The following is a 72,089-nucleotide window of genomic DNA, read 5'->3' as shown; positions in this document are numbered from 1 at the left end:
ACTGTATCTGAAATGCAGTTTAATTTTGAGCAATTATTTCAAGTTATAGTGCATTTTGCTCTTATTCTTTTATCAAAATTAGTGGAAAGCTCTAAGGCAGAGATACAAATCATTCCTCATGCCAAAAACAAAGGATAGCTTCAATAAGGCATCCATTACTTACCTTTTTTTTTTTGAGATTTATTTTTTATTTATTTCTCTTCCCTGCCCGTCCCCCAAGTTGTCTGCTTTCTGTGTCTATTCGCTGTGTGATCTTCTGTGCCACTTGTATTCTTGTCAGTGGCACCCAGAATTACTTTTAAACTGGTTCACTCTTAGCTCACTTGTGAAGAAGGAAAAAAAAATGTGTTCAAAATTACCCCGTAGTTCCATCCTCCCCAACTTAAATTATGTGTTTCTTTTTTTTTTTTCTTTTTCTTTTTTTTGGGAGGTACCAGGGAATGAACCCAAGAACTTGTACATGGGAAGCAGGTGCTCAACCACTTGAGCTACATCCACTCCCCTAAATTATGTCTTTATATGTCATGTTTTCTTAACTTCCTGAGATTTTTCTTCATAGCACTTATATAAACACAATACATGTATATATAATACATGTATATATAGTATTTATATACATAAAATTATTCCACTTTAGGGAATGTTTAAATTTTATTCATTGAAGTATCACCAGGATCTATAATCTAGCATATACTTGACTTTTGATATTTTGTTGAATAGAAAATGAAAGTCAGGATTACAACCTATGCTTATTTTCTTGCTCAATAATCTTTGGTAAGTGACCAGCTCAGTCCCCTGCATAATCATCAACATTAGTTTTGTTTTGAAATGCCATGTTTGTTCTAACTATATTTACTGAAAGGTAACCTTGTGTTTTTTAAATTAATAATAAAAATGTTGTATATTTTGCTTGCTTGAGCTTTGTAACAAACTTATTTAGATATAAGTAGCATACCATAAAATTCACTAGTTTAAAATGTACAATTTAAGGTTTTTAGTATATTTACAGAGTTTTGCAACCATCACCATAATCTAGTTTTGGGAAAATTTTCATCACTCCAAAAGGAATTCCAGTACCCATTAAACAGTTAACTCTCTATTTCCCCTCCAGCCATAGGCAAATCACTAATCTACTTTCTATTTCTCTATATTTACCTATTCATGACCTTTCACATAAATGGAATCATACAATATGTGGTCTTTTATGAATGTCTTTTGGGTTTTTAAACTTCATTTTTCTATTCGTACATATTAAATTCAATTAACACAAGTATCAGTTTGTGATTGATTGGATATTTCAAAAGATGGTCCTTCTCCATAAATTTTTTGAGAAGCGCTATTTTAAATAAGCATTTATGTACTGGATATGTAATTGGTAAACATATGGGTATTTAGAGAAAAAATGCTAGGTTTTAAGCATGTTAAGAGATGAGATTAAAACCACTTACCACTCATACATTTAACTTTCAGATGACGCTTTAGAAACCCATGGGAAATGAAAGTAGACTATGTCGCCTAGGTGTGGGCATGCTGGGTGGGAGAATGGAAGCCATAGTAACTTCTTTCAGATTTTCTCTTTCACTAAACACTGATTACTCAAATGCTTATCATAAATGCTGGCAAGTCACCCTAATTAAGCAGTATGCATTAAGTGATCCAGTATTTTATTTACATTGATACAGTAAGTTCACCTTCCATAAAGGTATATTTGTATAACTATATGACATATATATGGATTTGTATACATGTTGTCAAATCTCATTTTCCAAAATAGTTAGAGGCTAATTTTCTTCTGGCAGGGGCTGGACTCTAGTCTGTGGTAGAGAATTCATAACTTACATTTAAGTAAAGGTAAAAAAAAGTGATGATCTTCCCCAGAAAATACAGTGAGACTTATTTAGTAGTAGAGGAAGGATTTACTTATGATTAATTGACAATAGCAAACTTACTTTAAATACAGAGAACAAGGCATGAAGATGATTAACCCACAGAGTCCAAAAGTTGCTAGGTTCTTAGGGTTTAGCCTTGCTTGAGGTACAGATTTAACAATAAGAAAAATGTAGAGAAGCGGACTTGGCCCAGTGGTTAGGTACTGGTTAGCATCTACCACATGGGAGGTCCGCTGCTCAAACCCTGGGCCTCCTTGACCTGTGTGGCGCTGGCCCCTATGCAGTGCTGATGTGCTCAAGGAGTGCCCTGCCATGTAGGGGTGTCCCCGCATAGGGGAGCCCCACGCACAAGGAGTGCGCCTAGTAAGGAGAGCTGCCCAGCGCAAAACAAAGTTCAGTCTGCCCAGGAATGGTGCCACACACACGGAGAGCTGACGCAGCATGATGACGCAACAAAAAGAGACAGATTCCAGTGCTGCTGACAACAACAGAAGTGGACAAAGAAGAACATGCAGCAAATAGACACAGAGAACAGACAACTGGGGAGGGGGGGTAGGGGAGAGAAATAAATAATCTTAAAAAAAAAAAAGGATAAATGTAGGAGGAAAGTTCAACTCAATATTCCTTATCTATTCTACAGTCGACTAATAATCTGTTTTTCATATGCCAAGGACTGTCTACCTTAAATATATTCAATCTCTTAATCCTTATAACAGCCCATTTTCTAACATTTGCATTTTAAGATGATGTCACACAGGTACAAAGTAGTAGAATGTTTCTACTACTTTAATCTATGTAGACTATTTCTACATAGAGCTGGTTCCAGAATTTATGCTGTGGCCATTATACCCAATTGCTTTGCTAACAATAGGATCTCCACACATAGAAAGAAAAAGATTCTATAGATTGGATATACTAGGCATAGAAGAAAAAAACTAGCATAACCTAATCTCTTAACCTAAGGTCCAGGGTACAACACTTAAAGATTTGGGTGTTCTTTCTAAGGCTATGTGACCCACAATGAATATTAGATTAGTGATTCTTCCTGGAGCTTGGCTGCTTAGTCCTCCTCTTCTTTGCCCCATTACAAATGTTAGCAGAAAGGTGATTAAAATCCGAGCACATCATCCAAACAGCAGGGTGTGCACTGCATAGAAGCATCCCATAGATAGAAAGAATCACGGCCAACTCCCACTGCATCTGAGGAATCATTAGATACAGGTCTCTGTTCCTCTCAGGATTTTCACCTCCAAAGTGAAAACAAACAATAGAATGCTTCTCTTTGACTTTTAAACACCTAAGAGCAATTCATTACAAGTAAGGTATAAGAATCATTGGTTCAACTGCTTTATTTTGCTTTATGAAACAAATTTTAATAACCACAGATATAACAGCATTTCTGTGGTTGGTTCAGCATTTACTGACCATGGCAAAGTTATTGCTTTTGCATTTTTTTAGATATAAATCATGACATCTACCATGGATAAGCAAACTTAACATTTATTTTTTTTCTCCTCTACCAAAGCAATGTCAGCACAGACATCCCTTGTCAATATTTCCTGTGCAGTTCTGTTGAAACATTTGGGTTGATAGATGGCTCTACCAGAAGAATTGCTTCACTATGTTTAGAATGCCTTTGGAGAATAAATTGCTTTACCAAACTTCACTTAAACTTATCTTTTATTTGAAGAATCCCATCATGACAAAGATAATCACTGCTAATTTCTGTAACTAAGATGAGTATGTAATTTTTGATTTTAAAGAGCAATCATTTCAAGAGTCTCATGACTCCCACTTCAGTGAAATTAGTTTTGGAATAATATTATTTCCAAACTACAAGCCAGTCCTATTTGCACTGATGCTAGACTGATTACTATTAATTAAAAACAAAACAAAACAAAAACACAACAAGAATACCTATTAAGGTAAAAATTCTTGTTTTATCTCTATATCAATCTGATTCGAAATTTTTCCAAATTCTAGATATGAAACATCCTCTTCTTTGGGATCTTCAACAACTTAAATGCCCTAATAGTGCCTTATAATCTATACCTCATACACACCAATCTATACTCATGAAAGGCAAAGAAATGAGAAAAGTTCAAATTGATAAACATGCTTAAACCCACAGGAAAACAAAGAAATACTTCAAATTTTTCCTGTGAGAAAACTTGACCTTCTCGTGAGCCTCAAAAGCAAGAATCTCTTGTTCATATAGGGAAAAAAAGGCAGGATCAGATATTTTTATTATAATTTGCTTCCATCAGGCTAATTAGATGTTTCAGGCTAAACTTTACATAATAGATAATTAAGTGTACATTATTTGCACACGATATTTTCCTTTCCACTTTTTGGGACATTTTAGTTATCAAAGAGTGGCCTGAATAAACAGCTTATTGTAGTTTAGCTTGGGGATTATATATTTAGTTACGTGTAAATTTTAGTCCTTGGCATTGTATGTCTCTTCAGTTTACAAAAAACATTATAGCACCTGAAACAGAAGCTGCTCTTAGACATAAGCATAATATTGTGAGTATGCATGCTCTATTGGTTTAGGCACAAAACTATCCCATATACGGTGCATTTATACATATGTAATCTAATTATATGATCAATACAACTATCACAGAAAATGACTGAAATGTACATATGCTTAAGTACTTAGGAAAATACTGCTTATTAAGGCAGAAAAAGGGGATATTTCTTAATAATTTTCTATGAACCAGAACAAAAATCCATATTCCATTAAATATTTCACTCTAGAATCTTTTCATTATCGTAGTAATTGCATTGCTAATTCTTAATTATCAGAAATATTTCACAAAAACAAATGAGGATTTGCCTTCAACTCAGCTGCAGATACACAAAATATAACCCCAAATTAGTCCTAAGTTATATCCATAAGCTTTGAAAGGACAAGAAATTTCAATCCATTACCAAACACAAAATTTTATGGTCAGGTGATCATGCAACACACGTGAAATTCAGGGAAAGCAGCACATCCTCTTTGCCCTTGCTCAAGGTCCACTTGACTCTGAGACCATCTGGTTCTTCTAGAGATGTAAGCAAAAGCCATTGTCACAAAGGAGGTAACCAAAAGCCATGGAGGGGGTCAACAGTACATGTTCTGGCATGAATATTATCATGAACGGGGATTAATCTAAAATGATAATAAGAAAGAAGATGTAAGGATGAAAAGATGAAATATATGATATTTATTACTGTCCCTGTCATACGGAAAACTTAATGCAAATAATTGTTTTGATTTGCAATTGAAGCATAGAGAGAATTTTATTATATCATCTCGCTTAATGTTATTCCTTTAGTTTCCTAGCTACAATCAAATAAGAAACTTAGCAATGTTTGTTAGAAAACTTTTATCCATTTCTTTTTGTTTTTAGAGTGTGATTTTTCATGCCAATTTATGATAGATATGCACTTACTCTGGTAGCTTATAAGTCTGTCATACATTTCCTAGGGAAGGCCAATACCACCCCATTTTCCTAAATATATCTGCCATGAGGTCAGTACTATAACCTGAAACTTTTTACTTCTTACCTAAAGAATACTTGTATTTTGAAAAATCAAAGAAAAACATTCAATGGAAAAAATTAAATTAAATTCACCACTCTCAATCTGAAGACAGAGCAAAGATCCATCAGCAGCAGAATGGATAAATAAAGTATGCTATATCCATACAATGAAATGCTATTCAATGAAATACAATAAAGAGAATGAAAAAATATAGGTCTACCCCACAACAATGATGAATCTCACAAACAAGCAAAATAAGCCAGATACCAAATGTTGTGTGTTGAATGTTTTCATTTATAAATTACCAAAACTGACAATACTAACCTATGCTAGCTTTGGGTGGAGGTAGCAATGTTTAAAGAGTGTTAAGGTTCTATGGTCATGGCAGACAGCTCTGGAGTTCAGTGCCATGTCAGTGGGCCCTACTTTGGAATTTGTGCTCCTGAGTGTGATGGAGTTGGACTCAGATGTGACTTTTCTACACATGCCTCTTCTGTACCTGTGGTTGGTGCTGGGGTCAGTGTGTATTCAAGAGACTTGAATCTCTGGACTGGCCATGTGCCAGCTGGGCCCTGAGCCTCAGCAGAGTTGCAGCACCTACTTTCTGGTTCATTGGACTTACCCAGGTCAGCTAACAGAAGATGGTCAACCACCATATCAGGGAACCGAGAGTGCCTACAACTGCAAGCAGGAGAATTGCATCCATCAGCCATGTGGGATCTAAGACCCACTTGATACAGAAGCAGAGTGGACATTACTAACCCAGGGTCCACAGGATAGAAGAATATAATATAAACTAGAGTGGACTTATTGGTATTCTACTATACAACTCTTGTGCCTCTAACAATGGAAGAAATTATATCATTGATGTGGAGACAGTGGCCACGGTATTTGTTGAGGGCAGGGAGAAGGAAGAAGGGATGTGATGTGGGGGCATTTTCAGGACTTGGAGTTGTCCTAAATGATATTGCGGGACACATGCTGAATATTATATATCCTGCCATAACCCATTGAACGAACTGGGGGAGAGTTTAAACTACAATGTAAACTGTAATTCATGTGGTGCAGCAGTACTCCAAAATGTATTCACCAAATGCAGTGAATGTGCCACAATGATGAAAGAGGTTGATAATGTGGGAAGAGTGGGGGGTTGGGGTGTGGGGTATATGGGAACCTCTTATATTTTTTAATGTAACATTTTTTGTGATCTATGTATCTTTAAAAAGAGATAATTAAAAATTTTTTAAAAAGAAAGTTAATTAGTTTAAATTTAATTGACTTGTCCATTATTAATGGTGCACTTTCTTTTGTCTTTATGTATGCCATGATGCAACACAAAAGTAAAAATAAAATATTAATAAATTCATTAAACCAAACTGCTGATCCCCAAGCCCCTCAAACAAGATGGGTTTTGGAATTTAGAAATGTTCATAATTTAAAAAGATAATATAGTATATATACAATTCCAGTGGGATCTGGGACAGTATCTAATTATCACCACATTAATATTTGTGCACCAAAAGTATGAATATTCAAACTAAGAGAGATATGTAAAGACTGTAGATAGATTTACAGCAATTAAACTAGGTTTTGCCATCAAAGATGTTCACATTTATTACTAGTTTTCTTCATTTTTGCTTAAGAAAATTTCTTTGTATCAAGTATCAATATAATTATATAGATGTTTTCCCCTTTTGGCAATTAATGTATATTTGTGTAGCCTGAGTTTATTTCTGTTGCAAGTATCATTATATTAGAATGAACACTGTCCTGTCCAGTCATGGTCATTATACTTTTCACATATTAGTTTGTCAATCACTTATGTTTTATTTACAACTTTTTATTCTAATGTCAAAAGAGTGTTTTGTTTCTTTTTGTGTATAACCCTTATGGTAAGTAAATGAAATTTCACAGTATCAGTTCTTTTTTATGCTGTGTCATTAATTTCTCCTTTTATTTGCTCTCATTATTTACTATGTTACCTAAGTTTATTTCTTTATATTATAGCTTCTTGAATTAAACCTTTTGTCATTTTTAATTCATCTTTTATTATAGTAATTTTGAAAAGCCTTTAATTTATGAATTTTTCACTGAAAACCACTTTGTCTTCATCCTATAAAGTTTATTTACTTGCAGGAACTAAATAACAAATCTGTTTCTTTTAAATTATGACTAATAGCTAACACAGGAGGAAGCCTGATTGTTGAGTTGGTTGCACCAGATCCAGCGACCTGAGGCTTGGAAGGGGTCTGTGCGTGGTTGGCTGGCTCTGCCTTACTCTTGTCTGGTACTTATCAGGTCTTCTTGAATCCCTTGATGTTAACAGGCCAAATGAAGCCTGGGCAAAGAGTAGGACTGTCAAGGAGCTGGAGATTGGAAGGAACATGACATTGCAGAGATGGTTAAAGTAGAATATCACTGCTATGGAGACAGAAAATCTGTTAGCAAGAGGAGTTAATGGAAGTTTATAGGGAATGCTTAGCAAAAGCAACCCTTTCTATTAGAAGAAATATACCTGTGATACATCAGATTCAGGACACTGGTGATTGCTATGACTTGTATGCAGGACAGAAATTTGCCTTATTAGTTGTTACTGTGTTAGAGGTGATATCAATGGCAATTGATAGAAGATAATGGTGAGGTAATAGAGCTATAGTCTTGTTGGAATTGTGCAGCTCCTACCTTGAAAGGTTATTTTACAGTCTCCTCTCTGGGAAAGAGGCAGAGAAATTATTAACAGAGGAAGTGAAACACAGCAGTCTTCATTGTATATAAAAGTGAGAGCCATTCTGGAAGTTTTGTTTTCTCCATCATCAGTGGTGATGCCAAAGGGGAGAGCATCGATTGTAATTCTAAAGTGAACATGCCATGATACACTGCCTCGAACTGCAATATGTTGAGAGAGGAGAAGAGTTTATTTGGCAAGTCTTGAAGAGCATTACCAGAAGAAACCTATGGTAGAAATATTGGGATGAGAACTACAGTTCAATGCAGATCTCAATACAACTTATGCCAATTTTACTGACATAGAAAGTTAGTTTAGAGAACAAAGTAGCTTAGTTGAGAGAGGAGTGAAAGTTTAACAAGAATTTTGAGAAGAATTGGAGGTGCTTAAAAACAGGATTTCAAACTTCTCTATAGTTGAAAAAATCAAAGGCAATAAATTGAAAACAAAATTAGATATTAAAAAACACTGCGCTTTGTCCATTCTAGATTTGTTCAACATGATGGGGATCCCAAATGAGTCTGTTTCATATCATACCAATACAAATAACATACTTACTGAATTTTAAACCAAGTGCAATAATTCAAAACCCAGAAAGTGTTATATTGCCACATAAAGCTGCATGCAGCATGTGGTGTAGGACTTCTGGACGATAGTGTTGCAGGAGAACACATAGGTGATCATCATGGCAATGAAGGAAGTGCATTGAGGAAACAGTAGATATATCAATTGTTGGCCTGCCAAGTATGACCCATACTTTTGGGATGTCAAAGAGCTGTGCTTGACTATACAGTAAAAAAATAAAAAATAAATCTTTAACTTTCAAAAGTTGAATAAGCTCTACTCCAGAGCAATGAGAAAAGAAAGTTCCAGCAATATCACTTTCAGATCTGACCAGAATATGGAGAGTCCAGTAACCCAGGAGGTGTCAAACTTTGAGGAAGATGCCCACCATAAACTGGAGAGTAGGATGGTCATGAGATTGATATGATTCACTCACTGAGGGGATTGGCCAGACTGAGCATTCATTGTGATTGACATCCTTAAAGCAATCATCAGAGAGAAAAGTGTCAACTATGACAAATGACATGTGTGCTCCAAAGAGCATTCAGATGGTGTGGTCTCATTTTTTAATTTAGGAAGAAGTCATTTCTACAATATAGATAATACCATGTTTTATAGAATTTTGTTTTAATTTGAAGACAGTTAAATTGTTGCCCATATCTTATAAATAATAGTGATTCAAATTCCAGTTACTAGCCTTCTTTTTTTTAAAACCATTATTTAATTTGCCATTTTTCTTCCTGTGGGGGATGGTAGGGCATTCACAGAAAAGAAAAATTATTTAGGATAATTGATTAAAACAGCAATATTCCAATATAAGTGGGAACAATGTCTTTTACTATCAGTTATGCAGATACTGAATAATTAATTTTGATGGGTTTTTTTTTTAGCCAAATGATATATAAACCCAGCCCTCCAAGCTGTCAGAAGTTAATGGTCTACCTTCTTATTTCTGTTAAAAAGCATTATTTTTGACTTCTTCACAGATCACCAATTTATTATTTAGCCTTTTTAACTGAAGATGATATGGTGGCAAATATCTGTCACATGTTCATTGCATTTGGGTAATTGTTTTATATTTAAAATAAAGGCATCTATGGATGAGCTGTATTTTGATTATCAACTGCCTATGGCTTAAAACAACTATCTTATTTGTTAATTTACCTTCAAACTCGACTGGAATCAACTGAGTAGTTCTTCAGCTATCTTGCTCTTTGTCACTCATGTGGAAAATTCAGCTGCTCAGTTTGCTGGGATACTGGGATGGCTTGGCTTTTCTCTCTCTTTCCAGGTAGTCTCAGGATATCTCTCACTTCCCGTGGCCTTTCCAGCTTAGGGCACCCAAGAATGCAAAAGCAGAAGCAGAAAAACCTTCTTAAGATATAGGTACTATATATATATACACACACACACACACACACATACATATACACACACACACATATATAAGATATATGGCCCAGAGTGACTCACTTCCACTATGGTCTGTTGATTAAAGTAAACCACAGGCCCAGCCCAGATTCAAGGGAGAAGACTATGCATGGGCATGAAAATGAGGAGGCATTGTTTATTTATGGTCCAACAAGGTAACAGACGCCACAATCAGTGCCGTGGAAAAATCAGCTGTAGTTAGCAAGTGTAAATATTGCTAGTGACATTTGGAAGCTGCCTACAATAACTGGCATGAGCCAGAAGTCAGACTGAGAAACAGAGGGTATGTTGAAAGGTTCTTGAACAGGAGAATCCAGCCACTGGCAGCTCCTGCACTTCACAGGAGTTTCATAATCAAATATGCTAACATTTAAATCATATTTTATATATTTATAGTATTTATGATATTATACATTATAGCATCGCATTCCAAGTTCAAAAAGTGCTGAAGATGGCTCCAACTGCTCCAACTTGGCCCAGGTACCAGTGTCCAAAACAGTTAGCTTGGTTCAGGGAACTGGATTCTTTATACCACATTTATCCCTTTCATATTATTGGGGTGGGGGAAGGATCATTAAAAAGGCAGGTGATGTAGTCCCCAGAAGAAATAAGCATTCTGGGCAAATAACACTATATAATAGATATGCTTCAGCACCCTGTATTAAATTTGCCATAGCTTTTTGACAAAGGAAACCACATCTTAGCTAGTATATATGAATGTTGCACAATAGTTAAAAGCACACTGGTTAAAAACATATTGTCCACTGTTAAAATTTATGGTACTATTAATTGCATTTTACTTCTGATCGTTTTAATGGATTGCAAAATGTGGAATATTAAACTATACTTTTGGATACACAAGACACATGGATATAAAAGAAGACTGCTTGCTAATAACCACAAAATAATTATCGTCTTTTAATAAGTTTTTATGTTTTAATCAAACTAATATTTGTGAAATCCAACAGATTATTTTGCTCTATTCTAGGTACAATAGAGGATGCCAGGAGAAAATAAAAGCATAGGACCTACTTGCCAGTTGTTTACCTGTGCTTGTTTGTCAAAGGAGTAGAACATTTAGTTGCCTCTTCCCAACATGCATAGGTTATAGGTATTATATTTTTTATCCCAGTAAATATTGTCCATTAAATAACTAAGCTTATAAGTAGTCACCATTGATCACATTGCTATAGTAACCTGCTTGCTACTCTTAATTTTGTTTTAATAATCTCTCTTTTTTAATATTCTTGGTGTTTTCCTTGGGTTCCCTTTTTCCATTCTTCAGGCTATCCTTTTTTACATCTGATGTGATCTTCAGAGACAGTACACAGACTTGCTGGGTTCTAGACACAATTGCTTGTTGGGAAGATGGAGGAAGCTGGGGTGATAGAAAAGACAGATTCTTGTTTTTTAAAATGTGCATCTGCTTTAGGGGCAACCTTTAATTCTTATGCAAGCATTAGCTTTTTGACTTTTCCTCCTTGCAGAACTCTTGATAGTTAAAAAAACTGATTGCATTTCTGTATCATTCTCTTCTTAGACCAAGGGAACCATGAAAGTGGCTGTTTTTAAATCCTTTTGAAAAAAAATTGTGTAGAATCTCACAGAAAAGGAAGCTCACTCCATTTTTACATTTCTATCTATCACTATAGTTTCTAGGTATGTTCACTGTTGTATGTTTAGCACAAAAATTAACTAACGACATATGTTGGTAAATATTTTTATGAGAACACTTTTTCCAGCTTAAAATATTAGGGAGATGTCATCATCATTAGGCAGGGTTTTTTTTTTAATTGAACCTTTTTATCTTTTACTAAAGAAAAGAAATATCTGAAATTATAAAATGCAAAAAAATATATAATTTTTTCACAAAAGCTCAATTGTGTTAAATATTATTTATCTACATTGCAAAACATTTACAGGTGCTTTCTGTTGTTGATTTTTGTCAGTTAAAGCAGCACTTAATAGCTATTAACCTATACAGTCTTGATCTTTTGAACAACTATAGCAGAGACAAAGCATAATCTTTCTTGCCAACTTGAGTAACTATTCTATGCAGATATTTTAGAACCACATTAACAAAAATCTTATATAAGTGAACCTAAATATATCAATTATTTAAAACTACCAAAATAATTGTATCCATTTTTTTCTTTCATTGGAGAAAATGCTACAATTTTTAAATACTTTGTCTTTACTGAAATTATATTTGAAATAAATTAGCACTCCTCTACTTAGATTTTATTAGTTTACCAGACTATAATTCCAGCTTTCCTTTAAATAGCATCGCATCAGAAGAAATGCAAATATTTCTCCCTCTGGTTTGCATCAATTTATATATTTAATTGGGTCGCCTAGTTTTACTACATTAAGCCATTTCTGTACAATTCATGAGCCCCATCAAAGAAAAATATATTTGAGAAACCAGGTGTAGATATCCCACTGTTTCTATTGACTTCATTTAAATTTCTGCTATAACTACTAGAATTACTGATGGGAAAAGATTGAAGCAGATCCCAATAGGTAAGCCTGATCCCACAGTGATGACACAATATTTGTTTTTATAAAGTTGGAACATCTAATAAAGTGCCACAGTGATGAAAATATTTAGCCTTTTCAATATATCTTTATTTATTAAATTTACTTCCATCTTTATAACCATTTACTTGGAATATGGCATGCCTCCAAGTAAAATATTATTTCTATAATTCTTCTGGCTGTTTGCACATTTTATAAGTATGCTTTCAGAGTTTTAAATTGGACTTTTAGATCAGGTCACTTAGGTTATTGGTTATTGCCATAAAACTACTTCGAATGCTCATATTTTTGTTTTGTGCTGTTTTTCATGCTGGAAAACCCACTAGGATCAATGAAATAAACTTGACTGAAACATGTTATTGTCCTGTGTTGAAATACAATACCAACATAGGCCAACATAGTCATGCTTTAATATATATTAATACATAAGATATTCCAAATGGAAATATTGATCCTTTTGTGTCTTTTGCTTACTTTTAATAAAAATGCATATGTTTGAAGTAAACTGCTTAACTATGTTTCCATTTCCCCAAGAAAAATGATGGAAATAAGCCACAGTCATTTGTAACCATTTTATCAGACATATATTGCTCTTTTAGATGCTATATTTCACAAAATGTAGTATCACAGATTTTTTAAAAACTTTTTCCAATTTCCCTTTTCCTCAGAGATGTGAGTCATTTTCTCTTGGAGGAAATGAGAAATGTTAAATTCTAACTTAAAATATGTCTCTAGAACTGAAGATAAGATTCTAATGACACCTTAAACCCAGTGATTCCTATTTTAGAACTAGAACTAGAACTCAGCGGGAATACACTTCTCTGTTGAAGGAAAAAATGCTATTAGGAAGTTTCATATATCTTGTAACAATTCAAAACCAGTAACATATTTCCTTTTTCACAATATAAGCCCAGAATATTCCCTCAGGACCTCACATTGTCCCATTCCCAATGATGTGTTTCTATGTACTTCTGATTCAATCTAGCCAGTTCATTCCCATTCAGGATATTTTCTCAGCATTCCCTTGGCTCAGAGTTCAGAAAATGCAAAAATGTCTATCCAATTCACTCAGAATTTTAAGCAGCCTGTGTTTGTGGCAATGGGTAAGAACAATATTCAGAAGCGATTACTGGCTTTTTGGACTGAAGTAAACAGATTTCTTTTGGCATTACGTTGATAATGCACAGTCAGAAGAGGACTTCCAGTGTAGCAAGGGCATAGCCCTGCCCCAAGGCAGGGATTGTTTTCCAATGAAAGAACCATCAAGAGCACCATCTATCAAAGTCTCAGTCCATTTATTCAAGAGGCTATCTGGGCCACCTTTGTATACCTGTACCCATTGCCAGCCCTACGATCTTCATATATGAAACTAAAAGATGCAAAGTAAAGATTATAATGTCTCAGAAACTTGAGGGTTCGATACCACTTTATCTAATTTCCATGGAAATCTCACAAACTTCTTTAAAACTGCTGTTTTTACATAAAATAGGTAACTGGAGAAAAGAAGCATGTGCATTATGGCTGACTTGAAATTAAAATAAATATTTTGCCTTATTTCATCAACTTCATTTTCCCCCCTCACCAGGTGACTTCTAACAACAGGCAGGAATATTGGGGGATTTCACTATTTCATTAAAATATGACATCAAAACTGAATTGACCTGAAAAATAAGAAAAACTTTACTCTCCAGTCTTATTCTAAATTTATACCACTGTATTTATTGTCACTTTTCTAACACCTCCCTATCAAAATGTATAACTTTTCTTTGAATCTTTGAAGAAAATGCTTCATTTTTTTATCATAACTTATATTGATTTACATTTTAAAATAATTATTCCTAAGCATCTTCTTTTGTTTAAATAAGAAAAAAATCTTACACATGAGCAACTGGGTAATAACTATGAACTGCCAAATTGATCTTAAGCATTGCTTTTCACTAAGTTACACACATCAAAAAATATTTAAGTGTTTCATAACAGGGACAATGGCATAAAATGGGCTCAATAACAAAGTCGAGATCAATTAATGTTCTCTTCTGCTTTAAATATAATCAGATTATGGACAGAGACTGTCTATAATATAAAGTTTGTAAGCATATGCATCCAACAAATCAATTAAGAAACTAAATCTTTCCGTTTACCCAAACCTAAAACATTAGCAGTCTCCTAATTGTCCATGTTCTTGTGAGAAATAAATAATACAGGTAACTGGGGAAGGAAAGGGAACCTGAATTATTATATGATTGTCATATACCCTTTCATTCAAGGAAGCATAATTTCCTCCTGGAAGGAAGCAGATTTCATGCCTCAGGCTGAGCATAAATCAAACAGAAATGCTACAGCATAGACTGTAATTTTATAAACTATCATGTTGTGGAAAATAGAGTTAAGCTGTAATCTATGATGCAGTTACCATCCCACTAAGGAATAACAGAGTAATGGGCAAGCAGCTCTAAAGAGCTTTGGGTGTTGTTATCTTTTGGCACCTGTAGAGAATAGGTAGGCTCCCTGAAGTCAGTTATTTGGGGGAAGTTTTCGTCATGCCTTTTATATAGCAAAGGTTACTTAAGCAGGTTGCAGTAAAGCCCCTGTAAACCTCTTTCATATGATCAGATTTTTAAACTATTTAAAAAATGACATTCTCTCCCAACTAATATTTACATTAACAGCTTTGAAAAATTTATGAGGCATTCTGAAAAAAGGCTTACATTTATTTAAAAAACAAGGTGAAAACTTTCATTACAAGTTTGTCAAGGATAATTAATTTTCACCAAGTAGGCTATGTTTGTAAAATTGGATAAATTTTCTGAATATTGTAGTTTAGAATGATATAAATCTAATTGGTCATTATGAATCACCACCAGAAAACTGATCAACTAGGAATATTAAATATATATATTTAGCATTTATCCACTCCCAACTGTCCAGTGTACTGAAAGCTGATAGCTGATAGCTGATAGCTTTTACTTTTTGGCTCACTCTCTGCTACCTGCCTCTGGGTATTTTACTAGTCTTCAGGAATTTCCTTTGCATGCCACCCAGAGGAAACAAAATGAGAGGATTTTCGAATCAGTCAATTTCATTGTTGATTCCCAGTACTTTTTTTTAAACAGATCAGTGGAGGATAGTTTGAAATCATCGCCTACACTCAAAAATTGCATTACTTCATCTGTCTCATATCCATATTGTCATTTGAAATTACAAATACTATTCACTTTTGACAACTTAAGCTCAGAATACAGAATGTTAGATATATATATTTATATGTTGTAAAAAATATATACTACATTTTAGACAGGCTTAGAAATTTCTTGCCTGTTTACTCCATCTTAATCCCTATCAGATTTTTAATTGTGTGAGGAGTAAAAGATTATTGTAGGAACCAAACAATAACAAGGGATATTAATTTTTCCCTATTCCTATAACTCCCAAATCACCAAATTTCATTCTCTGGAAGAAATCAGAGTGAGATCATATTGATATGTTCTTCCAGAATGCATTTTTTACTTTTGTTCATTTTTTAAAAATGAGAAATATTCTTTGTTCTGTTCTTCTACAAGATTGTGTTTTAACTAAATGACATAAAATGGGTATTTTCCATATTAAGTCAAATAAATCAGCTTCATTCTTTTAAACAACTGAATATGAAGAGATGTTCATACTTTACAAAGCAAATAATAAATCATCACTGGGGGCCCAGGTTTAATTCTTGGGATGCTTCTTCAATCTTTACCTTTCAGCAAGTACATTAAAATCAAACATTTAAATGAGGTCCCTAGAAGCAGTGGGGTTTCCACCTGGTTTCACAAGTCTATTCTTCTTTGATTGGTCTTGTGAGTTGCATGGAAATTGTTTAAGGTAGTAAGACCAGGTTGGTCAATTAAATATATAAACTAATGTAAAGCAGAAGGAATACATACACACACACACACAGGTATGGCTGATGCTGTGCTTTTAAAAAAACAAAGCTGAAATTGTAATCTTGCAAACTATTAAAATCTGAGCAGAGAAGCACTAATGGATTTGAAATATAATTTCACTAAAAGATTATGGCAAGGCTGGTAGCATTTTTTCCAACAGTGACACCTCCAATAGCTCCAAGAATTTCTCAAACACCCCGGTAGGGCAATATCATCCCTGTTATAAAAGCACTATTACATGCACAACATCACTGATCATCAGTGGAATGCAAATCAAACCACAATTAGCTACTACAGCACACCCACTTGGATATTTATTATATATAAAAAAAGAACAAAAGTAACAAGTGCTGGTGAGGATGTGCAGAAATAGCAACCCTTACACATTGATGGTACAATATTATGAAAGGGTAGAGCTAATGGATATTTGTGATGGTAGCAAAATATTGTGCTATTTTAAGCAATTAATAATTCTTTTAGCAGTTTGAGATGGTTTATGAATTCCAAAAATAGATATTAGATTATGTTTGTAAACTGGTCTGCCTGAAGTTTCACTTTTACTTAATTAAATTATGATTAGGGATTTGATTGGGGCATGTCAGTAGGTCAAAAGACAGAGTTGAGAGTTTTTGAGATGGAACTCAGAAAGTAAGCACACAGAGGAGCAGAGCAGGTGAGCCCAGAGAGAATAAAGACCCATGGAGAAAGACAGACCTGGTTGTCTGATAGGCTACAGCTGACTTTGTGGAAAGAGGCAAACCCTAGAGAGTCTCACAGTCTATAGCTGACCTTGTGGAGAAAACAGAGGAGCTGAGCCCAGAGAGAAATAAGCCCTAGGGAGAGAGGAACCCAGGAAGTCTGAACCCTGGCAGCCATCAGCAGTCACCTTGCTCCAACAGTTGGCAATAGACTTTGATGAGGGAAGTAATGCTTTACGGCCTGGTAGCTGTAAGCTTCTATCACAAATAAATACCCTTGATAAAAGTCAACAGATTTCTGGTATTTTGCATCAGCACCCCTTTGGCTGACTAATACATTACTGAATTGTGCACTTGATTGTGTTTAAAATATAAAGTTTTCAGGTGTATATTTGCAACTACAATAAAAACTTTTTAAAAAGCTTACCCTTCCCCAAAAAACAATGTTCTAAATGGATAAAATCCCTAATGACCATTCTCGTTACATAACCAAGTCATTTAATTTAAGTTTTTCCAATTTTACCTATTTCTAAAATTATCCTCAATGATAAAAGTGCGAGAGCAGTACAAAAATAAATTAAAAAATGACAACAGCATTAAAAAAGAATCAGTGGTTAAATATAATAATAATTAATACTACTTTAGATTAATATTAGAGAAAAATGTGACAGAGATCCAGTAATAACTACAAACATTATTAAAAGGAAATGTTAGGATGGACAAAAGGTTATACTTCTTAAACCTTTTGCAATTAAATAGTATTTATGACTCAAATTGAAAAAACACATTTTTGGACATTCAGGAAACAAAATGTGTTCATCTTTAAATTAACAATCTTTAAATCACCTGGATAAAACCCCTTGGTCACCTTCATCTTAAAAGTTATTAATGTTATTTTTGTCTTTATTTATTTTTTTAATGTTACATTAAAAAAAATGAGGTCCCCATATACCCCCCACTCTCCTTACCCCACTCCTCCCATAGCAACAACCAAACATTTTTTTAAAAATCAATAACATTGGAATTAAGAGGAAGTTAGTATTTCTGCATGTTCCTTATTACTTAAGGGATTTATGGAATTTATTTTCTTCACAATATTAATACATATGAAACAATAAAATGAGTGAAATTCCCACTCCCCATGAATTGCTAAACAGATAAAATGTACTAAATAATAAAAAAATGTTATTAAGGTTAGATGGGCAAAATATCAAAGGCAAGAAAATTACTACACATAAGTCACAGTTTAATGAAATGAATATATTTAATGCAAAATTGAGCCCTACTATTTTTCCACTATTATTTTCTTTTTTTATTTGTTTTCACATTTAATTGTTGAATTTAAAAGTAATAATAATGGAATACATTTTACAAAACAATTACTGAAATTACAATGACAAGCTTTTCAATGAAGTTTGAGTCTATCCTCGTCCTTAAAAATAACAAAACGAACAGGAGTAGACTGAAGCTTACACAACTCATTAGTACAAACCAAAACTTTGCACTCCTGTGAAGAAATACTGATGAGTAATATATTTCCATATGATAGAGTAAGTAACAAATTAATTTAGGTATATCTTGGAACATTTTACAAACATATGGGTATTTGTCATTGCCAAGAAACATTTGTGAGTTAGGAAAATAAGCAAACAATGGAAAAACATGAAATAGTAGAAATTAAATAAACTTATAAATACAATGTATGTGCACACATACATGCACACACACACACACATATTTAACTCAATATACATTCATCACAGATTATTTCAGGAAAGTATAAATAATTAAATTTCAACATGTTATGAATATATAATAATAGCTTACAATGATCAAACATAAAGTATATGCCAAAGTTCTAAGAGCTTTTCATGTATTACCTCATGTTATTGGTATTTATTTATTTGTAGTAAATAATATATGCATTATATTAATTATGAAACATAAAAATAGTAGAGCATGCACCCATGATCTCATACCCAACTTAAGAATTTAATTCTTTGATACTGATATGTCTATGTATGTGTTTCTTCCTATACCATCACAGTCTTTCCTTACACTGGAAACCATCATACTGAGTTGTGTTCATCATTCCTTACATTTCTAAAAGTTTTTTTTCTGCCTATGAATATATTGCTAAATATTTATTCACTTTGCATGTTTTTGAGTTTCATGAAAATAGGATCAGTTTATCTCTAGACTTCTGCAAAGTGCATTTTTTCATTCAATGCTATGTTTCAAACATACACTTATTTTTGTATGTTAATGGCAGTATATTTATTTCCATGAATATACTGAATGATCTTGCCATAATAAATTTATATTTCCGTTATTTATGCAACGTCTTATTATTGAAAATTTTGATTTTATGTCACTTGTTTGTTTGTAACACTATTACCAATCATGCCAATAATATTTTTGTACGTCACTGGAACTTTGCTGCATGGCTTTCTCTCAAGGATGGAGATAGATAGGTAATAGGTAGACAGAGACAAACTGATACCATAGGACATGATATTCATCTTTACCAGGTCATTACAAATTGTTATCCAAAATGATCATAGCTATTTACGCTCCCACAAAAACATATGAGATTTTCTATTTGTTACTTATTCATTCAATAAATATAAATTGACTTCCGTGATGATCCAGGCCTTGTTCAAGGGACTTGATATATTCTGACTTACTGTTTTTTGTGCATCTGCTGAGTGTAAAGTGATCACTCTGATATTAAGATACATGTCCCTGATTACTAATGAGATTGAACACTTTCTCATGAGTTCAGTGATCATTCCCATTTCTCTCTCTGAGAAAATCCTACTCATACCTTATTCTGATTATTTTAGGCTTTTTTGCCTGTATTTGTAGGAATGATTTATACATTCTGGGCATTAATTGTTTGTCAGAAATATTTTGTGAATAACCTTCCCAGTCTTTGTCTTTGTCTTTTGGTTCTTCTTTTGGTGTCTAGTGAAGAGAAATTCTTGATTTTCATGTAGATAAATTTATAATTTTATTTAATTCTAGAGATCTTGGTGGCTTCTTTAAAACCTCCTCTAAGGACAAAAGTCATAAAAATATATTTCTATATTTTATTCTGATTTGTAAAAATTTTGTCTTTTATCAATCCGAACTGATTTTTGTGCATGTTAATATATAGGAAACCATTTTTAAAAAAAATATTGATAGCCAAGAATCTCTCCTTTCATTGGAGATAAAGCAAAAAATAATATTACATAAAGGACTCTTATTAATTGATTTTGCTCATCTTTGTAATTCTTATTACCTCATTTTATATTTGCATCTCATACAGTTATTCTTGGTAATTCAAATCTTCTCAATCCATTTCCTAATTTTGGAATATACCTATTTATTGATGTTTACAAGAGTCCTGAATCAAGTCAAGGAATAATATAATTCAAAAGGAATACTTCTTTCTTCCATTTATAACAGTTGTCATAATCTCAGTAGGGAAGATACCATTACTTTTGTTAATATTTCACATCAGGATAAGGATAATATCCCTGACAATACATAATTCATAGTATGTATAACATAATCATTTTTTTAAAATTCAGTAGAATCAACAGTCCAAAATACATCTGGCCCCAATGATAGATAAAAGATTTTGGGACTCTGACACTTTACTTCCTTCATATATTTGTGTTTTTGCATCTTTTAATGTAATTATTACCAAGCAGAGAATTTTTATTATATTTTACTTTAAATTGTTTTTATTATTAGCAAAGTAATACATGTACATAGTCTGTAAAATTAAACAGTCCTATAAGACTTATAAACAAACAAAAAACAGTTCCCTACATCACTCTTCTCCAAAAGATGATGCCTGTTCATTAAAGGCAAACACTTTCATTGTATTCTGATTTTTTCCCCTGACATATAACATCATTTTTCTAAATAACTACTTATCTGGATGCTCCATTATATGTTAGTCTCAAATATTATTTTTAAATTCCTACTAGGAATGAGAAGGTTTTCATAAAATTACTCAAACATCATTTCCCCCTATTCAAACCCCCATATTTCTCCCAAAATTGTTATGAGAAAATATCTGGTTAGAAGTTTTTGCCTCTGGTTTTGATGGGATAACTCAATGTAAATTAACCCTCTTGGTGGAGCACAACTATAAAATCTTATGTTTGCATGAAGAAATAAACCAATGGGATATGATAAAACTCCATATAAATAATACATATATGTCTACCTGATATATGACAAAATGCAGTGGGGAAAGAACGGCCTTTTTAAAATACAATGTTGTGCTGATTGCATATTCGAATGGAAAAAATTGTTTCTGGCACCTTAAATCATTTGACAGAAAGAAATTGCCAGTGAATTGCAGATTGAAATGAGAAAATTAATAAAGTTTTTAGAAGGGAACAGTTTAGTGTCCTTGAAATAGACAAAACTTTATTAACCATAACAACAAAAATTAACCACAAGGGGAAAAATGAGAAAATGGACCAAGGTAAAATTAAGACCATTTATCCAATGGAAGAAACTAACAGTAAAAAATCAATCCAGGACACATGGTACAATATTCTTAATAAACATATCAAACAAGTCATTCATATCATGTGTGTGTATATATATATATAGCAGCTAATACAAATCTATATATATTAAAAACAAGACAAAGATCTTAATGCAGAGGTTCCATAGATGGAATTTGCATCTATAATCAGTTGACTGTATCTACAGTCATGTACATGAAACAAAGGAGATTATCCTCAGCAGTGTGAATAGTCTCCTTATCTAATCAGCTGGAGGTCTTAAAAGCCAAAATTGAGTTTCTAAAATAAAAAAAAGAATTTCTGCTTCAACATCAGCATGGGTTCTTGCTAGAATTTCCAGACACCTAGCTTCACATGAGGAATTCAGATTAAGGACTTCAACTTCACCTTTATGGGCATTTCCAGTTTACAGGCTGCCCTAGGACATTTGGGCCATGCTAGTGCCTATTGTCACATGAGTCAATTCCTTATAATAAATCCATCCCTCTCTCTCTGTGTGTTTCTCTGGAGAATTCTGACTTATAAACAACACACTATTTAAAACAAGGAAAAAAATGTGCATATTGTGCTGTCTGTCTGTAGGTGTGAATCTATTGGGTGATAGCCAGAAATACTGGGCCAGCAGTCTCATCAATGCTTTGTCCTCTCTGAATTTGCTTTTCAAGCAGAGGCATCTTGCAGACAGTTAAATTAATGTAAAGAACAATGAAGTGAAGGCATCCTGTTTAAGTTTTACAATAGATTATCTAGGAGAAAGCAAAGACTATTTCATAGGGAATAGAAGAGGCATTCAAATTCCTCTAAGTAAGGGAATTTCTAATCCAAAAGCAAGCCATAGGACAAGATGTAGTCTAAGAGAAAATGAAGACCTTGCACTTCTTGGTGGCCTTGGGTTAATTGTCTCTGTGTTGTCTGGCACTTATTTCAGAGTTTAACCACCCTATCAAAAAGATCAAGTGTTAAATATAAGGGGCTGGTCTTTTTGATAGGGGGGCTAAACTCTGACATGGAGTGTCAGACAACACAGAGACAATTAGCAAATAATGTGAAAGGTGTTTTTTATGTTGATTGGTTTGCTTTTGTTAGTGCCTGACACTCATAGAAGAAATCTCTGTCATATCATTAACTGGATAAAACTTAAGGAACAGAGAGCTCAGGGGTTAAATCACAGAGACAACACTTTAAAATATTAAAATGTACAGTGTGCAAGAAAAGATTAAAAGACAAATGAAGAAACAGGAAAAACAGCCCATCCAAAGGAAAAAGATAAAAATCTAGAAACCGTCAGTGAAGAAGACTATACATTTGACAAAGACTTTTAGAAAATAATCATTGATATGCTCAAGAAGATAAAAGAAAGCACAGAAAGAGAACTAAAGGATATAACAAAAACAATGAAGAAACAATCTAAGAATTTCAATAAAGAAATAGAAATTTTAAAAAGAAACCAAACAGAAACACTGTACTTGAAAATCACAATAACTGAAATGAAAAATTCCCTACAGGGTTGTAACAACTGACTGTCACTTATAAAAGAAAGAATCAATATTCTCAAAGACAGAACAATTGAAATGATTCAGGCTAAGGGACAGGGAAAAAAAAAAAGAATTTACAAAAGCAAAGAGATCCCAGAAGACCTGTGGAATACCATCAAGTATACAATACATGTATTATCAGAGTCCCAAAGAAGAAAAAGAAGGGAGAAGAAAAACTACTCAAAAAAATAATAGCAGAAAATTTCCCAAATTTAATGAAAAACATCAACATCCACATTCAAAGCCTAACACACTCAAAGGAACCATGCCTAATCACAGAGTAGATAAACTGTTGAATGCCAAGGACAAGAAGAGATATCTCAAAGCTGCAGGAGAAAAGCAACATAAAATGTACAATGAAATCCCAATAAGATTAAATACCTAGTTCTGATCATAGACCACGGAGGCAAGAAGACCATAGATGAAATATTTACAAGCGAAACAACATCAACAACCACAATTGCCATTCAAGAATTTGATATCCAGTGAGATTATCTTTCAAAATAAGCGGTGGTTAGAATATTTGTAAACAAACAAAACTGACACTATACCAGCCCTACAAGCAATGATATAAGAGTTCTCTAGATTGAAAGGAAGGATAAAATGACATAAAGAAACAAAGCCCCCCCCCACCCAGGAAAGGTAACCATATGAAAAATTATAAATTCAAGTTTTATTGTATAGTAATTTTTGGTATATAAAACCAATTTTTTCTTATTAAAGTTCCGAAAAAGCAAATGCATAAAAAGTAATGATGAATCTATTGCTTTGGGTATACAACATATAAATATATGATTTTTAATAAGTACAACAAAAAGATGGGGAGATGGTGGGATACAGAAACAGTCTATGTGTATGTTATTGTAGTTAAATTTGTGTTAAACCAAATGTGACTGTTACAGATTTAGGATATTGAATTTTAGCCCTATGGTAACCACAAATAAAATAAATGAAATATATATATAGAAACAAATGAGAAGGATCTCAAAATGGTACAATACAAAAAATAAAATACATGTGAAAGTAGGATTAATGGTAGAACTAAAGGGAAAAAGGCATAAGAATTAAAAGAAGAAATAGTAAAATGGCAAAAGAAAGTCCCATATTTTCAGCAGTTGTTTAAATATAAATAGATTCAACTGCCCAGTGAAAAGGCAGAGATTGGCAAAAAGCAAGACTCAACTATAAGCTATTTATAAGAGACTGTTCTTAAAATCAAAGACCCATGTAGGTCGAAAGTGATACACCAGGCAAATAACAACAACAACAACAAAAAAGCTGAGGTAGCTATACTAATATCAGATTAAGTAGATTTTAAGTAAAAAAAAGTTGCAAAGGGCAAAAAGGACCACTATACACAGATAAAAGGGTCAATTCAACAAAAAGTCACAACCATTACAAATATATATTTACCTAATTACAAAGTCCCAAAATATATGGAGCAAATTTTGACAGATTTGATGGGAGAAACAGATGATTCTATATTAACAGTAGGGAGACTTTGATGCACCACTTTCAGTAATGGATAGACCATCTGGACAGAAGATCAACAAAGAAATAGAAGACTTGACCAGTCATCAAAACCAGCCCTACCAGAAATATTTAGAAAACTTCCCCCAACAAAATTAGAATGCACATTTTTCTCTAGTGCACATGAATCTATCTCCAGGATAGAGTATATATTAGATGACAAAACAAGGTTCTATAAGTTTAAAAATAAATTAAAAAATATATTTTCTCTGACTAATGTGGAATGAAACTAGATCAATACGAGAGAATTAATTGGAATATTCACAAATATATGGAAATTAAACAATACAAACTAAATCCAAATTGAGGCAAAGGAAGAATATAACAAAGATTAGAATGGAGATGAAAAGAAATAAAAAACCAATAGAGAGAATCAACAATATATAAGTTGTTCTTTGAAAAATTCAATAAAACTGATATTTTTAGTTAGTCTAGTAAAGAAAAAAGAAGAGAGGACACAAATACCAAAATAATAATTGAAAGGGGAAATTAATACAGAAACAAAAAGAATTGTAAGTGGAAATTATGAACAACTATATACCAGCAAATTAGATAACCTAGATGAAATGGATAAATTCTTGGATAAAAACAAACTACGTACATGGATTCAAGAATAAATAGGTCTTAACAGACTTATAACTCATAAAGAAATTGAATCAGTAATCCAAAACCTCCCAAAAAAGAAAAGCTCAGGACCAGATGGTTACACAGGTAAATTGTGCCAAATATTCCAGGAAGACTCAATACCAAATCTGGTGAAAGTCTTCCAAAATATTGAAGACTAAGGAACCCTCCTTAACTCATTCTATGAGGCCAATATCCCACTAATATCAAAGCCACATAAACATACCACAAGAAAAGAGAAATAAAAACTAATGTCCCTTATGAATATAGACACAAAAAAAATCAACAAAAATACTAGCAAACTTAATCCAATAGCACATTAAAAGAATTATATACCATGACCAAGTGGGATTTATCCCAGCTATGCAATGGTGGTTCAACTTGAAAATCAATTAATATAATATGATAAATTAATACATTGAAGGACATGTTAAAAATCACGGGTCATCTCAGTCAACTCCAAAAAGTCATTTGACAGAAGTCAGCACCCCTTCTTGGTAAAGACATTTAGAACACTCGGATTAGAAGGCAACTTCCTCAACTTAATAAAGGATATAAATGAAAAACCCACAGCTAACATCATACTAGATGGTGAAAGAATGAAACTTTCATTTTAGGATCTGCAAGAAGACAAGGATGCCCACTGTCACCACTGTTATTCAATATTGAACTGGAGAAAAATAAAAAATAAAATAAAAAGCATCAAAATTGGAAAAGAAGAAGTATAACCCTTTCTATGTGCAGATGACATGATCTTATATATAGACAATTTTGAAGAATGCACAAAAAAGCTACTAGAATTAATAAACGAATTCAGTAAAGTGATGGGGTACAATATCAACATGCAAAAATTAGTTTCATTTCTATATATTAGTAATAAACAATTAGAAGAGGAATTCAAGAAAAAATTCAATTTACAATAGCAACTTAATCAAATATCTAGGAATATATTTAACAAAGATTGTAAAGGACTTACACACATGAAACTACAAAACATGCTAAAGGAAAACAAAGAATACCTAAATTAAAGGGAGGACATTCCATGTTCTTTGATTAGAAGACTAAATATTAAGCTGTGAATTCTACCCATAGCAACTTACAAACTCAATGAAATATCCTGAAAATTCCAATGGGGTTCTTTTCAGTGGAAGAGCCAATCATCAAATTTATATGGAAGGGTAAGGGGCTGTGAATAGCCAAAACCATCATAAGAAAGAAGAATGAAGTTGGAAAGACTCAGTTTCCCCAATTTTAATTCTTATTACAAACTAATCAAAGCAGCATGGTACTGGTGTAAAGGCAGGCATATAGACCAATAGAATCCATAAATAAACCCTCACATCTATGGTCAATTAGTTTGTAACGAGAGCGTCAAGTCCACTCAATAGGGAAACAGTAGTGTCTTCCAAAAATGGTGTTGCCAAAACTGGATATTCTTATGCAAAAGAATGTAGACTAGCTCCTAACACACCATATACAAAAATTAACTCAACATGGATCAATGACCTACAAACAAAAACCAGAACTATTAAAACACCAGAAGAAAACATGGAATTATCTTCATGACCTTCTGTTAGGCAATGTTTTCTTAGACTTTACACCAAGATCATGAGCAACAAAAGAAGAAATTAAGCAAATGGGACTGCATCACAATTAAAAACTTCCCTTTTTTGCATCAAAGAACTTTATCATGAAAGTGTAAATACATCCTATAGGATGGGAGAAAACATTTGAAAACTACATATCTGATAGGAGTTTAATATTGAGAATACATGAACAAATCCCACAACTCAATAACAAAAAGATAAACCACATAATTTAGAATTAGACAAAAGGCTTGTATAGATATTTCTCTAAAGACGATGAACAAATGGTCAAACACCACATGAAAGCATGCTCAATGTCTCTAGTCATTACAAAATACAAATTGGAATCATGAGACACCATTTCACATCCACTAGAATGGGTGTGATTTTTAGAAAATTGAAAATAACAAATGTTTGATATAATGTAATGAAAAAAAGTACACTTGCTCATTGTTCTTGGGAATGTAAGTTAATGCAGCCATTGTGGAAATCAGTTTGACATTTCCTCAGAAACTGAATTATCATATGATCCTGTAATCCCACTTCTAGGAATATACCCCAAACAATTGAAAGTAGTGACGTGAACAGATATTTGCACACCAATGTTCATAGTGGCATTATTCAAATTTTCCAAAAGATGGCTATCAACAAATGAATAGATTAACAAAATGTGCTATATATTTATAATGGAATATTATTCATCCATAAAAAGAAATAAAAAGATAGCTCTGATACATGTGTCAACAAGGATGAAACTTGAAGACATTATATTGAGTGAATTAAACTAGACATAAAAGAATAAAAATTGAATTATGTCAATTATATGAAATACTTAGGATAAGGAAACTTGTAGAGTAAGAAATCAGAATATAGGTTACCAGGGAAAAGAAAGTTAGTGTTTAATTGGTACAAAATTTCTGTTTAGACGATGAACATATTTTGGTAATTGGTAGTGGTAACACAGCAATATGAATGCAATTAATAGCACTGAATTGTGTACTTGAATGCTGTTAAAAGGGGACATTTTAGTTTATATGCACTTTAATATAATGAAAACAAAATAACAACATAGGACTGTGTAACACAAATAGCAAACCTAAATGTAAACTATGACCTATAGTTAATAGTGTAAGTGTACTAATATCCTTTCATCAATTGTAACAGATATGTTATTTTACGCAATTTGTTCATAATAGGTGGATTATGGACATTGTATTTTCTGCATGATTTTCTGTAATTTTTCTATTTGTTTCTAAGAAAAAAATATTTTAAAAATTCAAAGTACACAAACGGATCCTAACAACAACGGTCTGAGCAGATGTTAGAACTTAAATGGAGCTAGTAATAATAATTTCATAGCTTACATTTATTGAGCTTAACATTTGTTATCTCATTCAATCTTTAATAAGCCTACTAACCCCCTATTACATATGGGAAAATTGAAGCATAGATAGATGAGTTCCAAGAATAAAACTAGTAAGTGGTGGCTTCTACTTAGGAATACTTAGGAATTTTGTACCAGATGATCAAGTGCAAAGAAATCATCTCTTCTATGTCCTTCCACATCCAGTTTCCACTACATATGACTAAGAGTTTTGTGAAATATTAATTTCCCAAAATAAGGTACAAGTGAGAGTAAACATATTTATTTTGAGGAAAAATCTTAAAACTTAAAATCTTTTTAAATATTTTAATTATACTGCCAGAATAATAACATTCAGAGAAATTAATAAAAGCAAGAATAGCTATAATTCCAATACTCTAAGCTATAAAATGTCTTATCCTTCAAACCATTTTCTAAAAGCATATAGTTCACATAATGGCTGGTAAATATTTCATTGTGTTAAGGCAACATCTTTTGTTTAACCATTCTATTATTGTTATTTACAATGTTTCTAATATTTTGCTTTTATAGAATACTTCAAGGTACATCATTTTCAGATAAAGTTTTCTTTTTCTTAATTTTTTCAAAAGAATAAATTATCAGGAACAAAAAATCACCAGCCAAGAGATAAAACATCAGTAGAACAAGACACATAGGTGGCAAAGATGCTTATATTATTCATCAGGGACTTTACAATAAAAGTAGTCAATATGTTAAAGGATCTCAGGGAAAATATGTGAAATCTGCATGAATAGATGGATAATTCCAGCAACTATGAAAGACAGAGCCAAGTGTAAATGCAAGAAATGAAAACCACTGTATTTAAAAGAATTATTTTGACGAACTTTACCTTTCATGCTAAGTCCTTTGGAAAATTATTTCTTAACATTATTTTTCAAGACCTTTCCTTGGGCCTCACCTCCAATGAATTCTATAATCCTGACAAGCTGAGCATAATAACCTTTCCAAAATATTTCATACCATTAAAAATCAAGAGCCTTTATTCAAACTGTTCTCTCTTCATGGAATTACTACTGCACTAACTTCATTACACATACACTTCCACACTCTCCAATCCAGTGAAACTCAGGGTCATCGTCAAAAATTCAGCTTAACTATCACATCCCCCAAGAATCCTTTTCTTGTTAACCCAGACAATGAGTGACTCTATTTTTGTCCCTAAATTAAATTTACCCTGCCTTACATTGCTTACATTGCTTTACATTTACATTACACTTACATTACATTTTGTGTCTTCACCACTACTGGAAGGCATGAAATACTTTTAAATCTTTAATATTATGTTGATATATGTGGCACAGATAAAGGCTCAATAAATGCTTGTGGATTGGTGGAATGAATGAATAATAGAGGTAAGCCAACCTGGATAAAACACAAGCAATTTCATTAATGACAATTTTATTAACAATGCTCCCACAATATTTTTTTATTCTAACTTTTTAGCAGATTGTGAAAGTGCCCAGCTCATTGCCCTCCTTTCCCATATTATTTGGTTGCAATATGTTTTGAGTTCTATTTGATAGCATCTGAATTTCTTTGCCTGAAGGCAATCTCTGGATGCTAAAATGTGTACCATGTAGACCTGTCAAGCTAAATTTGAGTAATTAAGACATTCCAGGGATAAACCATAACCAATAACTGACAGGAGTTAGGGAATAAATCATCCTCACTCTTCAGATAGAATAATTCTCAGATTTATGTTTGATGCTCCTTTCTAGAGTTATCCAGTAGGACTAAGCTCCAGTTGTTCATAGCGATAAATTTTTTGGTACTGAAGCATTGATTGGATTTCTTCTTTTCCCTAACTTCTCCAATCCCCTAAGTGGTATTTAGAGGGAAAGTTGCACCTCTTAAATAAGCTATTTATACTCAAATCTTTTCCTCAGTTTCTGCTTCTTTGGAAGCCCAACTATTCTCATGTGAATTTCAAATTCTCATGTGAATTCACAAATTCTCATGTGAATTCACCCTCTGTGTACATTTTGCATTTGATCATATCTCTTTGGTAGCGACTACTGTATAAATTTTAATATTATATTAAATGTCTTAGAATATTAATTAGAGAATCACATGACAAGAAAACTTGAGAATTTTCTCATCCATGTGTTTATCTCATGCTTACAGGCTCTATGTGTGTGTTTGCATACAAAATGTTGTTTTATTTTAACAGAATAAGAAGGAGAAAAATCTCAAGGAAAAGGAAAGTGCACTTATTAAAAGCAAAGTGCTCATTGAAACTATTCATAAAAACTTAGCAAAACTATTTTTAGAAAAGCATACTGCATAACTGCCAATATAATTGTCAAGTCTTGAATTCAGAGGTATTTTAATGATGAAAAATGATGCTGTTTATGAAACTCCATAATCATGGAAACCACTACATAGCCAACTGTTTCCTAGGCAGCCACTTCATCATGAAATTCCATTTTCTTTTAATGTCAAGTTCTTTTGTGACTGTCTTTGGTTTCCATCGTGATTTCATGCAGAATACTATATGTGTCCAAACTTCTTTAATTTTACTGAGAGTAGGGTCAATCCTAAATCTTCTGCTGGTATGAAAAGGAAAAAGGATATCGTTAACTTGTGATGTTGAGTTGTGGCAGGATAAGAAAATAGACTGACTGCATTTATTGCACTACTGATTATAGGAGGTACCCAAAGCTCTTTTACTAGATATTCCTGGTTTATCCATTAACCTCAGGTTAATATAACCTCAAGCATGTGAGACACTCATTTTTGAATGAGAAGGAGGGTGATAGTCATATCCAAACATCAAACACAATGTTGTAGAATGATAAAGTATCTTCTTTCTTAATTTTAACGTGATTCTCTGGGACTCCTCTAGTTATATCAGGTGTGATATATAGTATGTAGGCTTCTAAGGATTGTTGACAAACTGTGATATTTAACATCGAATGATCAAGTTTAATTTTCAAATCTTTAATCTTGTCCTAGGGAATAAACACACATTTTCATCATCATTGTATCATTTCCTAGCACTTTTGTTTTGTTTTGTTTTGCTTTTTCATTTAAAAATGTATTGAAACATATTAGTCATGCATAAACATACATAATTAGTGTGTAGTAAAAGTTGAGAACTTACAAAACAAGCATGCATGACATCATATAGCGTTCTCATACTCCATCCTGCAACCAATACCTTGCATTGTTGTGAAATATTTTAACAAATGATAGAAGAGTATCCTCAAAATATTGCTACTAACCAAAGTATCTTACATTTTCTGTATTTCCCACAACCCTCCCTATTATTATTATTTTTATATCATTCCCATATGAACATACATAAATAATAAGTGTATAGTAAAAGTGTGAACTTACAAAGGAAACATACATAACTTCATACAGGGGTCCCATACATCAGCCCTCCACCAACACTTTGCATTGTTGTGAGACATTTATTACAAATTATGAAAGAAAACCATCAAAATCTTACTACTAACTATAGTCCATATCTTACATTTGATGTATTTTCCCCCAAGACACCATATTACTATTTTTTAAAAATATATATTTTTATTACAAAAATCTGAAATTACAAAACAATCATGTTCATGGGCAGGATTCCCACACAGCACTTGTGGAACATTTGCTACAGATTGTGAAATAATATCATCAAATTATTATCACCAACCATGGTCCATAGCATACATTTGGCACACTTTTTCCATACCCCCCCATTATCAACACAGTACATTTTTGGCATAGATGCAAAAATATTACAGTATTGCTGCTAACCACAGCCCATAGGTCATGCCAGTTGTATTTTCCTCAGGTTTTTTCACATTGCTACCTATTGCCTCTGTATTATCAACCACAATTCTCATCCATCTCTGGGTTTCCTGTGTATTCAGGCCCTAGATTATTCTCTAGCTTTCCATTAGTTGACATTTACATCCCTAGATTATACTTTTGGCCACATTCCCACTTATAAACCAGCTGCTACTCACTATACTGTGTTACCCATCAACTCCATACATTTCCACACTTTTACAGTAAAGCTAATTAACACTTCTACGTATACAAGCATCAGTAGTCCATCTCAGTCCTTTTATCTCCTTTAAGACTCCATCTTGAAAATGTTTTCCTACACTTCTAGAACGTTTATAGTTCTTGCTTTTATATTTAGGTCTTTGATCCATTTTGAGTTATTTTTGTATAAGGTGTGAGATAGGGAGATAGGGGTCTTCTTTCTTTCTTTTGGCTATGGATATCCAATTTCCCAGCACCATTTGTTGAACGGACTGCTTTACCCAAGCTGAGTGGGTTTGGGAGGTTTGGCCATAGATGTGTAGGTCTGTTTCTGAACCATCAAATCAGTTCCATTGGTCTATGTTTCAGTTTTTATATCACTACCATGCTGTTTTTATCACTGTAGCTAGGTAACATGATTTAAAGCCTGGAAGTGAGAGTCCTCCAACTTTTCTTTTCATTTTTAATATGCTTCTGGCTATTCAGAACCCCTTACCCTTCCAAATAAATTTGATAATTGTATTCTCTATTTTAAAAAATGCTGGTGAAATTTTTATTAGGATTGCATTGAATCTGTGTATCAATGTGGGTAGAATTGATATCCTAATGATATTAATCTTCCAATCCATGAGCATGGAATGTTCTTCCAATTATAGAGGTCTTTATAAAATTTCTTTTAATAATGCATTGTAGTTTTCTGAACAAAAATGTTTTACATTCTTGGTCAAGTTCATTCCTAAATATTTGATTCTTTTAGTTGCTATTGTAAGTGGAATTTTTTTCTTGACTTCCTCCTCAGAGTGCACATTACTAGTGTCTTTTAAAGTCTATTTCATCTGATATAAGTATAGCTACTCTGTCTTGTTTTGTTTGTTTGTTTTTGCTAACTGCATGCCTTTCACTTTAAATTTGTTGGCATCCTTCAGTCTAAGGTGTTTTATCTGCAGACACCATACAGATGGGTCAAATTTTCTTATCCATTCTGCCAGTTTGTATCCTCTGATTGGGAAGTTTAATCCATTAACATTCAATGTGATTACTGGAAAGACAGTTCTTATTTCATCCCATTTTGACATTTGGTTTTATCTGTCATATTTTACTTTCACCACTTTTTCAACACTTTTAGTTACTTTTACTGATATAATCTTCATTTTAGACCTTCTTCCAAGTATCTATCTCCTGTCTTTTCTTTTCAGGCTATAGCACACCCTTTACTATTTCCTGCAAGGTCAGTCTTTTTGTTATAAGCTCTCTCATTTTCTGTTTATCTGTAAATATTTTAAAATGACCATCATTTTTGAAAGACAGGCTTGCTAGATACAAAATTATTGGTTGGCAGTTTTTCTCTTGTAATATCTTAAATATATCATACAACTCTCTTCTTACATCCATGATTTCTGGTGAGAAATTGGCACTTAATCTTATTGGGTATCCCTTATATGTTATGCATTGCTTTTCTCTTGCTCTTCTCAGAATTCTTTTTGTCCTTGATATTTGGCATTCTGATTAGCATGTGTGTCAAGTTGTTCTATTTGGATTTATTCAGATGGGTGTACATTGTGGATATCTGTTCTTTAATAGGGTTGGGAAATTTTCTACCATTATTTTTTCAAATATTCTTTCTACCCCTTTTTCCTTCTCTTCTCCTTCTGGGACACCCATGACACATATATTTGCATGTCTCTAGCTGTCATTTAGTTCCCTGAACCTTGTTCAATTTCTTCCATTGTTATTTTCAGCTCTTCTTTTGTTTGTTTGCTTTTGGAGGTCATGTCTTCAAGCTCACCAATCCTTTCTTCTGCCTCCTCAAACCTACTTTATATGACTCCAGTGAAACTTTAATTTCATTAATTGTACTTTTTATTCCCAAAAGATGTATTTTTTCTATATATGCTTTCAAATTCTTCTTTGCACTCATCTAATGTCTTTCTAATATTCTTAATCTCTTTAGACATCTCATTGAGTTTATTAAGGAGATTATTTGAACATCTGTGGTTAGTTGTCTCAACTCCTTTTTGTCATCTGTATGCTTATCTTGTTCCTTTAACTGGGCCAAATCTTCCTATTTCTTGGTATGGATTATAATTTTGTTGTTGTTGTCTTGGCATCTGGCTTAGTAGATGTATTTATTCTGGATGTAGTTTCTCCAGATTAGGGTTTTCTTGCCCTTTACCCCTTGTTGGTTGTGTAGTAAGAGCCAAGGATGTAGCTGGTGCTATAAACTGTGGCATCTCAAGCTGCCTACATTGCCCCACGGACTAATGAAACTTCTCACAGCTTTCTTCTTTGCCAGGTGTAGGGACAGAGCCACAGCCATGTGTAATAATCCAAGTTGTGTAGGCCAAGACTTCACCTGGTCTATTGTCTCAGAGTCTGGATTTTTCTACTGCATCTCGGGGCTGTTGTTAATGTGTTTTCTCTTATGTGGTTTATTTTTAAACTAGGGGTTAGTTAGAACTCATTCAAAGTTTGATTTTGAGGGAGCAAAAACTGTATCATAGTTTTGATAGTGTATTTCCATCATGTAATACATAAAATGTGCCTGCTTTTTTGGTGCTATTAGCTAATTTTTTACTGTTAGCTGTCAAACATTACTTGGGGCCATTATTTCTTTAGGGGTTTGCAGAATGAAAACATTCTAATTCTCCCATTCATTCTTTATTTATTAGCAGAAATATTTCTATGAAAAGAAATTTTCCCTCTATTTTTTTACATTATATACTTTTAATACAGGAAAAGCAAAATCATTAATTATTATTACCCTTAATTTACCATTTTGAAAAGCATGAGTTATTTTCCCAGCCTCTTCTGGGAATGGTAAATAAGTCTCCCCTTATTATTTGTATTGATTTTCAAATTTTCCCATTTTTATCAGTTGTGGCTTTTTAAATTTGGGCTCTGATCCTTTTGACTTTACTATATATATATATTTTACTATATATATATATATATCTTTTAAGCTTCCAATTTTTTATTTCTACTTAAAAAAAGGGTTAGGCATCATCTCAACCCATCTTATTTTGGGAAATTAATATTGGTAAAAAATCGAACAAAAAAATAATCTTACATTCACAGACACATTTATTGTTTCTGTACCTATGAAAACAACAAAACCAAAAATAGGAAAAGACCAAATGCCTAAACAGGAAAACAGCTTAGTAAATTATTGCATACCAGCATTATGTAATATGTATAGATAGTGGTGACTTCCTGCTTTTCTGCTGCCTTTACAGGAAGAACCCTGTAAATAAGGTGACATGTTTAATAGAAACAAAACTGTCTTCAGCCTTTTCCTGGTCTTTTCAGGCATGGATGCTGATGGGAAGAATTAGGAACACTGGGTAACATAATGGCATGCAGCATGGCCTACATTAATTTTGCTAGAATGAGAGGGAAATACAAGTCAGAATTACCCATACACTCTCTGGAGTGCCAGTTAATTATTTTATATATTATGAAAATTTTAACCTTCTAGATATTATTACTTGTCTGAGTCTTTCCCAAATTATTTTCCATTCTTTTCCCAAAAAGCAGAGCTAACGAGAAATTTCTCTCTGATTTTTAGTTACTTTGTTTGAATGTGGATTTTGTTACTGTACTTGTAACTACAACTTGGGAACCATTACTAAGGCAACTCAGAGTGGAGCCTGTCTAGCTTTGTCTTGATTCTCATTTGATCTGAAATCTTGGCTTCCTTCACTCTTCCATGTCAACCATTTTATACTTCTGTGAGTATTCTTATTTTCTGCCTCTTTCTTTCTTTTACTCTGTTTGGCTTTCTGAAGTTTGGCTGATCTGAAATAATTTCTTCTGAATTCACTATTAATTCCTTGAATTATGCTAGATTTTATGTCCTTCCCCTTGTACAACTGAGTCGTTTATTTAAATTCTTCCCCTAATCAATAAAGCCTATTCAAAATTTTTAAAAAAGCAAGTAATACCATATAAACTTTGAAAATAATATATTAATTAAAATAGAATAACAAGTGATATAGACCCTATAATTTCAACTCCATAAATTGATTTATCCTTGTGAACAAAGACTGAAAATTATCTGCAAAATTAAAATTGTGTATGTGGGTTATACAATTGTGAAAGTTAAAAATATATTAATTATAATTTTTTTAAATTTTAAAAATCTTAAAATGGACAATGAAAATGATAGACTTGGTTTTTAGTGTGACATAAATTTTTTTTTTTTAAATTTTAAATGTATGATGACAAAAAGCACAGAAATCTTGAAATCAGTAAATTATATTTAAACAAATAAAGTTGAGTATATTCTTTTTTAAAGGTAGGCAAACATGACAATCTTATACTGTAGTCTGTCAATTCACAAAACTGATTTTTAAAACAGAGCAGAAATTAAAATAATTAGATATGAGGAATTTTCAATTTGAATGTAACTGCAGGGAGGAGGCATTTGCATTCTTTCCTCATATTTCCTCCTTGGATCCCAAATGGAGACTTATTTTGCCTTCTCAAAGGAGTGTGGGGAAAGGAGCATCTGTGTCTCTTTTCAGCATTCAAATTCTTCTCTCATGTAAGGAAACTTCTTATCTATATCGTGGGAAGAGTGCCTTTTTATATTGATTAAAGTTTTCTTTCCTTGTAAAGGAATTTATTAAAATTTCCTTTCTGCACAATGTTATATGTTACATCTTGGCTTTTGTATCATTTTCTTCCTGGAACCTGCCTGTCCTCAAGCAGAGCATCTGTCCAATGAAATAAAAGCTGGGCTGCTCCCTCCCCAAAGAAAGTTCAGATATTCTATCAGTCTCAGAAATGACAGGCCCTACAGCATTCCACACTTCCTTGTGTAATAAGACTTTTAGTTTAGGTGTTTAAATGAAGTAGAACTCAACAGAGATGTTTTATGACTCAATTCTTAATTTCTTACACTTAGAGAATGAACTGAAAAAACTTGATTGAAATGTAAAAGGTTGGTATTTGGTAACTAAAATACATCTTCGATAATTCAAAACTTCTGGTAGGGCTGACGCAATGGACTCTGACACATGTAAGTTACATTTACTAACATGGCTGTTGTTCAAGTAGTGTGGGTAACCAGTGCTGAAGTATAAAGTATAGCTGTGATTGATACCCTCAAGAATAGTCATTTTTTACAACAAAGGACACATCTTAGGAGACAGGAAAGTGTTGCTGAATTCCCCAACAGAGTACGCAGACTTAGACTTGAATAGAGATATTTCTCTTAGGGTGAGTAGAGGCTTTCACAAGGACATGTACTGTTACAAAAATTTTGTTTGAATGGGACAACAAAGTTCCTTGATAAAAGGGCAAAGATGGTGCTAGGATGAGAAAAAAAAATCACCTTATGGTAGCTTCACTATATATGACTTTTAGGACTTGGTAGATAAGTTTGTTTTTCTCCAGATAGGAGAACAGAAGTTGAAAATAATTAAGCAGTTAAAAAGTTCCATGTTGCATCCATTAAACCATGTGTCTTCTACTTGAAAATACATATGTGACAAATTAAAGCATTAACAGTTAGGTGATCTGAAGTTTTCAAATGTTCTTGGAATCATAGTCTAAGAAATTTTAAAAAGAAATTTATTTTTGGAAATGGACAATCTTAAAAATGGTTTCTTTCTAACTTTTTCTTTTATATCAATAAATTCGTTTTTATAAAGACAATGCATGCTTATTACTAATTGATGTAATAAAATTACAAAAGAGGAAGAGAAATAGAACCAGAATTCCAGCACTCAGAAACAAATGTCATAAACTTTGGTGAACATCACTGTAGACATCTCTCTATATATGTGTAAATATAAATTGATGGACAAAAATGGATAATATTCCATCTTATTTTTATATCAATTATACATAAGAAAAATAAAATATTTTATTTTACCTTTAAATATTCTTCTCTGATGCTTTTCTTTTATATAGATCCAAGTTTCTAACTTATATCATGTTCCTTCTCCCCAGGGGCCCTCTTTAAAAATTTCTAATGCAATAAGTTGGTTCACAATAATTTCCCTAAGTTTTGCTGTGCCTGAGAAAGTCTTTATTTCTCTTCACTTTTGAAGGATAGTTTATCTGATTATATAATTCCAGGGTTTTTTCCCCCCACCATTTCATACTTTAAAGATTTCATTCCACTCTATTCTTAAAGTTTTTCTGATGATGTTTGCTGTAATTCTTACGCTTATTCCTCCATAAGTAAGGAAATTCCAAATAACCTATTATTTTTTTCTCTGGAATCCTTCAGAATTTTCTGTTTTTCTGCAATTTGAGTGAATATAATGAGATGTATTTTGTTATTATTCTTGTTCTGTTGTTCTGGTATTTTTCTTCATGTTCTCTGAGTGCCTCATATCTGTAGTTTGCTGTCTTTCATTAATATTGGGAAGTTTTTGATGATTATTAATTCAAATATTTCTTCTGTTCCAATCTTTCTTTCTTCCCTTTTGGTATTCTAATTATATATATGTTATACCATTGCAAATTGTCCCACAATCCTTTGATATTCTCTTCTGTTTATTCCCCCTTCACTTTCTAATTTTTTAAAATTTAAAACAAATCATTTTTTGATACATTTTAATAAAGTATAAAATTCATCCAAAGTGTACAACCAATGATATTTGATATAATCATACAGTTGTGTATTAATCATTCAATCATTATTAGAACATTTTCATTGCTTCAATAATAACAATAAGCAAAATCAGACAAACAAACAAGCAAATTATTCACCTCTCAATCTCTCTTTGCTTCCTATGCCATACATAGCTGCTATTTGTGGCACATTGTTTTAATATGTTGAAATGATGGTATGTTTTGTTTCATAGCTGGTAGCACAATTCTCTCCTCATTACTGCATCATTTCAGACTTTGAAGGAGAGTAAATAACCTCAAGATATTATGCCATTCAAAAGACTGCCTGGCAGAAAGGCTATTTAAGGGAAGATCGTCGAAAAGAGAAGACATTGTCTTCTCCTTTCTAGGTTTTCTTTATTTTATTTATTTTTTTTATTTTTATTTATTCCTCTCCCCTTCCCCCATGACCCAGTTATCTGTTCTCTGTGTCCATTTGCTGCATATTATTCTTTTTGTCCACTTCTGTTGTTGTCAGCGGCATGGGAATCTGTGTTTCTTTTGTTGTGTCATCTTGCTGTGTCAGCTCTCCATGTGTGCGGCACCATTCCTGGGCAGGTTGCACTTTCTTTCATGCTGGGCGGCTCTCCTTACAGGTCACACTCCTTGGGCATGGGGCTCCCCTACCCAGGGGGCACCCCTGTGTGGCAGGGCACTCCTTGCACGCATCAACACTGTGCATGGGCCAGCTCCACACGGGTCAAGGAGGCCCAGGGTTTGAACCGCGGACCTCCCATGTGGTAGATGGACCCCCTATCCATTGGGGTAAATCCTCTTCCCTCTAGGTTCTCTTTGGTCCATCTCTAATTAGCAATCTAGAATGTAGAAAGGTTTATATGCTGAGCATTAGCTTAGATTCTACCAGAATTAACTTCTGAAATGAAGAAAGAAAGAGAGAAAGAAAGAAGGAAGGAAAGAAGTAAAGAGGGAAGGAAGGGAGGGAGGGAGAGAGAGAAGGAAAGAAAGAAGGAAAGAAAGGAAAGAGAAATACTTTATTGTAAATAAAGCCAAATCCAATTTTGGAGATGCAACTTTCTGCCGATTGGAAATTCTTTGTTGATGAAGATGTTTAATATCCTTTAGTTTAACCAAATTTTTCATTTTTAAATGCCCTTTTTCAACATCTATATCTCTTGGATTTCTAATAAATCTCATAGATCTGGTTTATAAGCCTAGACCCTCTATGTTCTTTGGAAAGTCACTTAATCTCCTAATCCTCAGTATAATATCACCTGTCTTGCTTATCTAATAAAGTGCTATGTGAATCAACAGTGACTTCCCCTTGAAATGAGATTGAAAAATTTTAATGGTTAAATTTTTTCCCTTTTACAGTTAAGGACTGCTTTATGATAAAAATTCATGTGAAAGGAGGAAGGAAGAGCACTAAAATGTATTAAGCACCGTGCTGGATATTTTCTGCTTGTCCCTTTAGATCCATTCTCTACCCTTCTCCACCAAGTAATGGGGGGATGGAAAAAACAACAGGCATTAAATTAGGAAGTACTGGTATTGACGCCTGAGGTTGTTTTTGTTGATTTTCTTTCATTTGGCCTTTGGACCTGGTTTGTCAATTGAGATAATAAATACCATTAGGTTTGGGTTGGAAATACATTGAATTTATAGATTAATTTGAGGGAGAATGATATATTTGTAAAAGCAAGTTTTCTCTTTCAGGGACCTCTATATCTTGCCATATATCCTCTATTCATCTTCTTTTATTAATACTTTTTATATGGATATGTGTATGTATTTTGTATATATTTACAAACATATATATACCTATATTTACATATAAGGATAATAAATTGTCTTGTCATATTTATTTCTAGGTATTTTTGAGGGATTGTTGCTAATACGGAGGGAAATTTTTTTATCTGTATAATATTAAAAGTTTATTCATGTTGTATAAGAGAAGTATTATTTCTCTTACTTGTTGGTTCATATGCATATTTTGTAAAAAACCAATTTTATTGATATAAAGCATAAAACCATCCAAAACATACAACCAATATTATTCAGTGTAATCACATATTTGTTTGTGCATTAATCACTTCAATCATTCTTAGAGCACTTTCATTATTTCAATAATAATAATAATAAACAAAAAACAAACAAACAAAACTCATCATCCCTCACTCTCTATGTGCTTCCCTTGCTGTACATACCTGCTATTCTTTTTCCTTCTCTCTAGTATATTTGTATTCACATTTTGTAAAAACAGTCTTACATATGCAATATCACCCATATTTGTGTTTTACATGAGGTTTTACTATCTTACATAGTCCCATGTTACAACTTTTAGTTTTCCTTCTGATAATATACATGACCTTAGACTTTCCTAACAACCACTGTCATAAAATAGTTCTCCTAGTTACAAACACTGTGATATACTTTAACCATTTCTATTCATTTCCAATGATTTACAAAGAACCTTTTCACCAGTTCTGCAGAGATTACCCTTAGCTTTACATTCTCTACCCTCCTTCTAATTATTAACTTGATGAGCTTACACAATATATTTGGTTCATAATAGAGCAATCATATAATATTTGTCTTTTTGTGTCTGGCTTGCTTCACTCAACATAATGTCCTCCAGGCTCATCCATGTTGTCATATGTTTCATGACTTCATTTCTTCTTACCACTGTATAATATTCCATTGTGTGTATATACCACAATTTGTTTATCCATTCATCAGAGATGAATACCTGGGGTGTTTCCCACTTCTGGCAATCATGAATAATGCTGCTATAAACATCAGTGTGCAGATGTCTGTTCCTGTCTCTGCTCTCAGTTCTTCTGGGTATATACATAGTGATGAAATTGCCAGGTAACATGGCAAGTCAATTTTTGACTCTCTTAGAAACTTCCAAACAGTTCTCCACAGCGACTTTACCATTCTACATTCCCACCAACTGTGAATAAACATTCCTATCTCTCCACATCCTCTCCAACATTCACAGTTTGTGTTTTTTTTTACTTTTTAATAGAGGCCAGTTTAATAGGTATGAAAATCTATCTCATTGTAGTTTTGATTTGCATTTCCCTTATCGCTAGTGATTCTGAACATTTTTTCATGTGTTTCTTTGCCATTTCTATTTCTCTGGACATCTGTCTTTTGTCCTTTTTTTAATCAAGTAGTCTATCTTTTCATTGAGTTGCATGATAACTTTGTATATCATGGATATAAAACTCTTATTCAATATGTGATTGCTAAATATTTTCTCGCAATGAGGTGGCTGCATTTTCACCCTTCTGACAAACTCCTTGGAGGTGTAAAAGTGTTTAATTTTGAGGGGCTCCCATTTATATATATATATATTTTTGTTGCTTGTGCTTGGGTAAAAGGTTTAAGAAACTACCACCTACCACAAGATTTTGAGATGTTTTCTTATATTTTCTTCTAGGAGTTTTATGTTGTTTTTATATATGGGTTCTTCTTCCATTTTGAGTTAGTTTTTATATAACGTGTCCCCTTTCTTTCTCTTGGCTATAGTTTTCCAGTTCTCTGAGCATCATCTGTTGAATAGACCGTTGTGGTTCAGCTGGAGAACCTTGACTACTTTGTCAAAAATCACTGGGCTGTAGATGTGATAGTCTACTGCTGAGTTCCTGATTCAGTTTCATTGGCCAATCTGTCTGTCTTTATGCCAGTATCATTGCTGTTTTTACCACTGAAGCTAAGTAACATGCTTTAAAGTCCAGAAGTGAAATTACTCCAACTGCATTCTTCTTTTTAAAGATCATTTTCACACCTGAGCAGAGTCCCAGAAACAGATAAAGTAGATACAACCCCAGGTATTGGGTCTTCTGAGGGCTACAGAGACCCACAGTTTCTATGGTCATGGCTGATGGAGTTCAGTGCCATGTCAGTTGGCCTTACTTTGGAGTTTGTGTTTCTGTGAGATGGAGCTGGACTCAGATGTGATCTTTGTCCACAAGTCTCTCCTGTTACTTTTATCAGAACTGTACTTGGTGCTGGGGTTTAATGTATACCTAGGATACCTGAATCTCTGGACTGACCATGTGATAGCCAGGCCCTGAGCCTCAAGAGATTTGCAACTCCTACACTCTGGTTTATTGGACTTACCCCATTCAGCTAACATGGAGGTGAAGAAGGTCAACCACCACACCAGGGAGCCAAGAGTGCCTACAACTGAAAGCAGTTGAATTGCATCCAGCATCCATGTGGAATCTAAGCCCCTCTTGATATAGATGTGGACTGCACACAACCATTCTAAGGTCCACAGGATAGAAGAATAGAGTATGGATTAGAGTGGACTTACTGATATTCTATTCATGAACTATTGTGATTAGTAATCGAAGAAAATGTAGCATTGGTGTAGAGAAAGTGGCCATGGTGGCTGCTGGGAGTAGGGAGTGGGAGGAAGAGATGTAATGTGGGGTGTTTTCGGGACTTGGAGTTGTCCTGGGTGGTGCTGCAAGGACAGTTACCAGACATTGTATGTCCTCCTATGGCCCACTGGGTGGACTGTGGCAGAGTGTGGGCTATGATGTGGACCATTGACCATGAGGTGCAGCGGTGCTCAGAGATGTATTCACCAAAAGCAATGAATGTCTCATGATGATAGAGGAGGTTGCTGTTATGGGGGGAGAAGTGGGGGGTTGGAGGTATATGGGAACCTCATATTTTTTTAATGTAACATTAAAAAAATAAATAAAGCCAAAAACTTAAAAAAAAAAAGACCATTTTGATTATTTGGGGCCCCTTATCCTTCCAAATAAATTTGATAATTGGTTTTATCATTTCTGAAGAAAAAGCTCTTGGGATTTTTATTGGGATTGTTTTGAATCTGTAGATCAGTTTAAGTAGAACTGGTATGAACACAGAATATCCTTCCATTTATTTAAGTCTACCTCAGTTTCTCTTTAGCAAGGTTTTGTAGTTTTCTGAATGCAGGTTCTTTATGTCCTTGGTTAAGTTTATTCCTAAATATTTGATTGTTTTAGTTGCTATTACAAAGGAAAGTTTTTTTCGGATGTCCTTTTCTGGTTGCATAACAATAGTGTATAGAAATGCTGTTGATTTTTGTGTATTAATCATGTATCCCACCACTTTGCTGAACTTGCCTATTAGTCCTAGCAGCTTTGTTGTGGATTTTTCAGGATTTTCTAGATATAGGATCTATCAGTGAATAGTGAAAGTTTTACTTCTTTCTTTCCTATTTGGGTGCCTTTTATTTCTTTGTCTAGCTTTCTGTAGCTAGAACTTCTAGCACAATATTGAATAATAATGGTGACAGTGAGAATCCTTGTCTTTTTCCTGATCTCAGCAGTAAAGCATTCAGTCTTACACCACTGAGTACAGTGCTAGCTGTAGGCTTTTCATATATGCACTTTACCATATTGAGAAAACTTGATTCTATTCCAGTTTTGGGGTTTCTTTTTAATCAAGAAAGGGTGCTGTAGTTTGTCAAATGTCTTTTCTGCATCCATCAAGAGGATCATGGGATTTTCATCCTTCAATTTATAAATGGGGATTATTATTCTAATTGATTTTCTTGTGTTGAACCACCCTTGCATATCTAGGATAAATCCCACTTGATTGTGATGTATAATTCTTTTAGTGTGCTGTTGGATTTGTGTTTGCAAGTATTTTCTTGAGGACTTTTTATCTATATTCTTAGAAATACTGGTTTCTAATTTTCTTTTTTTAGTATCTTTATCTTCTTTTGGTTTTAGGGTGATCTTAGTTTCACAGAATGAGTTTGGTAGCATTCTTTTCTGTTCAATTTTTGGAAGAGTTTTTCATCTTTGGAAGGTTTTTGATGACTGTTTCAATTTCTTCACTTGTGATTGGTTTGTTGAAGTATTCTATCTCTTCTAGGGTCAGTGTAGGTGATTCATGTGTTTCTAGGAATTGATCCATCTCCTCTACATTGTCTAGGTTTTTGGCATACAGTTATTCATAGTATCCTCTTATGATCTCTCTTATTTCTGCGATGTCAGAAATTTCGTTATTTTCTCAAATATTCTTTCTGCCCCTTTTCCATTCTCTTCTCCTTCTGGGATATTGATAACCTGAATGTTTGTGCATTACACATTGTCATTCAATTTCCTGAGATTATGTTCCATTTTTTTCTATTCTCTTCTTTTTTGTTCTCCTGTCTTTTCCAGTTCAAATGTTCTGTCTTTGAATTCACTAATTCTGTCTTTGAGCAATCAAATCTCTTCTAATGTGCCTAATGTCTAAAGTGCTTTTTTTCTCATTCATCACGTCTTTCATTCCCATAAATTCTGCTTTTATTTGAAGGTTTTCAAATTTTCTTTATGCTTACACAATGTCATCCTAATATCCTTTATTTCTTTAGTCATATTTTCTTTTAATTCTTTGAATTGATTTGGGAGGGTTGTATGATTGTCTTAAATCCTGTTTCTCTTCAGGATATTTGGTTTGTTCCTTTGACTGGACCATGTCTTCCTGTTTCTTAGTATGGGCTGTAATTTTTCACTGATATCTAGGTATCTGAATATGTTGGAGAATTTACTCAGATGCTAATTTCTCTCTCTTGCTTATTTTTTTTCCACAGCCCTTCTTTGATATTTGGTTCAACTATTCTGAGTCTTCAAGTTTCCTAGCTTAAGTTATCAAAATCAGGTCAGGAACTCACTAATGGGACACGGATTTTTTCCCAGGGATTAGGATACAGACAGAACTGAAAACAGGTTTTCCTCATGCAATTTCCAGACCAGCAGGTAAATGGCACTCACTGGTGCATTTTTTCATGGAGTTGTTTCAGCCTGGGCTTTCCTTCGTTCTGGTGTTGAATCTCTAGAGAAGATTCAAAGTGGGCACTGATGGCCAAATTCACTGAATGAAAGCCCCTTGATTCTCCATCCCTTTTCCCTTGAAACAGCTGGCAAGGAAGAAGATGTCTGTTTCCCTGTCAGTCAGCTGTAGTGATCCAGAGGTTTTATCCAAACTTAATATATTTGGGGTGGGGATGGGAGCCCTTCTCACCCACCATGGGGGCTTGGTAACTCAAAGTTTATTATTTTGTATTCTTCTTCTCTCTGTCCCTCACCCTCCTGGGAGTTGTGTAGCACTATCCTGGTCTGCTGAACCTCAAAGCAGATCCCTCTGACAGCTTTTGGCTCTTTCTCCATTGTTTTTGTGAGGACATTGAGCCCTGCCTGTTAGTCCAAACTATCTTCCCACAGTCCTTTCCCCTATTCATTTTTCCTCTTTGCATTTGAGATTGGAAAGTTTCTAGTGATTTCTTTTCTCATTCACTAATTCTTCATTGACCATGTCAAGTCTACTAATGAATCCATGAAAGAACTCTCAATTTCTGTCATTGTGTTTTTTATTTATAGCATTTCCTCTGATTCCTTCTCATTTTCCAACTCTCTGATTGCATTACTCATTTATTCTTAGATTTTTTTCCTACTGTTCCCATTAGTCATACTAATCATAGTTCTTCTTAAATGCTTGTATTAGGATGCCAATATTTGTGTTATATCTGGATCTGGTTTAAGGATTGCTTTGTCTATTCAGTCTCCATTTTTTCTTCCCTTTTAGCCAAACTTGTAATTTTTTTTGTTTAAATCCAAAAACTATGCTCCATTAGGGAATAGGAACTGAAGAAAATAGGCATTAAGTATGATGATTTATCTGTCTAGGAGTGTTTAATATTTGTTGTATACATCATTAATGGAGACTACCAAGTATTCTAGTGTCCTCCCTCCCTTATATGTGGGGCTTACTCAAGTACTACTACTCAGAGAGAGTCTGTGCTTTTTATCTCTTATAGACTTGCAGCTATAGTCTACTGCTATTGTACTGAAGCCGCACAGGAGTAGTTGTACAATGTTAGAGAGGCAGAGCCTTCTGTGATCTTCCAGTTAAGTCATTTAGCAGAACTATGCATTGGGACTGGGGCTTTCACAAATGTTTCAGACTGTCTTTCATCAGTATTATGTTTTTTTCCCTGCACCTACTGCAATTTCAGACTCCCCCATTCTCAGTCAATTTCTTTAAAATCCTACGCCTTGCTGACAATTCTTTCATCTCTTACATAAGAAAAAAGACTTGAGAAAGTTAGTGCCAAGACTTAAATTGTGTGCTGGCTAACTCCTTTCCCCAAAAAGTGGTCCTTTGTGAAGACAACTCAGAGACTGTTCATAATGGTTACGCTACCTTTCCTTTGTTATAGTCACAAGGGGATCTTTCCTTTTCCTCACTGTGAAGAGGTTTCCTGGAGGGAAAGCCCATGAAAATGTGGGGGCCCCCTAAAACTGCAATCCACAAGGGTTTCTCACTCTCATAGCAGCCCATACTTAGCCTCCAGAACTTTTTCAATACCACCACTTAAGCATTCCTACCAGTTTATGATTCTAGCAGCTTCTGTTCCATGAAAGCAATCTTGGTCTATATCTCTCTGGATGGCAGTTTGCCTTGCAATCTCAGTTCTCTGATGAGTCTAAGAAAAGTAATTGATTTTTAGGTTTTCAACTTTTTGTTATTTTGGAGGGATAACTTACAAGATTCTTACATGTCAAAGATGAAACTTGGTATCTTCTACATAAGATTTTTAAATAGAAGCATTGTTTAATTTACTTTAAATTGACAATATTAAAAATTAGAAGTTAAATTAAAGAATTCATTAGTTTTATTAAAGTAAGAGTAAATATGCAAAACATTTTAATCTTGAAGTGATTATTCTGTACCCACTGATGGGGATTGAATCATGCACCACACAATTGGCATGTACAAGTCTTAGTCTGTGGTATGGGAGGTGTGAATCCATTTGTATATAGTATCTTTGAATATGTTAAAGTGAGGCATGTTTATCAAAGCTCCTATTTAGATGAGGCCTAACTGAATCAGGATGGTCTTCACCCACATTACTGAAGTCTGTGGGAAAATAGCTTGAATTTGAATGTGGGAACCTGGCTTGAAGTTTGAGCATTTCCATAATGCAGATAACAAGTGTGGGCTTAGGAACACTGGCCTTGACTAGAAGGAACACTGTCTGGTCTCTACAAAAATTGTTTACATGTGGAGACATTTGAACTTTGTTATGGCCTACTCCTTAGCATTGCTGGTACCACAGCTTCAATAACAAGCAGCCTTGAAAATAAACATAGATAACTACTGCTTTGTAATTTCTAATAAATACGATGTGGAAACTAGGGTCAAAGCTCTCAGTTCCAGAAGCTGTTGAGTCCTCTGGTCCCATCTTTATTTCCTCTCTTGTGTCTCTCTTTCTGTCCTTTCATTTCTTCAGTTCTGCATTGCCTTCCCTTCGTGCAAACCTATTGCTGAGCTGGTTTCAGCAACTGGCACACGAACAGGGACTCGAGGAGAAGAAGAAGTGCTTTGAGTGAAATTAAAGGTGTAGTCATGGCACAGAGTCCCGAATGGTATAGAAGGCCTTCCAAGTCCTCGGTGAGTAAGGACATTCTTGGGTATTTTAGTAGGATTACAATGGGAAACAGAGACAGTTCACCCATTTGTCTGTCTCCTAAAACAACTCCTCAAGGCAAGAGGAGCCGAGGCCAGTGAGTCTTATATTTTAGAACTCTTACAGATTATAGAAAAATATTGCACATATTTCCCAGCAATGGGAAGTTTAGAATTAGGAGATTAGGAAAGAGTAGAAAAAGAGTTTAAAAATTACATGTACAAGGTGTTTTGCTCCCTCTTACTATTTGGCCCACTTGGACTATTATTAAATCTGTTCTGATACTAAATCTAAAGTTTTGCCTTTAGCTTCTTCATTAATTGACTTTAGAAAGTCACTTTCCCCTCTGCTGACACCTCTTCTTCCTCCCATACCCAGAGATGCTCAGCCAAAGTTGTCAGCTTTACAACAGGGCATCTTTCAGGCTGAAACAGAGGGAAATAATGTGGAGTCACTTGTGCAAGGAAAGGTTAATTCACAAATACAATGTCCCATACAGGCAAAAGTGCTGAATAAGGCCCTTGTTAGTGAAATCATGCTTGTAAGAAAACTCTCTGCTAAAGTGTTGACTAAGATAAAGAAAATATTCTGGCAGCAACAGTGCAAACCCCCCTTCGCTGCCTACATGATAATGTGGCTGTGGGCTAGTGGGGGCTAGTAGAATTAAGCTGCTGAAAGAGGAGGAAAATATGGCAACATTGGTGTTCTGTTTTGTTTCCATACTATTCTGATTGGGCCTATTTAGCCAAATTAACAAAATTAGTACAAAATTTTCATCAAGTTGTTAAAAGGAATATTCAGTTTTGAATCAATAGCTTACTCCTGAACTTCAAGTCTCAGTGTAGTCTTAAAGAGTAGTAATCCGAAAATGTGTGTTAACTGTCTGTCTAAACTGCTTATTCTAACTGGTTGCTAATTACTAATAAAAGTGTTTCCAAGAACAAGCTTGCACGTTACAGGCAATGTGGATTCTAGAAGAAATCTTAAAAGCAGTAAAATCTAAGATGTGAAATGATGGAGAACTTAAAAACAGCTATACCAGAAAAGTAAGAGTTATGAGTCAAAACATAACAGAATTATGTTTCTGTTAGTGTGTTGTAATTGTTTTGTGTTTGTCTGTTTGTTCAATGTTAGTGTATATTTTGATACCTCTAGAAGGTAATATAAATTAATAAATAAAAATTTCTAAAAGACTTCTATTCAAAAGGCCAAAAATTAAATAAGTGCTTATGTTAATACATAGTTTAAATGTTAATAAGATCTCTACAATGATAAAAAATTGTAAGACTTGATTAACAAAATTACTTTAAGTCTCTTCATAAAGAATAGCTCTTGCCTAAATTAAAATAATAGTTTATTTTTCTTCAGAGGATAAAATGAAGTATGTAAAACTTAACTGAATATTTAAAAAAGGTAAAAAGTTTGTAGGAGTGCTGATTGAAATTTAATAAATTTGTTCAAAAAAAGTGTGTTTTGTCCTAAAATAAGATGGCTGGTTTTCATAAAATCAGAATGAACTTATGCAGGATAGGACTTGAATGCATATGGCAAGTTGTGGAAGGTATTATGGTAACATTAAGTAAGAGAATGTATTCTGTGAAGGTGAAATTTGGCTTAAAATAATATAATTATAATCTATATGGTTATAAATAATTATAAGAAGTTTATGGAAGCATTGTTTGAATTAAAGTGTTTAAATGGCTAATTCCAAAAAGTTATTATTAAACAGAAACTGAATTGATAATGATAACAAAATGTAATTTTATAATAGTAAAACTTGTTGGCAGCCAGCCTCCCCTGCCAACTTGTTTCTAAAGACTGTTTCTAGTATTGCATGCTACTAGGTATTTAAAATAAAGTTATTTTTGCATATAACCAAACTAAATCATTATTTTTAAAAGTTTGTTTCTTGTTAACGATAATTGTATGCTGTAAGAAGTTTGCTTGGAGACAGTTTCCAAAATCATTTTGGTAACTTATGTATGTAGGATGTATGGAATGTGTTTTTATTATTAAAGAAACAGAAAATAATTTTGTCCTAACATAAAATTATTGGTTTTTAAGAAAGAGTAAAATGTGGGATAAAACCTGAATGAATTATGAAAGCACAGAAAGTTCATGGAATAGGAATTTCTATGGTTAATGTTAAGTAAGATTTGACGGGTCTATCTACAAAGTTTTAAAAGCTTTAGTATCAAATAGTTTACTGATGCAAAGTTAAAATTTTGTTCTTTCTCAAAGTTTCTCAAATTATTAGTCTGTTTTAGTAAAAGTTTATAAAGAGATTTTCTCCTGAATAATCAGTATACAAAGAAAATCTGTTTTATCAATATAGTTTCTTGTACTTTAACCTTATTGTTTCCTTGGTGTTTTAAGAAGAAGCACGTCTCATCACTTTTAAAGGAACATAATGTTCAAACCTGCTTTCTCAAAGTCAGATCCTGAAAAGTACCTTTTTATTTCAAGCTATTGCAAAAAATTTGTTCTTTTACCTTGAAAAAATTGAAGTAATAAAATAGTTAAGTTCTTTTAATATGTTATAAGTTGAATAGAAAGTGTTAAAAGTGTTATAAAATTAAGAGGATTATTTAATGCTCTGTTAAGTAAAGTTGTATGAGTAAAAAGTTCATATGAATACTTAAAGAGTGTATAAAATTTCTGGATTTTTACCAATGTTTCAGCATAATATTAGACAAAAATACAATGTTGTTAATCATAGTTGTAATTATTTAACAGTATGTGTCACAGAAATTACCTCTTATCATAAATTAAAGTAACACCATTGTCATATGCAGCAGTCCCAAATATTGCTAGTTTGTTGCAGGAAATTAAAAGCGAATTGTGTCACTATCACTTGGTTTTAAAACTTGCTAATACTTTCCTTAGTGTTTCCTTAGGCAAGTCAAGCCAGCCCACATTCTCCTACCTGTGGAAAAGTCAACAATGGACTTTTGCAGTGCTTCCCCAAGGCTGTGGGCAGAGCTCAAACATCTGCCCTGATCTGGTGGCAAAGAATCTGGCTGCATAGAAGATATCTGTGGCTGAAAACCTACTGATGACTTTACAGTAACCAGTAATCCTTTTCTCAAAATTAAAAGAAACATCAGAGACAGTAGTATCTTATCTTAAGAACCTAAAATAGGCAAACAATTGCAAAAGCCTGCAAGGTCCCCCCTGCTCTATCAAATTCTTAAATATTGTTTAGCTGGGTAAGACAAAACTATAACCTCTCCTGTAATTGATAAAGTACAATATTTTCTCATGTTAATGTAGTTTGTGATGTTGTTGGAATACAAAAATCTTTCATCCCTCACTTAGCTCAAATATTAAAATCATTGTATGTGTTAATTGGAAAAGGTCCTTCATGGGAGTAGGAGCAGCAGGCTGCTTTAAAAAAAAAAACAAAGAGGGAGAAGGTGGACAATGACTTAGCTTGTGAATTGGATGCCAGCACCAATACTGGCTTTGGTGGGATTTGTGGCAAAGGCAACATTCTAAACAAGTACCCCTTGGGTTTTAGTCACAACTCTGGCAAGGGGCCAAAAGTACAATATAAAAAAGCAATTTTGTGCAGCATAAGAAGCCCTGCTGAAATTGAAAGATTTAACCCAATAGTGTCTGGTCACTCTGAAGACTGCCATCCCTATCTAGGGGTGGAGTGCAAATACTGAAAACAAGACAGAAATAATGGACTGTAGTGACTCACCTTCTATGAGGGAGAGATCTGTGAAAGAACATCTGGGACGCTTGCTGGCAGTGAAAGGTAACTGTCTGTCATGTCCCTGCACACTCCTCTAACATCCCTCTGGGGATTGCTGAGGCAGATGCCTTCATGAAGATTCAGAGCCATACAGTTGAGACCTGAAAAGAAGCAGAATGGCTCCACCAGAAAGGTGAATGTTTTGAGTACCAAACCTTCTGGTGCCTAGCCCAGCACACCCAGCTGCCTGTTATTGCCAACAGCTCATGAACTTCACCCATGAGTATCCTTCATGCTTACTCCAATGACTGTGACATCAGACCCCTCCTGCTTTTGGAAGGGGCAAAGTATGCTTTCACTGCTACAGACACTGCATTGGGACTCATAACAAGACAGCTACTATTTTCTGACTAAAAAATGACTCCTCACAACAATGGACTAAGTTTAAATTCAACATTGAGTTGTGGCTCCAGGTCCAGCAAAGATGCTAAGAGCAGGACCAATGAAAGCATTGAAATTATGTGATAAACTTCTAGCTGACCCACAGCCCAAAATGGGAGAGTAACAATAATTTGTCACTGTCTATGCCTCATACTATACAAAATGGTGGAAACTGAGGTCATTTTTGATCGAGTGCTAGCCTATACAGCCTTGCTGGTTGTGAATCATAAGCCCATGAGGAATGAAGTCTATCCATTAAATGTCTGCTAGTTGAAAATCTTATTGTTTGTTGATGTATAATCTACTGCAGTTATAGATTATGTATAAAATGCAGTTTTTAGCTTGGTAGAATTACAAACTGTAAATATGTGCTTATGCCTACAATGTGATTGGAATACATCTAGTTTTTATGTGACCCCCCTATGTACATAACAGCAATGATGTTCCTTAGAAATCAGTGAAACGTCATTTGCGTCATAAAAACAGTTTAAGCTTAGATTTTTCTCAATTACAAGCCCAAATAACAAGCATTCAACATGCTCATTTGCAATTGCTTTCTGCCTCACAAACTATGACAGGAATTGTGGATGGATTAAGATCCCTGAACCCTATGATATGGACTAAGAGTTGGGGAGGGGATCTTCTAGGAGGTATATTAATTACCTGCTCCTATCTGTTTTGTATGTATTTATTCCTCAGATGCATGCTACAAACCCTCCAAGGTATGGATCACCAAGAAATCTCCAAATCTGCCTTCATTTTTTTTGCAAAAACAAAAAAGGGGGAAATGTGGGAAAATAACTTGAATTTGAATGTGGGAACCTGGCTTAAAGTTTAAACATTTCTATAATGGAGATAACAAGTGTGGGCTTAGGAACACCAGCCTTGACTAGACTGAACACTGTCTGGTCAGCATGAAAACTGTTTGCAAGTGGAGACATTTGAACTTTGTTATGGCCTGCTCCCTAGCATTGCCAGTGCTACAGCTTTAATAACAAGCCTTGAAAATAAACATAGATAACTACTGCTTTGTAATTTCTAATAAATACAATGTGGATACCAGGGTCGAGGCTCTCAGTTCCAGAAGCTATTGAGTCCCCTGGTCCTATCTTTATTTCCTCTTTTGTGTCTCTCTTTCTGTCCTTTCATTTCTTCAGTTCTGTATCGCCCTCCCTTCGTGCAAACCTATTGCTGAGCTGGTCTCAGCAGAAGTCCTTATAAATAAGGGAAATTGGACATGGAGGTAGAAGCCAAAAGTGAAAAACAGATAACCATGTGATGGAGGCAGAGAGGCAAGCCAAGGCACCCCAAGGATGGTGGCAAGCCAGCACCAGAATGTTACAGACTCCACAACAAAACCTGATGCATTGAGACTTTGATTTGGGATTTCTAGTGCCCAAAACTATGGCTCAATAAATTCCTCTTGTTTAAGCTGATGGTGTGTGCTATTGCTATTTGTTACTTGCAGTTCTGGGATTCTAAGATACCCATATATTTCCATATGATGCCATATATTTGCTACTTATTTGGAAAGATGATCAAATTAATATATTTATATTTCATCTCATGTTGCCAAACATGCCCCTCTATCATTTGTTGTCATTGTTTCTGATATGTTTTTCATTTTGATTTTTGATTTCATATGGTCTTAATTTTTATTTTTCTTTTCTTTCCTGATTTCTACAATAGTGCTATTTATCTCATCTGAAATGTTTTGTTTTTTTTTTGTTTTTTTTAACTGTGGTGTCTTTCCTTTGAGCCTTTTTCTGGAGAGACAATATTGTTGACAACTTCTCTGGTTCTGTGAGAAAATAATTGTCTGCATTCTTTCCTGCTACTTTTAGGTGTTTCCTTTTGTGATGTATGTACTTTGTGGGCCTTTGCATGCCTGCCTCTTTCTTTCCTACTTGGGGAAATAACTGTCACTATTGAAGCAAAGCTTGTCTTCTGGTATTTTTCTGATTAATATTCATCGTCAAAAGTTTCTAGCTAAGTTTTGAAGAAAGACAGCAGCGGGAGAAAGGAAGGAGATAGAGCTGTAATAATCTGCCCTGTTAATTTCTGTTTGATGCCTCTTTCCAAATTGGCCATTTCTTTTGCCAAGGGAGAACTTCTTTCCTAAGTTTATGGCAGTCACAATGGCATTCAGGGGTCAGCATAGTTCACAGATAAGTGCTTTAATCAAAGCTTTTTTGCATGACGTTCACTGTCCGCCTAGTCTTCTTTGACATTCACTCATGACAATCTTCTTTGGCCGAGGAAATAGATTATAGAAGAATAAATGACTTTTCGGTTCAATTTGATTTTTCAGCCCAACTTCCATTGCTGTATTGAGTTGTCACACTAAGTTGCTAAAGGGAAAACTTACTTCTGCCTCGGCCCACCCACACCCAAGTCCTCTTGTTTCTAATCAAAGACTCAATGGAGATATTCTTTCCTAATTGTCAACCTTAATTTTAGAGGAAACCTCTGGCAACTTGGAATAAGAGGAGACTGTTGTCTCCTGAAGTTTTCTCCTTTCTTGAGGCATTATTTCCCAACACTTGTCATAATATCATTCATAGATTTTGATTGGAGTTAAGGTCTTCAACTTTTATATTGCTCTTTTGATAAGTTTGAGGAAGGAGAGTAGAAGAGATAAAAAATGTAATTTTCTGACTACACAAATAGTTTTATTTTAACTTACCAGCTAAAATAAATGATATGATCAGGGAAAATAACAAAAACAACAAAATAAGTGCCATTCTTCTCTTCTACTTATTATGCTTAGAAATTTTCTGAATACTTACCAGCAGGTTTTGGCTTTGAGATGGACTATGGAATGTGATTTTTGGGAGGCAAATTTTGAGGTGGCCTAAATGTGTTTAGCAATTAAGTAGCAAGAGCCTTTTGTGGTAAAGCTTTCATTCCAAAAACTTATTCTGTGTAGACCTCTCTGAAATCTTAGAATATTAGGTCTCAGATCACAGGAGCAGACCTGTATGTTGCCTGAGCAATTTCAAGGGCCTGCCAGCTTGAATATAAATAAGCTCTCAAAGAAAGTCAGGATTTTTCTTTTCCTCTAAAATATTATCTTGGGAGTATTGAATTCTCTTGTATTACTACCTCTATTTTTATTTCTATATATCTTCCTAGAAGCATACATGTTAGCTTAAACTCTGGAACAAAATGAAGGAGAGGTTCTTCTCTCAGATCAATGTAGACTATGGTTAGGTGCTAAAATATAAGAAAAACTAGATATTTAATTATAAATTTCCATTATTTTATCACAAATTTGAATAGTTAATGAAAGAGGCAATCGGTTTTCTTCGTAGTTGTTCCAGGATATAAGTGTAAAATTAATATTGTTGCTATAATTACAAGAATATTATTCCCTAGAATGCTGAAGGTTCCTCCTTTAGAGGCACAGATTTATTTCAATTATTTTGAGACTAAGTGTATATACTGCTTTTAGGTTGTCTAAATACTACCAGAGTACACTTGTGCAAATGTAATGAATATTAATAATTCTTCCATATATACACTGAGGAAAAGCTAGCCATTTTGGTTTTTATGTAATTAGACTCTCATAATAGGTTTACCATCTTTAGTTATTACCTTGCTTATCTGAAATAGTGCCTAAGGCCATTTTTGACTGCTGACTAAATACTGTGTCATTTCATAAAAATTTAGTGGGAAAGTCAGACTACTAAAACAGTGAATTAAAATACAGAAAATAAATTTCAATTTCATTGACTCTTGAAAGCTCTGGGGCTCCAGCTTTCTGAGTTAAGACAAGGAATTTTGGCAATATTTCTATTTGTAGTTAAAACCCTGTTAATTAGCATTTTGAGTACTTTCCATATAAAGACTATATAATATGATAAATAATATATCACATTTACCATTTATTATAAGTTAAATATTTATATTGAAACATGAATGCATTTTTTAGTGTTAGATTATACATTAGACTTGAGTTCAAAAGCAGAAAAAAGCCACCTTCCTTCTCCAATTTAGCAATGTAAAATGCCTAAGGAAAACATAAATAATGAGCTATTAGCTTTAAGGAACATTATAAAATGATTATAAATATATGAATTTCAATCATATGAATTTTTAGTTAAACTTTGGTGCTAGGAGTCAGGGTAGCTTGTCATATAGCATTAACACATGTTATAAAAGTGTATTTTGTCAAAGTAATATAACCACCAGTCTGCAACAATTTTGACAACTAAGGCAATTTCAAACACAGCAACATGTTTCTGCTTTGAAATAAGAGAAAAAAATGGAGGCCAGCATTTCTTGTTCCTTGTTTAAAATCAAGGAGGAAATTAACTTTAAAAAGAAAACCATCCCTTGTTATACATTTTACATAAAAAAAATATATATCAATTGCATAAGAGAAGTACTAAGCAATGCATTTACAGAATTTCAGACATAGTAATAGTAGCCATGTAAAGGCAACTTGTAACTACTGGTAGCAAATAAAGTCAAAGAATTTGAGTTCAATACTGTAGGAAATTATATAACCATCTTTTTATTTTTTAAAGTTAATAGATCACACAAAATGTTACATTAAAAAACATAAGAGATTTCCATATACTCTATTCCCCACTTCCCTACCCCATCACATGGTTGGGAGGGAGTTCTATAGGTCATGTATATAGGGCACATAAAAATGTTCAGATATATGTTCCATATTTTCAAAGTAGTTACAATTACAAATGACAACTGAGGTTGTGCTGAGTTCCTAACCAGGGGAGCTCCCAATGGAACAGCAACAATCCCCCAACTTCAACAGCAAAGACAAAAAAGGAAGGATGGTCCAATAATGAGCCCTTGATACTGATGATTATGCTTATGAGTATGTGTGCCTGAAACATGAACTAGGCCTAGAGTTGCAGGGTGCCTAAGAGCTACCTCCTGAGAACCTCCATGTTGCTAAAATGTGACCAGTCTCTAAGCCAAACTCAACATGTAAATGCATTACCTTCTCCCCAGCATGGGACATGACTCCCAGGGATGAGCTTGTCTGGTGCCAAGGGATTACTACCAATCACTAGCTGGTGATGCAACTAGAAAGAGACCTAGAATGAAAGGGTCAACTCAAACCAACAGAATATCTCAGCCTACATATAGGATCATGTGTTAAAAACTGCTTTTTGACCTGGACTAAAAGAGGGAAATGGCAAAGACAAATGAGTTTATATGGATAAAAGTCTTCAAAAAAGAGTCAGGAGGTCATCAGAGGGGTTGCATTTATGCAAGCCTCAGCAGGATCCCAGAGACAGCTAAAGTAAATACAACCTCAGGTACTGGTGCTCCTGAAGGCTATAGAGACCCACAGATTCTAGGGTCATGGTAGATGACTCTGGAGTTCAGTGCCTTGTCAGTGGGCCCTAATTTGTAATTTGTGTTCCTGAATGTGGTGGAGTTGGACTCAGATCTGACCTTTCTACACATGCCTCTTCTGTCACTTTTACTGAACCTATGGTTGGCGCTAGAGTTGGTGTATACTCAGGAGACTTGAATCTCTGGACTGTCCATGTGTCAGCTAGATCCTGAGTCTCAGCAGGCTTGCAACTTCTACTCTCTGGTTCATTGGACTTACCCAGGTCAGCTAACAGGGAGGTGAAGATGGTCAACAACCACACCAGGGAGCCAAGAGTGCCTACAACTATGTGGAATCTAAGCCCCTCTCAGTATAGAGGTGGAGTGGACATCATCATCCTAGGGTCCACAGGATGGAGGAATAAAATATAGATTAGAGTGGACGTACTGACATAAATATCTTAATGATATTGTAGGGGTCTTATTAAAAATGAGCCCATATTCCTCTAATTTGTACAAGTAATCCTTGGCCTGTGGCACTCCATAAACCTGGCATACAGTTGTGACAGAAATCCAGCCCACTGTGGCTTCACATCTGTAACATCATGTGCAAATTTTCTTTAATTCCTGTCATAAATCCATTAAGATTGTCTGTTTTGTTATGTACTTTTCCTTGAAATTTCTTGTGACTTCCATAGTCTTCTAGAATGGAAGACACCTTCTCTCCCCCTCCCCCCAAAAAGAGGAAATAGCAACTGTTGGATAACTAATTTCCAGTACAATAAAACATGGTTTTAAATTTCTGAGCTCCTTGTTTTAACCCCAACCCGACCTTAAGAGCTTTTTAGTTGTCATCAGTGGGGTTCTCTGAGATGGCTGAGTTACATCACTGTTTCTTCCAGTCTCCATTTCCAGCGGCTTCTTCTTCTTTCATTTTTGTTTTCAGTACAGTTGCTGCAGGACTCTGCAATAGGTGAGCTCCCCATCTGTGAGAGAACTTGTTCAATGTTTCTTTGTGGCAGATCAGCAGTCTTCTTTGATAAGGCAGTCACTCTAAACTTACTTTTCTGGATATTGTATCTGGTTAGATTTTTTGGTTCTCTTTCTGAAGAAAACTAGTTATCAGCTGAAAATTCTGCTTTCTAGAACTTATTTAACTTCATTTTTATTCCAAATAATATCTTCTTCCCTCCCCACTAAGAATTCTTAGTGCTTTCCAAGAAGGAATCTTTTTGATTCTTTCATATGCTTAGTCAGTCTAGTTAGGAAACATGGACTCAGGATCCCTAATTAGTGGAATTTCTGGCACCAGCACCCAAGTCTTTTGATTTCCACCCAATAACAATTTGAGCTGTTTTGATCATAAGTCAAAATAAGAATCTAACCAGTATATTAGGTCAATGCAAAAGTAACAGTGGTTTTGGACCTTGAATTTTAAGTCATTATAACTAAGCTTGAACACATCTTTATTAATCAAAATAGGAATCATTACAATCTTCACGATTTTGCCAAGGAGAAATAAATTTGTTTATTCCTATAGTGTAAAAATCTGTACTTCGAAATTCAATGAACTTTTGGAAAAGCATTTTCTGCATCCTGCCAGTTGTGGAAGTGTTCTCCCTGCAAAAAAGTTGCTGAGATGTTTGGAGAAGTGGTAGTCTGTTGGCCAAAGGTCAGGTGAATATGGCAGATGAGGGAACATTTCATAGTCCAATTCTTTCAACTTTTGAAGTGCTGGTTCTGTGACATGCAATCAGACATTGTCGTGAAGATTTGGATCCTTTCTGTTGAACAATGCCGGCTGGAGGCATTGCAGTTTTCAGTTCATGTCATCGATTTGCTGAGCATATTTCTCAAATGTAATAGTTTCACTGGGATTCAGAAAGCTGTAGTGGATCAGACCAGCAGCAGACCAGCAAACAATGACCATGACCTTTTTTTGTGCAAGTTTGGACTTTGAGAAGTACCTTGGAGCTTCTTCTCAATCCGATCACTGAGCTGGTCATCGCCAGTTGTATAAAATCCACTTTTCATTATACACCACAATCTGATCAAAAAATTGTTCATTGTGTGTAGAATAAGAGAAGGTTACACTTCTAAATGACAATTTAAAAATTTTTTTTGTAGCTCACGAAGCACCCACTTATTGAGCATTTTCACCTTTCCAATTTCCTTCAAATGGAATGGCCAATGTTGAGTTTTTCAGCAACTTCTCATGTAGTTGTGTGGTTTTTTTTAAGATTTATTTTTTATTTATTTCTCTCCTCTCACCTCCGCCCTGTTGTCAGCTCTCTTGTGTCTATTCACTGTGTGTTCTTCTGTGACAGCTTCTATCCTTATCAGTGGCACCAGGAATCTGTGTTTCTTTTTGTTGTGTCATTTTCTTGTGTCAGCTGTCCGTGTGTGTGGTGCCATTCTTGGACAGGCTGCACTTTCTTTCACACTGGGCAGCTCTTCTTATGGGGCGCACTCCTTGCGCGTGGGGCTCCCCTACGTGAGGACACTCCTGCATGGCACAGCATTCTTTGTGCTCATCAACACTGCGCGTGGGCCAGCTCCACATGGGTCAAGGAGACCCAGGGTTTGAACTGCACACCTCCCATGTGGTAGACGGATGCCCTATCCATTGGGCCAAGTCTGCTTCCCTTCTCATGTAGTTGTAAGATGATCAGCTTTGATGATTGCTCTCAATTGGTCATTGTCAACTTCCTAAGGCCAGCCACCATGCTCCTCATCTTCAAGTCTCTTGTCTCCTTTGCAAAACTTCTTGAACCACCACTGTACTGTATGTTCATAACAGTTTCTGGCCAAATGCATTCTTGATGTTGCGAGTTGTCTTTGCTGCATGAAGACCCATTTTGAACTCAAATAAGAAAATCACTTGAATTTGCTTTATGTCTAACATCATTTCCATAGTCTAAAATAAACATAAAATAAACAAATTAATAAGTCATTAGCAAACAAACATAAAGTGAGAAATGCACATTAAAATGATGCACAATATAACTACATCTATTTAAGAATGTAGTCCAATATCAAAAAGCAAATTTCAATGCAAAACTGCAATTACTTTTGCACCAACCCTAATAGATCAGGTTGTCTTCCATAATGCCATAATCTTAAATATTTAATAGTAATAAAGACAGTGTATGTGCCCAAAATTGTTACATTGGCATTTGTTAGCCATATATTTAAATGGCTCAGTGTTAGAAACATTATACTTCAGGTTATAACTTAAGAAAATTAATACGTAAGAAGAGTTTATTTTAAATATAATATCTAGCACACAGTTTCCATTAAAAGCTAGGTCATTGTGTTATATAGTTCTAACAAACAGTGGGTACAAAATTGTAATCACAGTAGTTCTATTGTAAAGTGCTTTGCAGTTTTTAAAGTACTTTCCTTTATATACACATACAGTTGTTTTTAAACAAACACATACACAAACCATGTTCCTTTTTTTACTGATTGTAGGACCACAGAGGGGTTCAATTATGGCCGGGGAGGAACACTGGTGTGGGGTGTTACTGATGGGGGCATGTGGTTGTGAGGAAGTTCTCCAGGACATGTATACAGGGTATATAAAAATGTTTGGATATTCTCATAGTAGTTACAGTTAAAAATGACAACTGAAGGAATGCTGAGCTTCTAGTCAGGGGAGCTCTATCATTCCCCAATGGAACAGCAACAATCCCCCAATTACAATGCCAAAGACCAATAAAGAATGATGGTTCAACAATGAGCCCTTGATACTGATGACTATGCTTACGAGCCTGTGTGCCTGAAACATGAACTAGGCCTAGAGTTGCAGGGTACCGAAGAGTTACTTCCTGAAAGCCTCCATGTTGCTCAAATGTGGCCACTCTCTAAGCCAAACTCAGCATGTAAATACATTACCTTCCCTACAGCATGGGACGTGACTCCTGGGGATGAGTCTCCCTGGCACTGAGGGATTACTACCAAGCACCAGCTGATGATATAATTACAAAAAGACCTTAAATAAAAGCAGGAAATGGTAAAGACAAATGAGTTTATATGTCTAAGAGTCTTCAAAATGAGTCAGGAGGTCATCAGAAGGGTCACACTTATGAACGCCTCAGGAGGATCCCAGAGAAAGCCAAAGTAGATACAAGCTCAGGTACTGGTACTGCTGAGGGCTACAGGACACACAGGTTCTAGGGTCATGGTAGATGACTCTGGAATTCAGTGCCTTGTCAGTGGGCCCTACTTTGTAATTTGTGTTCCTGAGTGTGGTAGATTTGGACTCAGATCTGACCTTTCTACACATGCCTCTTCTGTCACTTTTACTGAATCTATGGTTGGCGCTGGGGTTGGTGTATACTCAGGAGACTTGAATCTCTAGACTGTCCATGTGCCAGCTGGATCCTGAGCCTCAGCAGGGTTCCAACTCCTACTCTCTGGTTTGTTGGACTTACCCAGGTCAGCTAACAGGGAGGTGAGGATGGTCAACCACCACACCAGAGAACTGAGAATGCCTACAACTGCAAGCAGGAGAATCACATCCATCAACCATGTGGGATCTAAGTCCCCTCTTGATATAGAGGTGGAGTGGACATCTCACCATGCCAGGATCCAAAGGATGCAGGAATAAAATATGGATTAGAGTGGATTTACTGGTATTCTACTATAGAACTATTGTGACTAGTAACGGAAGAAATTGTAGCATTTATGTGGAGAAAGTGGCCATGGTAGTTGCTGAGGTCAGGGAGATGGAAGAAGGGATGTGATGTGGGGGCATTTTTGGGACTTGGAGTTGTCCTAAATGATATTGCAGGTACAGATGCTGGACATTATATATCCTGCCATAACCCACTGAATGGACTGGGGGAGAGTGTAAACTACAATGTAAACTATATTCCATGTGGTGGAGCAGTGCTCCAAAATGTATTCAACAAATGCAATGAATGTGGCACAATGATGAAAGAGGTTGTTGATGTGGGAGGAGTGATGTGGGATGTGAGGTATATGGGAACATCTGATATTTTTTAATGTAACATTTTTTGTGATCTATGTATCTTTAAAAAAATTAGACATTAAAAAAAGAAAGTAGACTTTAATATAAGTGAGAAGCAAAAGTGGCATAAGACTTAAAAAGATTAAATAGCAAAATGACAAAAGATAGTCCTACATTATCAGCAGTACCTTTAAATATAAGTGGAATGAATTTCATTCAAAGGGTAGGAGCATGACCCAAGTGTCTGCTTTTTGTATACGGGAACCTCTTATATTTTTCAATGTAACATTTTTTGTCATCAATGTATCTTAAAAAAAAAGACAAGGAAAGGATGAAAAAAGAAAAAAAGAAACGAAATAAAATAAAATACATGTTAAAAAAAAAAAAAGAATACAAAGAACTAATTCTTTTGCAAATTAAAAACCAAGTTGCCAGAGGAAAATTCACTTTCAGACCTTCTGCTACCACTGTTTTTGGCAGATAGGAAAAATGACTACATTTTGTAGCAACTCTATCAAGAAGTGAAGTCCATTCTCAAACTCCTAGAATCGAGGCTGGCCCAATTATCTACACAATGTTATAAAAATGACATTGTGCCAAGCCCCAAAAGATCTTGTAGCTTCTGCTTTAGGGTTCTTAGAAATCTAACACCATGTGAATTGGGAGAGGTTAGTGTTAGATCAACATCAATACATGGTCCAGTCATAATCATCATCCAGCTGATAATTAGGCAGCCACCAAACATGTGAGTGGTGCCAGCTGGGATTAGCCAGCCTGCAGCTCGTCTGCCAACTGATGGCAGGTAGATATATGAGTGAGTCCAGCTGAGACAGCTGAGAAAAACCCTGAGTAGAAGTGTCACTGATGATAATTGTGAGCTAATAAAATGATTGGTTTTAAGCCACTAAGTTCTCAGGTAGGTTGTTATTCAGCAATAGATAAAGACACACATTGTAGACTCTGTTCATTACAGCTATCATCTGCATCATTTCATTTGATCATTTAAACAACCCTATTTTATTTGATGAGATTACATTGCTTACCTAAGGTCACATGGCAGAGTTGAACCCTCATCTTGGAGCTCCATAATTCATGATCTCATTAAGTCACCACAGTTACAGGTACAAACTTCTCCTGTTCATGTCAAAATATAAAGAATGATATATAGTGTTAGCTTGGAGAAAAGTCTTGCTTGCGTGTGAATCAAATAGCTGTAAGGTATTTAAGACATTAACTTTTTTTAAACAGCTTTATTAATAGGTAAGTCACATACCATACATTTTACATTTCACCCATTTAAAGTGTATAGTTCAATGATCTTTAGTATATTCACAGATAAATTCAACCATCACCATAATCAATTTTAGCACATTTCAGCATCACAGAGAAATTCAATACAATTTAGCTAACCTTCCTTCTCCCCAATACCCAGTTCTAGTTATAGCTGTCCTAATAGTTGTGAGGTCATATCTTTTTGTGGTTTTGGTTTGCATTTCTCTAATGACTAATGATGTTGAACATCTTTTTGTGTGCTTGTTGTCTACTTGTTTATCTTCTTTGGAAAAAATGTTTATTCAAGTCATTTGCCCATTTTGTAATTTGGCTGTCTTTTGTTGTTGCATTGTAAGAGTTCTTTATATATTCTGGATACTAGACCCTTATTATATATATGATTTGAAAATATTTTCTCCAATTGTGTAATTTGTCTTTTCACTTGTTTGATAGTATATTTTGATGAAAAAAAATTAAAAAAACTCCAATTTATATACTTTTTTCTTTTGTTTCTTGTGACTTTGGTGTCATCAGAAGAAACCATTGTTGAATTTGAGGTCATGATATATACCTCCACATTATTTTCTAAGAGTTTTATAGTTTTAGCTCTTTAATGTAGGTCTTTGATCCATTTTAAGTTAACTTTTTAAAATTTTGTGAGATAGGGCTCCAACTACATCATGTTGCATGTGGCCATTCAGTTTTCTAATTAACTTTTCCACTAAGTTTTTGCACATGAGTTATGGGGACTGCAGCAGATTTTATACTATTTGATTTCTGCATTTTTACTTTCTGTTGTAGGGGTTCTCAGCAAGGGGTCTGTGAGCTTGAAATGAAATTCAAAAAAATATGATTTTTGTGGGGACATGTTGGTGCAGGTATAATACATTTATTAAATCATACACAAGATATTGTGGACTTAGTAAATGGTCTTTGGTTTTATCTGACTGGCAAAGGGTTCTGTAGAACAAAAAAATTAAGAATCCCTGGTCTATTGCTTTGCCCAGCAGGTGACAGAAGTATATAATTCAAGTAAATGAAATTAATATATTTGCTGTTGTATGTATAATGCATTCAAGAATCATTTTTGGTGTATATAACAACCTATACAAAATGAAAACAATAGTTTATAATTATATATTTTTAAAACTATGTGGCAAATACCTTACCTGGCTTCCAAATTTGCATGAATTGTTTTAATTAACAAAATAATAATGCTGAAGTTCAGATTTTCCATTACAAAGAACTTAGAGTTACATTTTCTTGTGATCTTTAATGCAGTTCCATAGGCAATTAAAAACTACCATTTTATCAATTTTATGTTTTATAAATTAACAAGAAAAATTGCCTGAACAACTTGATAGCAGCAAAATGGTGGGGTAAGTAAAAATGCCAGGCTTATCTCTCCTGACTCTAAATCTGTGTTTCTTCTGTGCCATCATAACTGATTTTCCCTTAAATGAGGTTCTTAAGTAATTTGTTGGTCTACATAAAATATATTCAAAACTAGTCTTTCCTACAAAGTTGATGGAATTTTCAGGTTAAACCAAATTAAAAGCCTTAGTGTACTATAGCTGTGTCAGCTCTAACCTTTTCTTTCTTCTACCTAACTTTTCTCACTGGCAGATAATTGAATTAAATTGATCTGGTAAAATTTGCTTATTGTGAAACCACCTAAATTCTCTTTAGTCTCCTACAAGTTAAGGTATTTCAGAAGGCAATGAAAAGTACTTGTTAAATAGGTGATTGATTTTTAGGAAAATCAGATAGAGATGTTTTGAATCTTCAGAAAGAAAAGATGAGTTATTAGACTTAATGCTCATTTTTCTTTTTCTATAATTATCTTTAAAGAGAAGTCAAAATAATGCAGAATGAGGACTCACACACTATGAGAAGAGAAATTTGGTTAACAAAAGAATTATCCAGGAATTAAGGCATTAGAAAAATATTCACAAACATACAAGGGCTCAGAAAGCATACACTCCTTATGTATTTTCTGCTCCCCTCAAATTACTTGAGAATGTAATTTAGCCAAATGAGGTATGAAAAAAAGAAAAAACTTAAATACTAGGAAAAATTGGCATAAAATATTGGTATAATGTTCACTGAATGTTTTTAAATAGGATTAATTCTATAATTATGCATATATGATTATAAAACAAAATATTATAATAAATCTCAAAAGAAAATGTGTTTAATAACAAAATAACTTAACAATATTAAACTTGCTTAGAAATTCTGATTTCAAATATAGGAACTTGAAATGGAAAGGGAAGTGGGGAAAGGGGGCTTTTTGTTAGTTTTCTCATCTTATCTGAAGGACACTCAATAGATACACTGTTTTTTTATATGTATCAGTATTACAAGTTAGACTGTTAACCCAAGATAACTACAATAACAATAAATTTGCTCTGGTCTATGGTTACAGCTCCCCCCCACCCCCCTTTTTTGTTCATTCCTCAGTCTTGAGGGATTTGGGATCATGTCCACTCTACTTCAGGCTAAGAAGGGATGTAGATATTGTGGGGCAGGGGAAAGGAATTGTTTTGCTTGCAGCTGTATACGCTCCTTGTTTTTGGAATGGACCTGGTCCATCATCAGGGTTTTGCTAGTTATCCAGGGCAAGCCCAAAGACCTGGAGTACAGGAGTTGCCCATAACTGCTGGGTTTCAAGGCTCACTGGCATATGAGCAATCCAAAGATATAAGTCTCCGAGGAGTATACTTAATAGGCATATTGAAAAGTATAGGCTCAAATTAAATGATTAGAAGAATCAAGGTTAAGGGACTTACAAAGGAGTATAACTATGTTATATTAGTGAAATGGATTTTCATATATTCCCAGGTAGGGAAGAGATACAATTTAAAAATTCTGTCACTGTTATTTATAGAGTATGTCTTCAAGTGTGCTTTATCTTTTAAATTCTAATGTTACCAACAGTAGGATTTAAAACACAAAATGTAGGCAGTAGGAAAACTTTAGAAATACAAAACTCATGTAATAAAATGTAGAACACAGACCTTATTTCAAATGAGAGAAAAGGAAAAGAAAAGAAAAATGAAGAAGGAAAATATAAATACAGTGATAAACAGAATAATGCCCATGGGCCAAATCTGGCCCACCACATGTTTTTCTTGAAATAAAGTTTTGGAACATAGTTATACCCATTCATTTACATATTATCTATGCCATTTATTTGTTTCAGTGGAAGAGTTAGTAGTTGCCATAGAAATCATATGGTCTGCAATGTTTAAAATATTTATTTTCTGGCCCTTCATGGAAAAATTTTGCCAATGCCCCATCTAGAGTATTAAGTATTTGTACAATTTCTTCCTTCAAGTAGCTTATAAATTAACAGAGTAAGAGAAGGGAATATAAATAAAAGCAGTAACGGAATTATGAGATTTTTCCTTTTGGAGTAATGAAAATGCTCTAAAATTAGCTGAGGTGATTACAGCACAACCATGTGATGAAAAGGAGAGCCATTGAGTGTGCACTTTGAATGGATTGTCCAAAACATTGGACTGTATAACAGAATACAGTGATAGAAGACAGACTTGTGGTTAAGAGGACAAATACGCAGAAATTCTCTCATGAACTATGCCAAATGTGTAATACTAATACAAGGTGCTAATCTTCAAGTGGATTGGGGGAAAATACACTAAATGTAAGATATTGGCTATAGTTAGTAGTAATATTTTGGTGATGCTCCTTCATAGTTTGTAAAAATTGTTTCACAACAATGTAAGGTGTTGGTAGAGGGGGTGATGTATGGGAGACCTGTATGATGATACGCACTTTGTTTTGTAAGTTTACAACTTTTACTATGGATTTATTTTTATGTATGTTCATGTATGAATGATACACATTAATGAAGTATTATTTTAAAGAAAGATATTGGAAATACTGTGATTAGAATAACCAGAGAGAATGCTAATTCCCAAGTCCCTTTACAAGCAGTTGAGTGATGAGAGAGCTTTGCAGGGGATGTTTCATTTCTTTCAGGTCTTGAGCCATAATTATGGATTTTCTAAGCAAGCATGAGAGAGAAAACCCATCTCAGGCAAAGAAAATAACACTAGAAAAAAGGCATGCAGGTGGCAAAAATAAATGTTAGGGAGACAGTGGGAAGTAATCAAAGCAGAAAAGCAGAAGAAAGTGACCTCTGTGGGGTTTTGCACAGATTATTCCTTCCCCTGGGATCTTTCTAAAGCATTTATCGCTTTCTGAAATGGTCTTAACATGCTTATTAATACAGTTGCCTCTTCTCTTTAAAAGGTAAGCTTGTTGAATGAATAAGTTAATGAATGTCTGACCAAATTGTGTGGATCACTAAGCAAGAAAGACAGTGGGGGAGTCCTAGAGTTCAAACAGCATCACCACCTGTTCCCATGGTCCCAGGCTTAATGACTTAGGTGCTATGGCCATACCTAATACCTTTCCTCTGAGCCATGGGTGTTTTATTCCTTCCAGTCTGTAGATCATTTTCTTTAATAAAGATGATAAAAGCAACAGAGGCAATGAGTAGTTTTGCTTCCTTCCAGGTAATTATAAGCATTATAAGATCTGCTTTTGACCAATGCTTATCTTCACCTAGCTACAAATGTAGTTTAAAAATCCTGTATTGCAGTTTGGCCTATAGTTCTTGCAGCAGGTCAAACACAGTCAAACCTGACCCAGCTACTTACCCAAATGCTAGGATTTCTGGGGTCAGTTGTTTCAGTCTTAGCCTATGGCTGACAAGAGTAAAGATAGAAACCCAAAGTGTCCATGGTCTGGTTAACTTTATTCTGTATCCCCATAAACTCCCCATTACAAAAGAGTCCTTGAAAAGGCATGTAAGTCAAGTCAAAGAATACATAAGGATCAGTAGACAAACTTTTGCCAATTTATCCTTAGTTCTGGAAATGACAACTCTCTCCACAGCCGTTGTTATTAAATGAAGGTGATACTATACATAGATAAGTAAAGGGAAATGAACAATCATAAATAATGGTCACTATGGTACTTACATATAATTTTTTAAAAATGTTGATACTTTATTTTCTTTTTAAAACAATATAGATAAAATCTTTTATATAATGGACAATTATTAAGTCCAAATTATGCATTTTTATGGCTTCTCAAGTTATTACATAATCAGAACAGTAATAATAGCAACTTTACAGAGTGTATGTCTAATTTCAGATGAAATTTTACTTTATTTAATAGAGTTATCTCTTTAATATATATAGAAGTTAAATTTTGCTCCTATCAAGAGAGATTTCCTTCATTCCTTGTACTTGTTAAAATTACCAAACAAAATTAGAAGTAGCATTTTCCTATGTAATTATCAAGTGATGCTCTTCCATGGAACAGCAACCCCTTCTCACATTTCCTAGACTTTCAGACAAAAAAAAAGTGACAGCTTTTATATTACAGTGAAATAGGCATACAAATAGGTTCTGATTTTCATTTCAAATAAGATTGTTCCATCAAACCATCAAAAAAGGGAAGAATCAAATTTTATTTCAGGTTCCATTACTGTCTGTATAAAGGTATGGTTAGTTACTTACTTATGCAAACCTGTTGGTTTATGCTGGATGAAACAATCCTGGATATTTTTTTTTTTTGAGATGTTTTTCTTTGAGATTATCCAAAGCTGTAGGGGAAAAAGAAACATGATCATAGATTCACAAAAATTAAAATCCAGGGTGAAAAAATACCTCAGAATAAACCAAGATGCTCTATTGAGTCTTTAAGTATCCTTGTACTTCTGAGAAAATGAGAGAACTTTTATACTGTGAAATAAAGATGGAGCAGAAATCAAAAGACAAAATAAAATGGGGTGAGTATAAATCAACAGGTAAGCATGTTACTTTTGAGTGTTTTCCTCTTTTTTATTCTATGTTAGGATTCAAATTTACTAAATAAGTGGTTACTGAGACAATTTATAGAACCACATAACTGTGCCCTTGAATTATCCTTCCTCTTTTTCAGTGTCTTTGGAGAAAATTATGTATATCATTGTAAATGAATGAACAGTGAATATATTTTATATGATCTTAAAAGGTTTATTGAAATTACCACATTATTTATATCAAACATTTTTTGAAAGTCAGAGACATCCTACTAATACCTTTCTCTCATTTTGAAATGAGTGCTTAGAACTGAATTGGAATCCAAAACAAACCAGGCTGTTCTCAATTAAGAATGGTAGACTGATATTTTTGAAATCCTTATTTCATAAAGATAAATTTCTGCCAAACAAAGGCTTTAAAAACAAAACAGTATTGGTTCCAATGAGATTCCAGATTGTCTCCATATATAATTTATGAGCAGAATCCATGTGTTAAGTATCTTTTGTACATTTTATGACACGAATTCCAAGGTCTGGCACAGAAGAGTCATGCAGTTTGCTGATGACCATTGAGATTTCATGACTTCACTTCCCTTCTTTTTTGAATGGTTTCAAAAATTGAGTAAAATTGACAGAATATATCACAGATGAATTAAAACTAAATATAATTTTTGGTTAAAGTATTTTCAGGTGATAAACAATTCATTAATGATTTGGGGGGATGTTGGAGAACTCTCCAGTGGATTCACCTGGTATCAGAGATAGGGCTAATATGACAATCTACATGTATCAAATAAGACAACACATATATAACAAAGGTAATCTGTTTTTGCTTCTTAAAATTTTTTTCATAAGATACTAACCTTCCTGGGTCTGCTATATGGTCCTATTTGACCAGTCATTGCACACTTGTTAGGAATTTTTTCCTGGAATTTAATATCTTGGTGATCATTTTATTTATTTGTTTGTTTAAATATGAAGGACTAGTAGCCTCATTCAGGAAACGTGTTTTCGTAGTACCATACAAAATAATCTCTAAGTACACTGAGAAATTTAGATAAAATGTACTTTATAAATTCAAAGTATTTTCATATACCATTATGGTATCAAAGAAAATGTGAAATATTTAGTGAATAAAAACTCTGCAGTCATTTCCGCACATAGTTGCAGAACCCTGTTTACACCTACACAGCTTTTCAACCAACGGTTTTATTTCTCTGTTCAGTGTGCGGTAATTACGTTGCAGCGCCATTCCTATGAGGTATTTCCAGATGCCTTCAAGATGAGAGAACTGAAGTCACATCACTGTGGGCAGCAGACAAAGGCAAACAGTTAATCAAACTGTGACCGTGATTAGCAGGATAAAAAGCGACAGTTTCTAGCAGTTCTGCAGCACCTGCAGTTCTTCAGAATCTAGCTCTGGAGCAAGTATGGTCGGCTCAGCAAATTCCAATATCGCAATTAAGAAATAATGTAAAGCATTTTAGAAGAGAAGATTAAAAGAGGCACAAAATGCAGACTGCAACAAAACAGTGTTTAAAAAAATTGTGTAAACTTATAATTTTGTATATAAAATGGTAGAATATCCGTAGTAATCTCAGGAAATCACCCTTAAACTGTGAGACATAAGAATTTGAAGGCTACAGTAATGGTTGAAATCCTGTAAAATGAACTGTCAGCAAGGAAAAGGACAGAGGTGAGAATCCCTATTTGCTTCTGAAGAATATTAAATGTGGATTAAAGTGATATTAACATAAGGAAGTAGCCACCTAGGCTTGAAAAATAAATATTGTACTTTCACTGTTTCTAATAATTATGCCATCTAGCAGCAGGCAGTTGCTTGTTTGCATTACAGATGTCCAACAAGGCAGTGTTTATATCTTTATGTTCCAAAATGTGAGAACTAGAATTATAAGTGTTCATCATAAGACTTGCACAGGAGAACTTGGAAGTCACTTCTATCATTTAAAATAGATCTTTCAAAATAGAACTCT

The 72,089-nt window shown here is 34.1% G+C and overlaps 1 long non-coding RNA gene across 1 annotated transcript; it reads left to right on the top strand.

Moving 5' to 3' along the window:
• Positions 1 to 48,310: 48,310 nt before the first annotated feature.
• On the top strand, positions 48,311 to 54,132 carry LOC131280432 (uncharacterized). The gene is made up of 2 exons (XR_009188024.2): positions 48,311 to 48,539; positions 51,442 to 54,132. It is a non-coding gene; the product is annotated as an uncharacterized lncRNA (long non-coding RNA).
• The last annotated feature ends 17,957 nt before the right edge of the window (positions 54,133 to 72,089 follow it).

This window comes from Dasypus novemcinctus, chromosome 11 (genome assembly GCF_030445035.2).
Source record: "Dasypus novemcinctus isolate mDasNov1 chromosome 11, mDasNov1.1.hap2, whole genome shotgun sequence".
Taxonomy (NCBI): Eukaryota; Metazoa; Chordata; class Mammalia; order Cingulata; family Dasypodidae; genus Dasypus; species Dasypus novemcinctus.
Note: the sequence above shows the minus strand (reverse complement) of the source record. Positions and strands in the feature narration are given on the sequence as shown.